Raw genomic sequence first — 72,089 nt, 5'->3', positions numbered from 1 at the left:
TGAGATATTTGGTTCACACTCCAAACCTAGGGCTTTGGTATCCGAAAGGATGTAATTTTGAGCTAGTGGGCTACTTCGACTCGGATTATGCCGGGTGTAAGGTTGATAGAAAAAGTACCACAGGGACTTGTCAATTCCTTGGGCGGTCTCTAGTCTCATGGTCATCCAAGAAACAAAATTTCATAGCCTTATCCACCGCCGAAGCCGAATACATAGCCGCCGGTGCGTGTTGTGCCCAACTCCTATGGATGAAACAAACTCTCCAAGATTTTAGATACACCATGACTAGGATCCCCCTCCTTTGTGACAATGAGAGTGCTGCAAAATAGCCAACTACCCAGTCCAACACTCAAGAACGAAACATATCGATATACGACACCATTTCTTGAGGGACAATGAAACCAAAGGAGACATTTCCATAACCCATGTGAGAGCCGAACACCAACTAGCCGACATCTTCATCAAGCCCTTAGATGAGAAAAGGTTTTGTGAGTTGAGAAATGAACTAAATATCTTGTATTCTCGCAACATTGCATGAAAAACAGCTTGACTTTTCAAATAGTTAAGTCAATTTCATACACATGTTATAACAACATGAGTCTTCATAATTCTAGAGGTCAATTCTTAAATAGAATTGGTCTGAAATACCAGGAGTAAGGCTCAAACATTCCCAAACAAAATTTTAAAATTCTTGTTTTTCCAACTTGGTTGCGAAAATTGTAGAGTGCTTTGCGAAAACTTGATTTCTAGATTGCGAAAATGGTTGTTGACTTGAGAATCATAGTTTTGTACTGATTGCTTGATCTGATTCTCAAGTTGAATAGCCAAATCTTCTTAGGGTCAATTTCGCTTCAGCCTCTTTTACTTCTACCAGAGTCTAGTCTGGACCAGACAATCCGCCCCGAGCCGGACTGTCCAGCCAGCCCCTTTGGCCTGCTTTGCAAATTCTTAGCCGGACGGTCCGGCCCCTACCCGGACGGTCCGGCCGACGACTTCCTTATCTGCCCCCAGCATGTCACGCCCAGAAATTCCTCACACGAATTTCTGAACTTAATTGTGTATTAAATCCCTGTCCAGGACCAGCCAGGGTACACAAAAAGACAATGTTGATTACATAACCATCGTTCTTAGAAACAACTGAAAATTACACTTATTCTAGCGGAAATGCAGCGGAAAGAAAAAACAAAGGGGTAGACTAGCTCCAGCGGGTACGGCACCAGTCCACAGGCAATACTTCGACGGCGGAACAGCTCACTCCTGAGAGGCACCTCCATCGGACTCTGCTTCTAGCTCTGGGTTGGGAAAGTTAAGCAAGGCTGAGTACAAACCACCGTACTCAACAAGTAACACGGACAAGGGGGAAACAAATGATGCATAGGGATTAACAAGGACAGGCTCGGGTTGTTTGCGACAAAGCAGCAGTTTAAATAAATAACAGAGTTTAAAGAATAAAGGTAATTAAATACAGTGAAGCATAAATAAATAAACAGTTGTAAAATACCACAACACTGTCCAACGTTACACCACGTTGCAACAGGCCCAACCACTACTCAACGTTACACCACGTTGCAGTAGTCCCAAGTGATAACAAATTTACTCAAGTTATTAGGGTTCACTAATCACAGTGAAGCTGGGAGTTCGCCCGTAACCGTGGGCACGGCTATTCGAATAGTTTATACTCTGATCAGAGGTGTACTACTGTACCCACAAGACACGACTCCACTACACTTGAACGTGCGCCGACATACCACCACGGCATACCGGAAAGGAGACCGTGATAGGACCCGTTACACAACCCTCCCTATTTAATCGTACCACACTTCAGGTTTCTCCCCCTCCTTTACACCAAGTCGGGCAGTCCCCTCTTGTGCCTCGGTAGATCCGGAAGCAGGAGAAGCTTTCGTTACACCACGATTGCCCGTCCATACTCCATCACGCCTACCCTTGCCTGGGTACGTCAAATAGTTTGAAGTCATGCTCCAAATCCCACCTTACCCATTTCGGCATGTGGTTAGGACTTAACGACTTCCAGGGTTTCCCGTGAACCGGTCCTTAATCGCCATGGGTGCGACTCTCAAAACCATGCACCCATAGCCCACCATTATCAATATTTTAGTTGACATTAACCCGAACCGGGTAGTGAATCATTATCTCGGCTATTCAGAACTAAGCATAATTATATGTGATCCCATGAGCTATTTGTTCTAAGCATGGCTAAGCATTAACCTAGGCCTGACCCTAATCAAGTTACCCCTGGTCCAGCAACGAATAAAGTTGGATAAACAACGGCATACTAATAAGGTTTACCCGAAAATAGCATAAAGTCAGTATTTTAATTAAAACAATGCATATTTGAAATCAAAAAGTGGGGAATTTGCAATAATGGGTTCAATATGTTCACGGATGAGTGTCACTTGCCTTGCTCTGGCCCTTGGGGAACTTCGGCGACGATCTCGAAGTAAACCGGCTCTTCGGCGGGGTCCGAATCTAAGCGACAAAGCACAAAAATAAATAAAACAGGCACAAACTCTACTGAAACAGCAAAAGAAACTATTTTTAATGGATTCTTGATAATTTTATGAATTTAATGAAATTTGAATGGACCTAAACGGAGACTAGATGAATTACTTATGAATTTTAGAAGTTTTCTGGGTTTTTTAACTAAACAGAAAAGTCCTAAATCAATTATTGCGCAATTAATGGGGCTGCTGACGTCAGCGAGGAGAGAGGAAGCTGACGGCTGACAGGTGGGGACCACCTGTCGGTGAGAGAGAGAGGGAGAGAGGCGCTGACAGCTGGGCCCGGGAGGAGAGAGAGAAGGCAGGCGCGGGGAGCGACTGACGGGTGGGGCCCACTTGTCAGCGAGAGGGGAACAGAGCAGAGCGCGGCTCGGCGGACGGCGGCGACCGGCGGGAGCGGCGGGCGACGCGGCGGCGGCGGGCGGCGACCGGCGGGAGCGGCGGGCGACGACCGGCGAGCGGCGACGGCGCGACGGCGACGACGCGCGGTGGCTCGGGATTTATAGGGTGGCGGCACCGGCTAGGGTGGGTGGAGGTTGGAGACCGAGTCGGCGACGACGCGGTCTCGGCGGCGGCAGATGCGGCGGCGGCGGTTGCGGCGCGGCGGCGGACTCGGACTCGGCCGGCGCGGCGCGGGCGCGGGCGGCCGAAACGGTCACTGACAGGTGGGCCCCACCTGTCAGTGGCGCGCGGGAGAGGTGGGAGGCGGCGCGGACTCGCGGCGTGGGCGCGCGGCGAGCTGGGCCGAAGCCGCGGCCCAGGCGGGGGCGCGCGCTGGCGGGCGGAGGGAGGCCGGTCGGCTGGGCCGGCCGAGGAGGAGGATGGGCCGGCTCGGCTGGGCCGGCCCGGGAAGGAAAAGAAAAAGAAAAAGGAAAAGGAAAAAGAGAGAGGGAGGAAAATTGGACTTCGGCCCAATTTGAGAAGGAAGGGAAAAAGAAAGGAAAAAGGAGGGAAAAAGGAAAACCCCACCTTTGCCGAGTTTTAAATTAATTTGTTTGGCCGAGTTTTATACTTTTGCAATTTGAATTTAAATCCTGTTAGTCGATTTGCGAGCCTCGATTTAATTGAATTAATTCCTTTTAGAGGGATTTTTCCTGAGTTAATTAAGCCAATTGTTACTTACGAATTTCTTTTTACAATTTAGGCTTAGGACGAAACTCCGGGTGTGACAAACCTACCCCCATTAAACGGAATCTCGACCCCGAGATTCGGAGACACTGGCGAAGAGGTGCGGATGGGCGGCCTTGAGCTCATCTTCTCTTTCCCATGTTGCTTCTTCTTCTGAGTGGTGACTCCACTGAACTCTGCAGAATCTGATCACACGGTTCCGAGTCTTCCTTTCACTAGTTTCTAGAATCCGTGCTGGCTTCTCCACATAAGTTAGATCTTCCTGCAGATCGATGTGCTCGGAGTTGGTCTGTTCCTCAGGCACACGGAGACACTTCTTGAGCTGCGACACATGGAACACGTCATGGATTCCGACCATGTTAGCGGGGAGTTCCAACTGATACGCAACTTCTCCCCTGCGTTCCACTATCCGGTATGGTCCCACGAAACGTGGTGCCAATTTTCCTTTGGTCTGAAACCGGTGTACTCCTCGCAAAGGTGTGACACGGAGGTACACATAGTCTCCTGCTTCGAAGGCTAAGTCCCTTCGACGATTATCTGCATAACTCTTCTGTCTGGTTTGGGCCGTTTTCAACCTTTCACGGATTATTCTGACCTTTTCTTCCGCTTGGCTTAAAACTTCAGTCCCAAAAACTTGACGTTCTCCTGTTTGATCCCAGAAGAGGGGTGTACGACACTTTCGCCCATACAATGCTTCAAAAGGTGCCATCTGCAGACTGGCTTGATAACTGTTGTTGTATGAGAACTCTGCATACGGTAGATTCTTATCCCAAGTTCCACCAAAGTCGAGAGCGCAAGCTCTGAGCATATCTTCAAGAATCTGATTTACCCTCTCTGTCTGACCATCTGTCTGGGGATGATAAGCCGTACTGAAGTTCTGTCGGGTTCCCAATTCTTCCTGTAGCTTCTGCCAAAACTTTGAAATAAACTGACTCCCATGGTCAGAAACGATCTTCTTCGGTACTCCATGTAAACACATGATCCTAGCCAAGTAAATCTCGGCTAGTCTTTTCCCTGAGTAGGTAGTGTGAACTGGTATGAAATGAGCGACCTTTGTCAATCGATCAACAATTACCCAAATCGAGTCATGACCAGCAGCAGTCCTTGGTAAACCAGTGATGAAATCCATCCCGATTTCTTCCCATTTCCATTCTGGAATCTGGAGAGGTTGCAATAGTCCTGCTGGCCTTTGGTGTTCTGCTTTGACTCGTTGACAAACATCGCACAAGGCGACGTATTCTGCAATCTCTCTGTTCATACTAACCCACCAAAACTTTTCTTTGAGGTCCTGATACATCTTAGTACTCCCAGGGTGAATAGAGTACTGGGTTTGATGAGCTTCTTGGAGTATCAACTCCTTCAACTCCTTGTTATCTGGTACGCACAACCTGTTTCCCATCCAGATTGTTCCATGTTCATCTTCTGAAAAATCTCGAGCCTTACCAACTCGCATATTTTTCTTTAGTTCGGCTATCTCCGGGTCATTTGCTTGGGATTGGCGTACTTGATCCACCAAAGTGGGCTGCGCTTCTAGGGCTGCCACAAAACCTTCTTCGACTAAACCCAAATTTAGTCGTTCAAACTCCTGTTGCAACTGCTCACAAACTTCTGTTGACATCGCAGCGTTGCAGTAATTCTTCCGGCTCAAGGCATCTGCAACTACATTCGCTTTGCCTGGATGGTAGTGGATACTTAGATCATAATCCTTGATCAATTCCAACCATCTTCGCTGACGGAGATTCAAATCCGGTTGTGTAAAGATATACTTTAAACTCTTATCATCCGTATACACTTCACACTTGTTACCGATCAAGTAGTGTCGCCAAATCTTTAGGGCATGCACTACGGCTGCTAATTCTAAGTCGTGAGTCGGGTAGTTACCCTCATGTGGTCTCAACTGATGAGAGGCATAAGCAACCACCTTTCCTTCTTGCATTAGCACACATCCCAGTCCTGATCTAGATGCGTCACAGTAAACCTGGAAGTCCTTCGTTTGATCCGGCAAAACCAACACGGGTGCCGAAACCAACCTTTGCTTGAGCTCTTCAAAACTCCTATCGCACTCACTTGACCACTTGAACTTCTCTTCCTTTTTCAACAACTGTGTCATTGGCTTGGCTATCTTTGAGAAATTCTCAATGAACCGGCGGTAATAGCCCGCAAGTCCTAAGAAACTTCTGATTTGGGAAACCGTCTTAGGCGGGGTCCACTTGATCACTGACTCCACATTACTGGGGTCTACTGCTACACCTTGGGCATTGATCACATGGCCAAGGAACTTCACTTCATGCAGCCAAAAATCACACTTGCTGAACTTGGCATACAACTGGTGGTCTCTTAGCTTTTGTAGCACAACCCGCAAATGTTGCTCGTGCTCTTCTTCTGACTTGGAGTAGATAAGAATGTCGTCGATGAAGACAACCACAAACTTATCCAGGTATTCCATGAACACCTTATTCATGAGATTCATGAAGAATGCCGGGGCATTAGTAAGTCCAAACGACATTACCGTACACACATACAAGCCATAGCGAGTAGTGAATGCCGTCTTAGGGATATCTTCTTCCCAAATTCTCAACTGGTGATACCCTGATCTCAAATCGATCTTGGAGAAAACTTTGGCTCCCTTCAACTGATCAAATAGGTCATCAATCCTTGGCAGAGGATACTTATTCTTGATAGTGACATCGTTCAAAGCACGATAGTCCACACACATTCTCTTAGTTTTGTCCTTCTTCTCAACAAAAATAACCGGGGCACCCCAAGGCGAGGTACTCGGTCGGATGTAACCTTTCTGAAGCTGTTCATCCACTTGCTTCTTCACTTCTGCCATCTCATTGGCGGCCATCCTATAGTGTCTCTTATAGATCGGAGCGGTTCCGGGTACCAAGTCGATACGGAACTCGATCTCTCTTTCTGGCGGCATCGTTGTGAGATCATCTGGAAACACCTACGGATACTCACAAACCACTGGTATGTCTTCCAACTTCTTTGGGTCTTTGTCTTTTTCCGAGGGCTGTTCTTCGGCTTCCATCTGATTCAAACAAGTCCTGGTTGACACTGACTCCAGCGACTGATAAGTCACCACTTTACCTTCTTCACTGGTCAAGGTGACTGTACGCTTGGCACAATCAATCACTCCTTGATGCTTGGTAAGCCAGTCCATTCCCAAAATGACATCTAGGTCTTTAGATTCGAGAAGGATGAGATTGGCTAGAAAGGGTGTCCCTTGGATTTCTATGGGCACGTTAGGGCTATAAAGGTCCGAAAACATACTATGCCCTAGAGTATTAACCCGCATCGGGTCTCTTAACTTTTCCCTTTTTAACCCAAGCATTCCCACAAACTTTCTTGAAATAAAAGAGTGTGTAGCACCAGAATCAAAAAGTACTGTAGCAGGTACGGAGTTGACAGGAAACGTACCCAGTATTACTTCTGGCGCAGCCTGTGCTTCTTGGGCGGTGACGTGATTCACGCGAGCTTGCACGAACCTTTGCCCACTGCGCTTCGGCTTCGGGCACTTGTCAGCAAAGTGACCTGGGTCGCCACAGTTGTAGCACACCCCAGGCTTTGCACCTGCATCCTTCCTGGCTGGAGGAGGTTGAGCTGTCGGTGGAGGAGCATTCTGCTGCCGAGGAGCTGGTGCAGGAAAAGCACGCTGAGTAGGAGCGCGCTGGGACGAACCACTGGAGATGTTGCTGGGGTTGTAAGGACGATGTTGGCGGACAATGAAGGTTGATTGCCCGTGTTGTTGATTCTGAGGATAGGGACCGGTGTGGAATCGGGGCTTCTGAGGAGGCGGCTGGTTAGACCTGAACTGCGAAGCCTTCCTCTTCTTGTCCATCTGGAGGTGCTGGTCCTCTTGACGGATGGCCTTGTCCACTAGTTTCTCAAAATCAGCATAGTCGCCCGAAAGCAACTGCTTCTTCAGTTCATCATCCAAGCCTCCGAGGAACTTTTCTTGCCTTTCGGCGTCGGTGCGGACATCCTCGGGAGCGTATCGCGCTAGGCGATTGAACTCATGAAGGTACTCTGTCACTGTCTTGGTACCTTGCTGCAGAGCGCGGAACTCACGCTTCTTCTGGGTGACTATCCCGTCAGGGATATGGGCCTTGCGGAAGTTAAGACAGAACTCCGCCCAAGTCACTTCTGTGGTAGCAGTGCGGGTAGCCAGGAAATTATCCCACCAAGCAGAGGCGGGACCCATCAGTTGATGTGCGGCGAAGGAAACCTTCTCTTTGTCAGTGCACTGCAATAAGTTGAGCTTCTTCTCGATAGCATGGAGCCAATCACTTGCCTCCATGGGGTTGGTGGTGCTTGAGAAAGTTGGGGGACGGACGCGGAGGAACTCCGGTAACTTGGACTGCACTGGGGGTGGTCCCTGCTGTTGCTGGTTGTTCTGACTTTGATTTAGAAGCTGCTGTAGCATTTGTTGGTGCTGCTGCTGTTGCTGTTGCATCTGCTGCATCATCCAAGAGAGCATCTGCGTCTGGTTAGCAAGAATCTGGGCGAGCGACGGGTTCTCTGGTGGAGGCGGCGGGGGCGGTCCTCCGGTGCTGGACTGGTCGGTGTCGCGGTTGCCGTGGCGAGTGTTCACCATCTGCGGGGCGGGAGGAACAGAAAGAGAAAGAAGAAAAAGAAACGACTAAGCAAACAAGGGCTTTATTTAGTTAGTGAACTGTAATTGTCTTGCTTAAGAAACACACTTAAAAACCACACAACTCCTGGCGGTACAACCATAACCCCACTACTGCTATGGTTCACCACTAGCCCCAAGCGAAGCAAACCTAACACACCAAAACTAGCACACAACGACTAAAACGAAGCTAAGGGCGGCGTCTAGGGCACGGAAGGAGAGCGACGATCGACGACAGGGGACGGATCTTCTGACTCGTCTTCAGAGCGGCTTCTTGAGTTGCTAGGGAGACCATCTTCGTCTTCACCAGAAGCTGACTCACTGCTGCTAGAGGCCGCGACGACCCTGTTGCGGTTCCTTGCTGCGTTGAACGGGGAGACACCTTCCTCGGGCACCGGGGTCGGAGAGGTTGGCACCATCTGCATCAGGGGTCCTGGTTCATCCGGGGCACCGGGGTAAGACTGAACTCTGGGCGGCCCACGGGTTCGCTTCCTTGCCGTCGTGCGACACCTTGCACCTCCGGGCTCTGGGAGTCCTTTGAGCCTGGCATTCTCCTTCTTCAAGCGGTCGACCTCATCTTGCAGACGAACGATCTGAGTGAGCTTGGCGTCGTTCAGAGCCTTGGACGCTTCGTGGAGGTCGTGATGCATCTGGTCGAGACCCTGCAGCACCGTGCACATCCTACCGAAGGTAGGGTCTTGCTCACTTCGGGCAGACCGAAACCCACTGACCATGGAATTGGGTCCACGACCAGGGTGATACCGGTAAGCCGAATGCCGAAACGTCAGGTCATGCCTGGCCCTGAGCGTTGTCATCAGACTGTAGGCAGCTTCCTGGCAGGCATGCTCATGTGATCCTCCAGCTCCTTCTGCTTCCAAGTTAGGGAGAAAGCCGGGGATTCCATGTAGCTCCAATCTTACTCGGTGGGGAAACTCGCCTTCCAGAGGATGGATCGTGGTGTACTCCGGCTCATAGGGGTATCCTGCGGTGAATGAGACTCTTGCCAACTCTGCCATGAATCCAGTCATCCCGTTTCCACGATGATACAAAGGGTGGTCAGCCATCTAAAGAGCACAAGGATTTGGAATCAATAGATGCAAAATTTTGTTTCAAGATAAATAAATCATAAAAGAAAGAAATTAAATAAAGTTTTACCCGTAAATCGATTTACTCACGCTTTTCAACAAAAGGGGTTTTGTCTTTTTAAATCACTCACGCTTTTGAAAAACACCAACCCATTTTCAAAACACTCCCACTTTCGCAAACTATGCACAAACATGAAAAGCAGAGGGCTCTTAGGGTTTCCATTGGGCTGATCCTACGGTCAAAGGAGGCTCTGATACCAACCTGTCACGCCCAGAAATTCCTCACACGAATTTCTGAACTTAATTGTGTATTAAATCCCTGTCCAGGACCAGCCAGGGTACACAAAAAGACAATGTTGATTACATAACCATCGTTCTTAGAAACAACTGAAAATTACACTTATTCTAGCGGAAATGCAGCGGAAAGATAAAACATAGGGGTAGACTAGCTCCAGTGGGTACGGCACCAGTCCACAGGCAATACTTCGACGGCGGAACAGCTCACTCCTGAGAGGCACCTCCATCGGACTCTGCTTCTAGCTCTGGGTTGGGAAAGTTAAGCAAGGCTGAGTACAAACCACCGTACTTAACAAGTAACACGGACAAGGGGGAAACAAATGATGCATAGGGATTAACAAGGACAGGCTCGGGTTGTTTGCGACAAAGCAGCAGTTTAAATAAATAACAGAGTTTAAAGAATAAAGGTAATTAAATACAGTGAAGCATAAATAAATAAACAGTTGTAAAATACCACAACACTGTCCAACGTTACACCACGTTGCAACAGGCCCAACCACTACTCAACGTTACACCACGTTGCAGTAGTCCCAAGTGATAACAAATTTACTCAAGTTATTAGGGTTCACTAATCACAGTGAAGCTGGGAGTTCGCCCGTAACCGTGGGCACGGCTATTCGAATAGTTTATACTCTGATCAGAGGTGTACTACTGTACCCACAAGACACGACTCCACTACACTTGAACGTGCGCCGACATACCACCACGGCATACCGGAAAGGAGACCGTGATAGGACCCGTTACACAACCCTCCCTATTTAATCGTACCACACTTCAGGTTTCTCCCCCTCCTTTACACCAAGTCGGGCAGTCCCCTCTTGTGCCTCGGTAGATCCGGAAGCAGGAGAAGCTTTCGTTACACCACGATTGCCCGTCCATACTCCATCACGCCTACCCTTGCCTGGGTACGTCAAATAGTTTGAAGTCATGCTCCAAATCCCACCTTACCCATTTCGGCATGTGGTTAGGACTTAACGACTTCCAGGGTTTCCCGTGAACCGGTCCTTAATCGCCATGGGTGCGACTCTCAAAACCATGCACCCATAGCCCACCATTATCAATATTTTAGTTGACATTAACCCGAACCGGGTAGTGAATCATTATCTCGGCTATTCAGAACTAAGCATAATTATATGTGATCCCATGAGCTATTTGTTCTAAGCATGGCTAAGCATTAACCTAGGCCTGACCCTAATCAAGTTACCCCTGGTCCAGCAACGAATAAAGTTGGATAAACAACGGCATACTAATAAGGTTTACCCGAAAATAGCATAAAGTCAGTATTTTAATTAAAACAATGCATATTTGAAATCAAAAAGTGGGGAATTTGCAATAATGGGTTCAATATGTTCACGGATGAGTGTCACTTGCCTTGCTCTGGCCCTTGGGGAACTTCGGCGACGATCTCGAAGTAAACCGGCTCTTCGGCGGGGTCCGAATCTAAGCGACAAAGCACAAAAATAAATAAAACAGGCACAAACTCTACTGAAACAGCAAAAGAAACTATTTTTAATGGATTCTTGATAATTTTATGAATTTAATGAAATTTGAATGGACCTAAACGGAGACTAGATGAATTACTTATGAATTTTAGAAGTTTTCTGGGTTTTTTAACTAAACAGAAAAGTCCTAAATCAATTATTGCGCAATTAATGGGGCTGCTGACGTCAGCGAGGAGAGAGGAAGCTGACGGCTGACAGGTGGGGACCACCTGTCGGTGAGAGAGAGAGGGAGAGAGGCGCTGACAGCTGGGCCCGGGAGGAGAGAGAGAAGGCGGGCGCGGGGAGCGACTGACGGGTGGGGCCCACTCGTCAGCGAGAGGGGAACAGAGCAGAGCGCGGCTCGGCGGACGGCGGCGACCGGCGGGAGCGGCGGGCGACGCGGCGGCGGCGCGCGGCGACAGCGGCGCGACGGCGACGACCGGCGAGCGGCGACGGCGCGACGGCGACGACGCGCGGTGGCTCGGGATTTATAGGGTGGCGGCACCGGCTAGGGTGGGTGGAGGTTGGAGACCGAGTCGGCGACGACGCGGTCTCGGCGGCGGCAGATGCGGCGGCGGCGGTTGCGGCGCGGCGGCGGACTCGGACTCGGCCGGCGCGGCGCGGGCGCGGGCGGCCGAAACGGTCACTGACAGGTGGGCCCCACCTGTCAGTGGCGCGCGGGAGAGGAGGGAGGCGGCGCGGACTCGCGGCGCGTGCGCGCGGCGAGCTGGGCCGAAGCCGCGGCCCAGGCAGGGGCGCGCGCTGGCGGGCGGAGGGAGGCCGGTCGGCTGGGCCGGCCGAGGAGGAGGATGGGCCGGCTCGGCTGGGCCGGCCCGGGAAGGAAAAGAAAAAGTAAAAGAAAAAGGAAAAAGAGAGAGGGAGGAAAATTGGACTTCGGCCCAATTTGAGAAGGAAGGGAAAAAGAAAGGAAAAAGGAGGGAAAAAGGAAAACCCCACCTTTGCCGAGTTTTAAATTAATTTGTTTGGCCGAGTTTTATACTTCTGCAATTTGAATTTAAATCCTGTTAGTCGATTTGCGAGCCTCGATTTAATTGAATTAATTCCTTTTAGAGGGATTTTTCCTGAGTTAATTAAGCCAATTGTTACTTACGAATTTCTTTTTACAATTTAGGCTTAGGACGAAACTCCGGGTGTGACACAGCAAAGAGAGGAAATCTCTCTCATTTCCTCTCTCCCTCAAACCCTAACTCCCTCTCACCCCCATAGTGGAGATTTTGGCTTTGCACCATCGAAAAGGCTTCGGATTCCATGTTTTTCGCTGCATTGGTGGCGAGGAACTCGCCCCCGAACGCGGAATCGACATTCCCCAACTCCATGTATTGGTTTCAATCTCTTTCTAGGGTTTTCACCTTGTTTTAGCCCGATCTCTAAATCTGTTAGCTTCTAACAACTTTCGACCATAGAAAACTACTTCGTTAGATGTCTAGTTTACCGATCTACTGGCCAAACTCACATACTCAACCACCTGTTCTTGCCCGGACAGTTCGGTGTTCAACGCCGGACGGTCCGGCCGGCCCTCTCGGTTTGGCAAAGCACTTGGACCGGATGGTCCGGCTCCTGGCCAGACGGTCCGGCTTAGTTTCTCTGGCCAGACAGTGAGCTCCGACCGGACTATTGTGTGCTTGTCCGGACTGTCCGACCCACAACAAGTCCAATTAATTCTTTGGCTCCACCTTCCACCATACTTCAATTCTTTCATGCTTCTTGATTCTTGCACTTTTTGTCCTCAGTCATGACTTCAGAAAAGCGTCAGAAGGCCTGTCAGAAGCTATCTACAAAAACAGACAGTGAGGATTCCCCTCCGGTTGAGTTGCCAAGAGGGAAAATGACAAAAGGAAAGAAGATGGCAACCAAAGGGGGAGGCAACCGAGCTGCTATCCGTAAGCGCTCCATGGGGATTGTGATTGAGTCTCCTCCGCATCCTTGCACTCGCAGTCAGACAAGTTGAGAGACCGCTTCACCTGTCTCCCCCTCATCCTCTCCTGCCAAGAGCGAGAAAGCCAAGAAAGCTAAAAAGTCCATGAAGTCCAAGAAGCAGAAGGGGAAGGAACCAGTTGGTTGTAGCTCCTCTCGACCTTCCCGTCGTGAGACGAGCAGCCGCCCCCTTGAGCTACGAAAAAGAAGGGTTGTGATGCACTATAACCAGTTTGAGACTCCAAGTAAGAGCATTGACTACATGAGGTGCATGGGAAAGAACAGAGTTGATCGTTTGAAGGCTCCAGAACAGCAGTACCAGTGTGAAGCAGATTACCGTTTCGAGACCCAGGTGCAAATGGATTGGTTCAACTCAGTGTTACTCGGCAAGACCAATTCCCTTACAGAGTTGAAATGGGTGGATTGGGGCTACTTACAGGTTTCTACTAATCCGGTAGATAAGCAAGTGATCAAGATGTGCATCGACAAGGATGTCGGTGGCATCATGTGTTTGGAGAAGGATTGGAATGAGGAGCTGATTGGATAGTTCTTTGCGACTGTATTTTTTGAGGAGACAGAGGACGGGACAGAACAGCAGATGCGGTGGCTAACTGAAAGGGAAGAGTATACTGTGACCATGTCACAATTTGCCACCATATTGGGACTCGATGCACTCGATCTGAACAAGCCCAGCATACACGCAGAGTCCCCAATGTCTTCAGAGGTGGTTCGCACCTTGTATGCGGACAGGATGCCGGCAGGGGCACTTGCCTCGACCAAGGGGCTCCTGTCACACGCGGAGTTTTGTCCTAAGCATAAAATCGTAAGAAGAAATCCGTAAACAACAATTGGCTTAATTAACTTAGGAAAAATCCCTCTAAAAGAAATTAATTTAATTAAATCGAGGCTCGCAAATCGACTAACTGGATTTAAATTCAAATTGCAGAAGTATAAAATTTGGCCAAACAAATTAATTTAAAACTCGGCAAAAGTGGGGCTTTCCTTTTTCCCTCTTTTTCCCTTTCTTTTTCCCTTCCTTCTCAAATTGGACCGAAGTACAATTTTCCTCCCTTCCTTTTCTTTTTTCTTTTTTCTCTCCTCCTTCACAGGCCGGCCTAGCCGAGCCGGCCCAACTCCCTGCTCGGCCGGCCTAGCCGACCGGCCTCCTCCCCGCGCGCGCCTCCCCTCCGCCTGGGCCGCCGCCTCGGCCTAGGTCGCTCGCCCGCGCCGCGCCCGCAAAGTCCGCGTCGCCTCCCTCCTCCCTCGCGCCACTGACAGGTGGGGCCCACCTATCAGTGACCGAGCCCTCGCCAGCATGCCGCGACGCGCCGGCCGAGTCCGAGTCCGCCACCGCGCCGCAACCGCCGCCGCCTCAACGGCCGCCGCCGAGACCTCGCTGCGCCCGACTCGGTCTCCAACCTCCGTCCCGCCCTAGCCGGCGCCGCCACACTATAAATCCCCACCGCCGCCGCGCCGTCGCCACTTTTCCCTCTCCGCTCGAAGCTCTCGCCGCCGCGCCGTCCTCCGCCGCCGATCGATCTCGCTGCCGGACGCCCTTCGCCTCCGTTTAGCCGCATCACCATCTCCGCCTCGCCGTCGCCGACTTGCCGCCGCCTCCGTCATCAACGGTGGGCATCTCCAGCGCCCACGCATCGTCTCGCCACCCGGTCGCCGCCGCGCCTGATCTCACCACCGCCACCCCGACCCCATCGCCCGGTCGTCGCCGTCCACGCCGTCGGACGTCGCCACCTGTCCCGCCACCTCGCCGACCCGTCGCCGTCGTTCCCATCGCTGGTGAGCCTCTTCGCTGCCCTCCTCCCCTCTTTTCCTCTCCGCGGGATGCCGCCGAGGCCGCCGCTGCCGCCGTGCGCGTGCGCGCCTTGGACGTTGCCGTCGCCTCTCCGCTTGCCGTCGCCCCCGCCTCGCCATCGCCGCTCTCCGCCGGCCGCTCGTTCCCGCCGTTCGCCACACCGCCGCGCTCATCGCGCCGTGCTTGCCCCACCAAGCCGCCCGGCGTTCCCGTTGTGCCGCCGCGGGGCGACGCATCTGCCGCCGGCCGCCGTTCCGCGCCATTGCCGCCGGTCACGTCGTCGCCGCCGTGTCCGCCGTCGTCGCCACCGCCGGGTCACGCCGCCGCCGCGTCACCCGAGTCGTTCGCCGCCGGCCACGCTCTCCTCCCCCTCTCTGTTTCCCTCTCGCCGGCTGGTGGGCCCCACCCGCCAGACTTCTCCTCCCTCTATCCTCCCGGGCCCAGCTGTCAGCCTCTCCTCTCCCCTTTCTCCCACCGACAAGTGGTCCCCACCTGTCAGCGCGTCCTCTCTCCTCGCTGACGTCAGCAGCCCCATTAATTGCGCAATAATTGATTTAGGACTTTTTCTGATTAGTTAAAAACCTAGAAAACTTCTAAAATTCATAAGTAATACATCTAGTCTCCGTTTAGGTCCATTCAAATTTCATTAAATTCATAAATTTGTCAAGAATCGATTAAAAATACTTTCTTTTGTTGTTTCAGTAGAGTTTGTGCCTGTTTTATTTATTTTTGTGCTTTATCGCTTAGATTCGGACCCCACCGAAGAGCCGGTTTACTTCGAGATCGTCGCCGAAGTTCCCCAGGGGCCAAAGCAAGGCAAGTGGCACTCATCTTTGATCATATTGAACCCATTATTGCAAATTCGCTGCTTTGTTTATTCAAACATGCATCGTTTTGATTAAAGTATTTACTGTATTTATTTTCTTCGGGTAAACCTTATTATTATGCCATTGATTATCCAACTTTATTCATTGCTAGACCAAGGGTAACTTGATTAGAGTTAGGTCTAGGTTAATTCTTAGCCGCGCTTAGAACAAGTAGCTCATGGGATCACATTTAATCATGCTTAGTTCTGAATAGCTGTAATAATGATTCATTACCCGATTCGGGTTAATGTCAACTAAAATATTGATAATGGTGGGCTGTGGGTGCATGGTTTTGAGAGTCGCAACCATGGCAATTAAGGACCGGTTCATGGGAAACCCTGGAAGTAACTAAGTGCTAACCACATGCCGAAGTGGGTAAGGTGGGATTTGAAGCATGACTTCAAACTATTTGACGTACCGAGGCAAGGGTAGGCGTGATGGAGTATGGACGGGCAATCGTGGTGTAACGAAAGCCTCTGCTGCTTCTGGATGTACCAAGGCACAAGAGGGGACTGCCCAACTTGGTGTAAAGGAGGGGGTGAAACCTGAAGTGTGGTGCGATTAAATAGGGAGGGTTATGTGACGGGTCCTATCACGGTCTCCTTTCCGGTATGCCGTGGTGCTATGTCGGCGCACGTTCAAGTGTAGTGGAGTCGTTTCTTGTGGGTACAGTAGTGCACCTGTGATTAGAGTATAACCTATTCGAATAGCCGTGCCCACGGTTACGGGCGAACTCCCAGCTTCACTGTGATTAGTGAACCTTTAATAACTTGAGTAAACTGGTTTTCACTCGGGACTACTGCAACGTGGTGTAGCGTTGAGTAGTGGTTGGGCCTGTTGCAACGTGGTGTAACGTTGGACAGTGTTGTGGTATTTTACAACAGTTATTTACTTATCCTTTACTATATTCAATTATCTTTATTCTTTTTAAATCTTTGTTATTTGTTTAACCGCTGCTTTATTGCAACTAACCCTAGCCTGCCCTTGTTATTCCCTATGCATTCATTTATTACCCTCTTTTCCGTGTCACTTGTTGAGTACGATGGTTTCTACTCAGCCTTGCCTAATTTCCCCCTTCAGAGTTCGAAGTTGAGTTTGATGGAGGTGCCTCTCAGGAGTGAGCTGATCTACCGTCGAAGCTTTGCCTGTGGACTGGAGCCGTACCCGCTGGAGCTAGTCTACCTTTTCTTTCCGCTGCATTTCCGTTAGAATAAGTGTTATTTTCAGTTGTTTCTAAGATCGATGGTTATGTAATCAACATTGTCTCTTTGTGTTCCCTGGCTGGTCCTGGACAGGGATTTTGTACACAATTAAGTTCAGAAATTCATGTGAGGAATTTCTGGGCGTGACAAGTTGGTATCAGAATCGACCCTCGCGGTTTCACGGGCGCGTGTGGGCGCAGGGGCGTGGGCATGTTGCGCATGGCGTGTGGGCCCTGCGGGGACACGACATGGCACATGGGCCGGACCTGGACACACGGACGTGGCCAAGAGGGGAACGTTCCTGGTTGTTTGCCCAAGTGTGGGTATGTTGGACCGACGGGGACGTTGGGTCCTTTGAGGGTGGGTGTATGTAACATCCCATTCCAAGGCTTAATAGGATTTGATAGATACTCATACCAACAAGTTGCAACTTCTTTTCCAGAAGCTTATCTCGAGAGAACTCCAAGGTTAAGTGTGCTTGGCCTGGAGCAATCTTGGGATGGGTGACCGACAAGTTGCAACTTCTTTTCCGGATGGGTGACCGACCGGGAAGTCATTTCTCGGGTGCGCACGAGTGAGGACAAAGTGCGCAGAAAAGACATGTGTGTTGGTTGTGTGAGGGAAGTCTTGATCTCCTAGAGCACAGGCCCGACCTAGGGCGGTTCCTAGGGTTGGGGCGTGGTATCAGAGCCTCCTTTGACCGTAGGATCGGCCCAATGGAAACCCTAAGAGCCCTCTGCTTTTCATGTTTGTGCATAGTTTGCGAAAGTTAGAGTTGTTCTGAAAATGGGTTAGTGCTTTTCAAAAGCGTGAGTGATTTAAAAAGACAAAACCCCTTTGGTTGGAAAGCGTGAGTAAACTGATTTACGGGTAAAACTTTATTTACTTTGTTTCTTTTATAATTTATTTATCTTGAAACAAAATTTTGCATCTATTGATTCCAAATCCTTGTGTTCTTTAGATGGCTAACCACCCCTTGTACTATCGTGGAGACGGAATGGCTGGATTCGTGGCAGAGTTGGCAAGAGTCTCATTCACGGCAGGATACCCCTATGAGCCAGAGTACACCACGACCCACCCTCTCGAACGCGAGTTTCCCCACCGAGTCAGATTGGAGCTACACGGAATCCCCGGCTTCCTTCCTAACTTGGAAGCAGAAGGAGCCGGAGGCTCGCATGAGCATGCCTGCCAGGAGGCTGCTTACAATCTGATGACAACGCTCAGGGCCAGGCACGACCTGACGTTTTGGCATTCGGCATACCGGTATCACCCTGGTCGTGGACCCAATTCCATGGTCAGTAGGTTTCGGTCTGCCCGAAGTGAGCAAGACCCTACCTTCGGTAGGATGTGCACGGTGCTGCAGGGTCTCGACCAGATGCATCACGACCTCCATGAAGCGTCCAAGGCCTTGAACGACGCCAAGCTCACTCAGATCGTCTGTCTGTAGGATGAGATCGTCCGTCTGAAGAAGGAGAACGCTAGGCTCAAAGGACTCCCAGAGCCCGGTGGTGCAAAGCTTCGCACCACGGCAAGGAAGCGAACCCGTGGGCCGCCAAGAGTTTAGTCTTACCCCGTTGCCCCGGACGAATCAAGACCACTGATGTAGATGGTGCCAACCTCTCTGACCCCAGTGCCCGAGGAAGATGTCTCCCCTTTCAACGCTGCATGAAACCGCAATGGCACCGTCACAGTCTCCAGCAGCAGTGAGTCCGTGTCTGGTGAAGATGAAGATGGTCTCCCCAGCAACTCTAGGAGTCGTTCTGAAGATGAGGAAGAAGACCCGTCCCCTGTCGTCGATCGTCGCTCTCCCTCCGCGCCCTAGACATCGCCTTTAGCCTCGTTGTTAGTCGTTGTGTGCTAGTTTTGTTGTGTTAGGTTTCCTTCGCTTGGGGCTAGTGGTGAACCATAGCAGTAGTGGGGTTATGGTTGTACCGCCAGGAGTTGTGTGGTTTTTAAGTGTGTTTCTTAAGCAAGACAATTACAGTTCATTAATTAAATAAAGCCCCGTTTGCTTAGCCGTTTCTTTTTCTTCTTTCTCTTTCTGTTCCCTCCCGCTCCTGCAGATGGTGAACACTCGCCACGGCAACCGTGACACCGACCAGTCCAGCACCAGAGGACCGCCCCCACCGCCTCCACCAGAGAACCCGTCACTCGCTCAGATTCTTGCTAGCCAGACCCAAATGCTCTCTTGGATGATGCAGCAAATGCAACAACAGCAGTAGCAACACCAGCAAGTGCTACAGTAGCTCTTAAACCAGAACCAGAACAACTAACAGCATGGACCACCCCCAGTGCAGTCCAAGTTGCCAGAGTTTCTCCGTGTTCGTCCCCCGATCTTCTCAAGCACCACCAGCCCCATGGAGGCAAGTGATTGGCTCCATGCCATCGAGGAGAAGCTCAACTTACTGCAGTGCACTGACCAGGAGAAAGTCTCCTTTACCGCAAATCAACTGATGGGTCCCGCCTCTACTTGGTGGGATAATTTCCTGGTTACCCGCACCGCTACCACGGAAGTAACTTGGGCGGAATTATGCCTTAACTTCCGTAAGGCCCATATCCCTGATGGGATAGTCACACAGAGGAAGCGTGAGTTCCGCGCTTTGCAGCAAGGTACCAAGACGGTGACAGAGTACCTTTATGAATTCAATCGCCTAGCGCGATATGCCCCCGAGGATGTTCGCACTGATGCCGAAAGACAAGAAAAATTCCTCGGAGGTTTGGATGATGAGTTGAAGAAGCAGTTGCTCTCAGGCGACTATGCTGATTTTGAGAGACTGGTGGACAAGGTCATCCGTCAGGAGGACCAGCACCTTCAGATGGATAAGAAAAGGAAGGCCTCCCAGTTCAGGTCCAACCAGCCGCCTCCTCAGAAGCCCCGGTTTCACACCGGCCCCCAGCCTTAGAATCAGCAGCACGGGCAATCGACCTTTATTGTCCGCCAACACCGTCCCTACAACCCCAACAACTTCTACAGCGGTGTCTCGTCCCAGCGTGCTCCATCTCAACGTGCTCTCCCTGCACCAGCTCCCTGACAACAGAACGCTCCTCCACCAATGGCTCAACCTCCTCCAGTCAGGAGGGATGCAGGTGCAAAGCCTGGAGTGTGCTACAACTGTGGCGACCCAGGTCACTTTGCCGACAAGTGCCCGAAGCCGATGCATAGCGGGCAAAGATTCGTGCAAGCTCGCGTGAACCATGTCACCGCCGAAGAAGCACAGGCTACGCCAGAAGTAATACTGGGTACGTTTCCTGTCAACTCCGTACCTGCTATAGTACTTTTTGATTTCGGCGCTACACACTCTTTTATTTCAAGAAAGTTCGTGGGATTTCTTGGGTTAAGAAGGGAAAAGTTAAGAGACCCGATGCGGGTTAGTACTCCAGGGCATAGTATGTTTTCGGACCTTTATAGCCCTAATGTGCCCATAGAAATCCAAGGGATATCCTTTCTAGCCAATCTCATCTTTCTCGAATCTAAAGACCTAGATGTCATTTTGGGAATGGACTGGCTTACCAAGCATCAAGGAGTGATTGATTGTGCCAAGCGTACAGTCACCTTGATCAGTGAAGGTGGTGAAGTGGTGACATATCAGTCGCCAGAGTCAGTAACAATCAGGACTTGTTTGAATCAGATGGAAGCTGAAGAGCAACCCTCGGAAACAGTCAAAGATCCGAAGAAGTTGGAAGACATACCCGTGGTTTGTGAGTATCCGGAGGTGTTTCCCGATGATCTCACAACGATGCCGCCAAAAAGGGAGTCGAGTTCCGCATCGACTTGGTACCAGGAACTGCACCGATCTATAAGAGACCCTACAGGATGGCAGCTAATGAGATGGCAGAAGTGAAGAAGCGAGTGGATGAACAGCTTTAGAAAGGTTACATTCGACCGAGTACGTCGCCTTGGGGTGCCCCGATTATCTTTGTTGAGAAGAAGGACAAAACTAAGAGAATGTGTGTGGACTATCGTGCTTTGAACGAGGTCACCATCAAGAATAAGTATCCTCTGCCAAGGATTGATGATCTGTTTGATCAGTTGAAGGGAGCCAAAATTTTCTCCAAGATCGATTTGAGATCTGGGTATCACCAGTTGAGAATTCGGGAAGAAGATATTCCCAAGACGGCATTCACTACTCGCTATGGCTTGTATGAATGTACGGTAATGTCGTTTGGACTTACTAATGCCCCGGCATTCTTCATGAATCTCATAATAAGGTGTTCATGGAATACCTGGATAAGTTCGTGGTTGTCTTCATTGATGACATTCTTATCTATTCCAAGTCAGAACAGGAGCACGAGCAACATTTGCGGATCGTGCTAGAGAAGCTAAGAGAACACCAGTTGTATGCCAAGTTCAGCAAGTGTGATTTCTGGCTGCGTGAAGTGAAGTTCCTTGGCCATGTGATCAATACGCAAGGTGTAGCAGTGGACCCCAGTAATGTGGAGTCAGTAATCAAGTGGACCCCACCTAAGAAGGTTTCCCAGGTCAGGAGTTTCTTAGGACTTGCGGGCTATTACCGTCGGTTCATTGAGAATTTTTCAAAGATAGCCAAGCCATTGACACGGTTGTTGAAAAAGGAAGAGAAGTTCAAATGGTCAAATGAGTGCGATAAGAGTTTTGAAGAGCTCAAGCAAAGGTTGGTGTCAGCACCCGTGTTGATTTTGCCAGATCAGATGAAAGACTTCCAGGTTTACTGTGATGCATCTAGATCAGGACTTGGATGTGTGCTAATGCAAGAAGGAAAGGTGGTTGCTTATGCCTCTCGTCAGTTGAGACCACATGAGGGTAACTACCCGACTCTTGATTTGGAACTAGCAGCTATAGTGCATGCCTTAAAGATCTGGCGACACTACTTAATTGGTAACAAGTGTGAAGTGTATACGGATCATAAGAGTTTAAAGTATATCTTTACACAGCCGGATTTAAACCTCCGCCAGTGAAGATGGTTGGAATTGATCAAGGATTATGATTTAAGTATCCATTACCATCCAGGCAAAGCAAATGTAGTTGCAGATGCTTTAAGCCGGAAGAATTACTGCAATGCTGTGGTATCAACGGAAGTTTGTGATCAGATATAGCAGGAGTTTGAGCGACTAAATTTGGGTTTAGTCGAAGAAGAGTTGTGGCAGCCCTAGAAGCACAGCCCACTTTGGTGGATCAAGTTCGTCAATCCCAAGAGAATGATCCGGAGATAGCCGAGCTAAAGAAAAATATGCGAGTTGGTAAAGCTCGAGATTTTTCAGAAGATGAACATGGAACAATCTGGATGGGAAACAGGTTGTGTATACCAGATAACAAGGAGTTAAAGGAGTTGATACTCCAAGAAGCTCATCAAACCCAGTACTCTATTCACCCCGGGAGTACCAAGATGTATCAGGACCTCAAAGAAAAGTTTTGGTGGGTCAGTATGAAGAGAGAAATTGCAGAATATGTCGCCTTGTGCGATGTTTGTCAACGAGTTAAAGCAGAACACCAAAGGCCAGCAGGACTGTTACAACCTCTTCAGATTCCAGAATGGAAATGGGAAGAAATCGGGATGGATTTCATCGCTAGTTTACCAAGGACCGCTGCCGGTCATGACTCGATTTGGGTAATCGTTGATCGATTGACAAAGGTCGCCCATTTCATACCAGTTCACACTACCTACTCGGGGAAAAGACTAGCTGAGATTTACTTGGCTAGGATCATGTGTCTACATGGAGTACCTAAAAAGATCGTTTCTGACCGAGAAGGTCAGTTTACTTCGAAGTTTTGGCAAAAGCTGCAGGAAGAATTGGGAACCCGACTGAATTTCAGTACAGCTTACCATCCACAGACAGATGGTCAGACGGAAAGGGTAAACCAGATTCTTGAAGAGATGCTCAGAGCTTGCACTCTCGACTTTGGTGGAACTTGGGATAAGAATTTACCGTATGCAGAGTTCTCATACAACAATAGTTATCAAGCCAGTTTGAAGATGGCACCTTTTGAAGCTCTGTATGGGCGAAAGTGTTGTACACCCCTCTTCTGGGATCAAACAGGAGAACGTCAAGTTTTTGGGACTGAAGTTTTAAGTCAGGCGGAAGAAAAAGTTAGAATAATCCGTGAAAGGTTGAAAACGGCCCAAACCAGACAGAAAAGTTATGCAGATAATCGCCGAAGGGACTTAGCATTCGAAGCAGGAGGCTATGTGTACCTCCGCGTCACACCTTTGCGAGGAGTACACCGGTTTCAGACCAAAGGAAAGTTGGCACCACGTTTCGTGGGACCATACCGGATAGTGGAACGTAGGGGAGAAGTTGCGTATCAGTTAGAACTCCCTGCTAACATGGCCGGAATCCATGACGTGTTCCATGTGTCGCAGCTCAAGAAGTGTCTCCGTGTGCCTGAAGAACAGACCAACTCCGAGCACATCGATCTACAGGAAGATTTGACTTATGTGGAGAACCCAGCACGGATTCTGGAAACCAGTGAAAGGAAGACACGGAACCGTGTGATCAGATTCTGCAGAGTTCAGTGGAGTCACCACTCAGAAGAAGAAGTGACATGGGAAAGAGAAGATGAGCTCAAGGCCGCCCATCCGCACCTCTTCGCCAGCACCTCCGAATCTCGGGGTCGAGATTCCGTTTAAGGGGTGTAGGTTTGTCACACCCGGAGTTTTGTCCTAAGCCTAAAATCGTAAGAAGAAATCCGTAAACAACAATTGGCTTAATTAACTCAGGAAAAATCCCTCTAAAAGAAATTAATTTAATTAAATCGAGGCTTGCAAATCGACTAACTGCATTTAAATTCAAATTGCAGAAGTATAAAATTTGGCCAAACAAATTAATTTAAAACTCAGCAAAAGTGGAGCTTTCCTTTTTCCCTCCTTTTTCCTTTCTTTTTCCCTTCCTTCTCAAATTGGGCCGAAGTCCAATTTTCCTCCCTTCCTTTTCTTTTTTCTTTTCTCTCTCCTCCTTCCCGGGCCGGCCCAGCCGAGCCAGCCCAACTCCCCGCTCGGCCGGCCCAGCCGACCGGCCTCCTCCCCGCGCGCGCCTCCCCTCCGCCTGGGCCGCCGCCTCGGCCCAGCTCGCTTGCCCGCGCCGCGCCAGCGAAGTCCGCGACGCCTCCCTCCTACCTCGCGCCACTGACAGGTGGGGCCCACCTGTCAGCGACCGAGCCCTCGCAAGCATGCCGCGCCGCGTCGGCCGAGTCCGAGTCCGCCACCGCGCCGCAACCGCCGCCGCCGCAACGGCCGCCACCGAGACCTCGCCGCGCCCGACTCGGTCTCCAACCTCTGTCCCGCCCTAGCCGGCGCCGCCACACTATAAATCCCCACCGCCGCCGCGCCGTTGCCACTTTTCCCTCTCCGCCCGAAGCTCTCGCCGCCGCGCCGTCCTCCATCGCCGATCGATCTCGCTGCCGAACGCCCTTTGCCGCCGTCCAGCCGCGTCACCATCTCCGCCTCGCCGTCGCCGACTTGCCGCCGCCTCCGTCGTCAACGGCGGGCATCTCCAGCGCCCGCACATCCTCTCGCCACCCGGTCGCCGCCGTGCCCGATCTCGCCACCGCCACCCCGACCCCATCGCCCGGTCATCGCCGTCCACGCCGTCGAACGTCGCCACCTGTCCCGCCACCTCTCCGACCCATCGCCGTCGTTCCCATCGCTGGTGAGCCTCTTCGCTCCCCTCCTCCCCTCTTTTCCTCTCCGCGGGATGCCGCCGAGGCCGCCGCTGCCGCCGTGCGCGTGTACGCCTTGGACGTTGCCGTCGCCCCCGCCTCGCCATCGCCGCTCTCCGCCGGTCGCTCGTTCCCGCTGTTCACCACACCGCCGCATTCATCGCGCCGTCCTTGCCTCCCTAAGCCGCCCGGCGTTCCCGTTGTGCCGCCGCGGGGCGACGCATCTGCCACCGGCCGCCGTTGCCGCCGGTCGCGTCGTCGCCGCCGTGTCCGCCGTCGTCGCCACCGCCGGATCTTGCCGCCGCCGCGTCGCCCGAGTCGTTCGCCGCCGGCCACGCTCTCCTCCCCCTCTCTGTTTCCCTCTCGCCCGCCGATGGGCCCCACCGGCCACACTTCTCCTCCCTCTCTCCTCTCCCCTTTCTCCCACCGACAAGTGGTCCCCACCCGTCAGCGCGTCCTCTCTCCTCGCTGACGTCAGCAGCCCCATTAATTGCGCAATAATTTATTTAGGACCTTTTTTGTTTAGGTAAAAACCCAGAAAACTTCTAAAATTCATAAGTAATTCATCTAGTCTCCGTTTAGATCCATTTAAATTTCATTAAATTCATAAAATTGTCAAGAATCCATTAAAAATACTTTCTTTTGCTGTTTCAGTAGAGTTTGTGCCTGTTTTGTTTATTTTTGTGCTTTGTCGCTTAGATTCGGACCCCACCGAAGAGCCGGTTTACTTCAAGATCATCGCCGAAGTTCCCCAGGGGCCTGAGCAAGGCAAGTGGCACTCATCCTTGATCATATTGGACCCATTATTGCAAATTCGCTGCTTTGTTTATTCAAACATGCATCGTTTTGATTAAAGTATTTACTGTATTTATTTTCTTCGGGTAAACCTTATAATTATGCCATTGATTATCCAACTTTATTCATTGCTAGACCAAGGGTAACTTGATTAGAGTTAGGTCTAGGTTAATGCTTAGTCGCGCTTAGAACAAGTAGCTCATGGGATCACATTTAATCATGCTTAGTTCTGAATAGCTGTAATAATGATTCATTACTCGGTTCGGGTTAATGTCAACTAAAATATTGATAATGGTGGGCTGTGGGTGTATGGTTTTGAGAGTCGCACCTATGGCAATTAAGGACCGGTTCACGGGAAACCCTGGAAGTAACTAAGTGCTAACCACATGCCGAAATGGGTAAGGTGGGATTTGAAGCATGACTTCGAGCTATTTGACGTACCGAGGCAAGGGTAGGCGTGATGGAGTATGGACGGGCAATCATGGTGTAACAAAAGCCTTTGCTGCTTCCGGATCTACCAAGGCACAAGAGGGGACTGCCCAACTTGGTGTAAAGGAGGGGGTGAAACCTAAAGTGTGGTGCGATTAAATAGGGAGGGTTATGTGACGGGCCCAACTTGGCAGTCCCCTCTTGTGCCTTGGCTGATCCGGAAGCAGCAGAGGCTTTCATTACACCACGATTGCCCGTCCATACTCCATCACGCCTACCCTTGCCACGGTACGTCAAATAGTTCGAAGTCATGCTTCAAATCCCACCTTACCCATTTCGGCATGTGGTTAGCACTTAATTACTTCCAGGGTTTCCCGTGAACCGGTCCTTAATTGCCATGGGTGCGACTCTCAAAACCATGCACCCACAGCCCACCATTATCAATATTTTAGTTGACATTAACCCGAACCGGGTAATTAAACAATATCTCAGCTATTCAAAACTAAGCATGATTAATTGTGATCCCGATGAGCTATTTGTTCTAGGCATGGGTAAGCATTAACCTAAGCCTAACTCTAATCAAGTTACCCCTGGTCCATCAACGAATAAAGTTGGATAAACAATGGCATAATAATAAGGTTTACCCGGAAAATAACATACAGTAAATACTTTAATTAAAACAATGCATATTTGAATTAATAAAGCGGGAAATTTGCAATAATGGGTTCAATATGATCAAGGATGAGTGTCACTTGCCTTGCTCTGGCCCTTGGGGAACTTCGGCGACGAACTCGAAGTAAACCGGCTCTTCGGCGGGGTCCGAATCTAAGCGACAAAGCACAAAAATAAATAAACAGGCACAAACTCTACTGAAACAGCAAAAGAAACTATTTTTAATGGATTCTTGACAATTTTATGAATTTAATGAAATTTGAATGGACCTAAACGGAGACTAGATGAATTACTCATGAATTTTAGAAGTTTTCTGGGTTTTTTAGCTAAACAGAAAAGTCCTAAATCAATTATTGCGCAATTAATGAGGCTGCTGACGTCAGCGAGGAGAGAGGAGGCTGACGGCTGATAGGTGGGGACCACCTGTCGGTGAGAGAGAGGGGGAGGGAGAGACTGGCACGCGGGCCCGGGGTGGAGAGAGAGGAAGGGAGGGCGCGGTGTGACTGACGAGTGGGGCCCGCTCGTCAGCGAGGCTGGAACAGAGAGGAGGGGAGCGCGCGACCGGCGGCGGGAGTTGCGGGCGGCACGGCGGCGGCGGCGCACGGCGGCGGCGGCGCACAGCGACGGCGACGACGGCGCGACGGCAACGACGGCGCGACGGCGACAACGGCGCGACGACGACGACCGGTTGCAGCGCGAGGCGTGGGACCGAGCGCGGGTGCGGCCGGGCGCGGGCGGCGGTGGCTAGACGACGGCGTCGCGAAGGCGACGACGACCACAGCGAGTGGCGGCGAGGACGAGCTCCGCACCCGTCCGGCGACGGCGGCGGCTCGGCGACGCACGGCCAGGAAGGGGGGAGAGAGAGGGGAGGAGGATGGAGGCGCTCACCGGCGGCGGCGACGAAGCGGGGAAGTCGGCGAGATCGAGGCGGAGGTGGCGACGCGGGTAGGAGCGGAAGATCGGCGGTGGCGACGGAGATCGATTGGCGACGGTGAGGAGACCGGGTGCGACGGCGACCGGGTGGCAAAGGAATGCGCGGCGCTGGGGATGTTCACCGGCGAAGATGAGGGCGGCAACCGGTCGGCGACGGCGGCGCGGAGGCGGTGGCACGGCTAGACGGCGGCAAAGGCATCCGGCAGCGAGATTGAACGGCGGCGGCGAACAGCGACGGCGCGACGGCGGCTCGGGCGGAGACGGAAAGTAGGCGACGGCGCGCGGCAGCTCGGGATTTATAGGGTGGCGGCGCCGGCTAGGGCGGGCGGAGGTTGGAGACCGAGTCGGGCGCGACGCGGTCTCGGCGGCGGCGGTTGCGGCGGCGGCGCGGACTCGGACTCGGCGCGGCGCGGCGCGGCGCGGGCTGGCGCGGAGGGGGGTCTCGGTCGCTGACAGGTGGGCCCCACCTGTCAGTGGCGCGAGGGAGGAGGGAGCGGCGATGGACTTCGCGGCGCGGGCGAGCGAGCGAGCTAGGCCGAGGTAGCGGCCCAGGCGGGGGCGCGCGCGGGGAGGAGGCCGGAGGCCGGTCGGCTGGGCCGGCCGAGGGGAAATGGGCCGGCTCGGCTGGGCCGGCCCAGGAAGGAAGGAAAAGAAAAAGAAAAAGGAAAAAGAAAAGCAAGGGAGGAAAATTGGACTTCGGCCCAATTTTGAGAAGGAAGGGAAAAAGAGAGGAAAAAGGAGGGAAAAAGGAAAACCCCACTTTTGCCGAGTTTTAAATTAATTTGTTTGGCCAAATTTTATACTTCTGCAATTTGAATTTAAATCCAGTTAGTCGATTTGCGAACCTTGATTTAATTGAGTTAATTTCTTTTAGAGGGATTCTTCCTGAGTTAATTAAGCCGATTGTTGTTTATGAATTTCTTTTTACGATTTTAGGCTTAGGACAAAACTCCGGGCGTGACAGTTTAGGTTCAGTTGTAGCCTATGGTGTTTTTCCTGAAGCAGGGACAGGATGGTCCGATCCTTGGTCCGGCCCTTGGTCCAATGACAGGATGGTCCGGTCCTCGGTCCGGTTTCTGCTTGGTCCAGCCCTTTGTCCAGTGACAGGACGGTCCGGTCCTTGGTCCGGTGACATGACGGTCCGATCCTTGGTCCGGCCCCTGCTTTGAGTGAGTGAGTTAAGTGTCGGCTGGACGGTCCGGCCCCCTAGCCGGACTGTCCGGTTAGGTTTCTTTTCCAACGGCTAAGTGACATCTGCCAGCCTATAAAAGGGGCTCTTGAGATCTAGCCGTTGGAGAGGCTTTTTGTTTGAGTTTTCTGGTTGCTAGGGAAAGTTTAGCACCTCTCAAGCCTCCCCACTAACTCAATACACCTCCTAGAGAGATTAATCGTTGGATCATGTCTTAGAGAGAGTGTTAAGGTTAGTGAGTGATAGAGTGTTCATTCTCGGGCGTTGATGGATGCATCTGGAGTCATGGTGGCCTATTACTCTTGGAGATTGATCTCCTAAACGGATAGGCATCGCCCGCGAGCCTCCGATTCATGTGGATCGCCCGGGAGCAAGTTGTGAAGGTTGGTGCCTAACCTCCGCAAAGGAAAAGGTAAGATTGATAGTGGATTCTTGTGCTTTCTCATAAAAGGCTGCAGGGTAGAGCGAATTACAATCTAGGGCTGGGCAAGCCGCCTTGATCTTGACCTTGGTGGTCTATCGAAGGGGTCGCTAGTCCCTAGGTGTGAATTCGGAGACCCGTGTTGGCCTTGTGGGAGTAAGCCAAGAGAGGGAAAGGATCGAGAGAGATCCCGCTCGTAGGGGCGCCTCAACGGAGAGTAGGATCGAAAGATCCGAACTTTGGGATAAATCTCTCGTGTCTTTGTTCTTATGATTTCGTGTTCTGTTTGCTCCTGCGATCTTTCTGCTCTTTTATTCCACACACAATCACATCGCGTTCCTAGGAACATCACCGAAAAGGTAGACTGTTAAGTCTACATTTTTCACTAACCGGGCGGTCCGGTGTTCTAACTAGGACGGTCTGGCCAGAGCTTTCGGCTCAACCCGAGAGTGCCGACCGGACGGTCCGGCCATAGGTCCGGACGGTCCGGCCCATGTACTAACCGCTGCGATTTGAAAGAATTTTCAGGACACCTATTCACCCCCCCTCTAGGCTGTCCCTCTAGGCTGCCTATGCCTCTTTTTATACTGTAAGGGGACACCACAGGGGTCACGGCTTTTCGTGCCTGCGGCGTACATGGGTTCATTCTCCTTGGGACTACTACGGAGGCTGCCATTAGTCAACATGTTCCCATGCCATCTTCGTCGAGTCCCATGTCACCAAAAATCAACAAAATAAATTGTTAAATAATAATTGGCTTAATTAACTCACGAAAAATCACCTCTAAAGAATTAACTTAATTAAATCGAACTTCGCCGGAATATTCTAAAATATCTCGAAAATAGTGAAATCCTTAACTAGATTAATTTAAAGTTGAATTTCAAACTATAAAATTTTGCTCCAAAAATGAATTTAAAAATTAGCAAAGTGAGGTTTCCCTCCTTTTCTCTTTTCCCCTCCTTTTTCTATTTTTTTCCAGATTTGAGCCACAGCCCAATCCTCCCCCTCTTCCTTTCTTTCCCTCCCTCTCCTTCCCCTCAGGCCGGCCTGCCTCGCCGCAGCCCATCCCCTCCTCCCCTGCAGCGCCCTCACTCCTCCGAACTGGGCTGCTGGCCTAGCTCGCTCCCGCACCGGCCCACGCCCCTCCCCGAACCACTGACGGGTTGGCCCTGCTCTCTCCCTCTCTGACTCAACCCCAGCGTCGGCGCCGCTTCTATCAGTTGCCGCCGCCAACCGCTTTCGGCGTCCCCGCTTTTTGTCTCCCCATCCTTTCCAAACCCGGTGACATCCTTATTTAAACCGTCCCCTCGTCCATTGGTGCCGGTTTCCTCCCCTCTCCCGGACGCCACCGGATTCCTGCGTACGACCTTGCGCACCACCGTCGAACGTCGCCGCCGATCGTCATCACATCGTGTGCCGCACTAACGCCGATTTGCCGCCGCCGCCTTCCCCAGCCGCCGATGAGTCACCTCCCTCCCGTCTTCCTCTTCTTTCCCTTTAGGTAGACGTCGCCGAGCCCGGAGCCACCACCGCGGGTCTTCACCTCACCGACGTTGTGTCAACGACGCTGTGCGTCGTTGTCTTTGCCTCGTCGCCATCGAACTACCACCACCAATTCCTGGGCGCGCTCTCGTTCGCCGTGCGATATCGCACTCCGTGTCGTCGCCGCCAATGCTGTCGTCTTCACCGTCGCTCGCCGATCGTGCCGTGTCTATCGTCGCATCGCCGCCGCGGTGCACCGGTATCCTCGGCCGAGCGCTGTCGGACGCCTCCTATCTCTCCTCCCCTGTTCCCTCTCCCTGGCCGACGGGACACACCCGCCAGCGAGCCACCACTCCCCCTTTCGGCGAGGCCTCGCCGCTCCCTCTCTCTGCACCCGGGGCCCACCAGTTAGCCACCGCCCCCTCCCTCTCTCTCCCCTCGGGTCCCACCCATTAGCCTCACCCCGTCACCGATAGGTGGGGACGTCAGCAGCCTCACTAATTGCGTAACAAATAATTTAAGATTTTTCAGTTTAGTTTAAAAACACCCTAAACTTCTAAAATTCATAACTAATTCATCTAGTCTCCGTTTTAGTCCATTCAAATTTCATTAAATCCAGAAAAATGCCAAGAATCCATTAAAAAATTTCTTTCGTTGTTTTAGTAGATTTTGTGTTTGTTTTATTTATTTGTGTGCTCAGTCACATAGATTCGGAGACCGTCGAAGCGTCAGTTTACTTCAAGATTGTCGCAGAGGTACCACCAAGGGCTTAGCAAGACAAGTGGCACTCATCTTGATAATATTCATCCCATTATTATAAAATTATCTCTTTATTTATTCAAAATGTATTGTTTTACTTAAAGTATTTATTGTATTTATTTTTCAGGTTTGACCTATTATTATGTTGTTGTTTATCCATCTTTGTTCATATTATACACGGGGTTATTGAAGTAGAGTTAGGCCTTGGTCATGCTTAGCTCTACTTAGAACAAGTGGCACATGAGAACCCTTTAATCATTGCTAGACTTGAATAGTTGTTAATTATGATTTAATATCTGATCAGGGTTAATGCCAACTAAAATATTCCTAATGGTGGGTTTTCGGTGCATGGTTTTGAGTGTCGCACACATGACAATTAAGAACAGGTTCGCAAGAAACCCTAGAAGTAATTTTGTGCTAACCACGAGTCGGTATGGGCAAGGTGGGATTTGGAGTGTAGCTTCGAACTATTTGATGTACCCAGGCAAGGGTGGGCGTGATGGAGTATGGATGAGCATCGCGGTGGACGATGGTCTATGCTGCTTCCGGATTCACCTAGGCACAAGAGGGGGTTGTCCGACTTGGTGTAAAGGACGGAGCAAAACCTGAAGTGTGTGTGCTTGAATAGGGAGGGTTATGTGACGGGTCCTATCCCAGTTTCCTTTTCGGTGTGTCATGGTGGCAAGTTGGCGCACGTTCATGTGTAGTAGATCTGTGTCTTGTGGGTACAGTAGTACACCTCTAGTTTTGGACTACTGCAACGTGGTGTAGCGTAGAGTAGTGGTTGGACTTGTTTGCAACGTGGTGTAATGTTGGACAGTGATGTGGTACTTTACAAATGATATTTATTTACTTATTTATCTATTTACACTTTTCTACTTAAATCTACGTTTTTACTTAATTGCTACTTTGTGCAACTAACCCTAGCTTACCCTTGAGATTCCCTCACATCATTTATTACTCATTTTTCGTGCTGCTTGTTGAGTACATGGTTTGTACTCAACCTTGCGTTAATTTTCACCTTCAGAGGTAGAGTATGGTTTAGATGGAGGTGACTCTCAGGAATGAAGCTGTCCGTTGTCAAGGTGTTGCCTTTGGTCTAGAGCCAAGCTGCGCTAAAGCCCGACTCCTTTATTTTGTTTCCTCTGCATTACGTTAGACTTTAATTCTATTTAATGTTGTTTCTAAGAATGATGGTGATGTAATCAACGTTGTCTATTTGTGTACGGCGGCTGGTCCTGGACAGGGATTTTAATACACGACAAGGTTCGAAAATTCGTGTGAGAAATTTTTAGGCGTGACATCCCAGGACCAGTGGGTGGAGGAGGGTGCATCTCTTAGACCCAGCGGTCTGAATAGGAGGCCGCCTCTCCTCTCACGTGGTCATCTGTCGCATTTAATGTGATGGCGACATGAGGGAGATAGTCCATCCGTGTGGTGACAGAGATATCACTTTGCGGTTAGGGATAGCCTGCCTCCCCTTGCTTTTTCTTGGGGAGGGGCGCAGATGGGGGTGTGCGCCTGTAGCCGCATTTAATTCAGCGAGGCGCACACCTTCACCGATAATGAATGCGACATGCATTGCGCCCGGCGTCCTCCCATCACCATAAATGCGGTGGTTGGGCGCTGAGGGCATGCCACGTCCACACACATGGTGGACCCCGCATGTGCAGCCCCCATGGGCCGGAGGCTGCCCAACCCCTCTAGCGCTCGGCCGTCTGGCGACTTTCTGGGCCCGATCCTCCGGGGGCACATGGTTTTCTGTGGCCCGACCTCCCCATCCAGGGACTTGGACTCATGGGCCCATAGAGCCGCACGCCACACATACGCATGGTATACCTCCAGGCCCATATCTCCAACAACATGTTAGTATGGAACAGATTATTCATGGGATCCTTTCACTCTAGAGGATAGCTACATCTCGATTAGTTTTGGTAGCATCCTTGAAACTTCCTATCCAAGGTATACATACCCTCGTCTTGTTTATGCAGATTGTCCTCCTGTTATACGGGTGTATGAGTGGCAAGAGCCAAAGTGGTATAGTCAGCTGTACGCATAGTGAGAGTCAACTACTTGCTGGACAGGCCAAACTGTTGATGACAAATCTGTCTGATATGGCGCGATGAGAACATGCGAAGGCCTGGGAGTCTCGGCATCTCTCTAGTGTAGGACCTAAATTCTTATAAGGTGTAGGCGTGTCACTTAGTTTGATCATGTAGCTAACAAGATGAAAGTAAAACAAGTTGATTGGCTATCGAGCCGATAGGTAACTGAGAACTCAGCTGATCAAATGTTGTTGTGGTGGCGTTTGGCCATTAGTTGAACAATCGACCGTTGAAAGCTTGGATCGGTTAGGAGTCTAATACGAATAAACTTGAATAATTAAACAAACAATGAGTTTGTCGCAACATAAATAGATGCAACATAAATAACTGGTGATCTGGATAAAGCCGATTGGTGTAGAAGTAATACAATATGACAATCGGCTAGTCTGTTTATATAAGTACAACGAGTATGCAGAATGGCAAGGATAATCGGCTATAACCAACTGATGATAGACTATGATCTATAAAACATCTAACCTAGCTTATTAGGAATAATCTTAGTAGATCGAACCGAACCAAACCGAGACAGTTCAAGAGCACGCATAGCAATATTAGGCTAGATACTAAAGAGATCTAGATCACTATTAAGCCAATAACATAGAAGTTATAATAGCTAAATGTTTTCCAACCATATTCCAGATTTATAGTAGCTAAATTATTTGTTTGTGCCCTCAAACATAACAAGAAAATCAGCTAATTTATCATCCCTTTAAACCAATCAAATTAAGCCTAAGGCACAAACGTGGCTTACCAGGACATTTTCACCCATCAGTTGCTTAAAAATAGACCTATTTATTTCTAGAAAAGTCTGAATTACCCCCCTCATGTATTGCAACATTCCAAAACACCAGCTAAACTACAAAGCTGGATATTTAGCATCTATAACTTTTGTCACCGGACGAATAACCCCATTGGTCACTGTTCTAGGCGGTTCTGGAATGACCTGGCACGCGTGGCCCACCTTTTATATTAAAAGTTCTGAAATTATAATAGCATCCTTACGATTAGTTGAATTATAGTGGTGAATTTCAAAACTAGCAAATTTATTATGGCATGGACCTAATTAATCCTTTTTATAATAGTAGAGATTAGACAAATTCAACCACCTATATCAAACATTCAACTAACCGTTTTAACATTGTCATTGACAAGCATGACCTAAATCAATTCGGTTTTGCTACTCTTGGTGTTTTGATCTAAATACTCTCTTTATCCCATATTATAACACTCATCCATATATAAATATATATGTTTTATACATATGTCTAGATTCATTAGCACATAAATAAATTTAGATAAAGCTACAAAGTTTTATAACATTAAAAAGAGGGAATACATGTTTTGATTGTTTCGTGCGTGCTCATGAGTTCTGTCGTTGCAAATTTTGGGGTGATTGTTTGGCTTTTAGGAAAAAAAGCAAATGATATATTTATAAATGAAAATAATTTATAAATAAAATTTGTATGTATATTCTTATTGATCTGAAGCCAAGAATGAAAAATAAACTTTAGTGTAAAAACTCTACAGTCAACTTCAAATTTAAAGTTGAAAATTTAAATTTTGGCTCATAACTATATTTAGAAGTGAAAATATTAAGGTAGTGAACACTTGTCATCAATCCGCTCAACTGTACATGATAGAGATTTAAAAACATAGTTGGTTTAATTCATATGGAATGTAGTTCTAATTATTTCTTTCATTTTTAAGTTTAGTTTTTCTTCTAAATCTAATACATAGATTTTATTTTATGTATTATTCATATATGTAAGCTTTCCATTAGGTTACTTTACTAAAGTTTGAATATTGCATTTGTATAAAAATAAGCAATATTCATACTGCTACGAATTTATGATCTACAATTTTCCATCCTTGCAATCATAAATAAATGTTTAAAAAAACCTTGTTGATTGTATAAGCGAAATTGTTGATTAAATGATTAGAAAACAATCTAGGGGTGATATAAAGTAAATGCTGAAAAATAAAGTATGGTGGAAAAAAATCTCAAAATCAACTCCATTTTTTTGTTTAAAACTCAAATTTCGGTTTATAAGCACAAACATAAGCAAAATAGAGAGGGTGTAAGATTTTCAGTATTTCCTTCGTTCCATACTATAAGTCACTCTGAATTTGTCCTAAATCAAACTTGCACAAGTTTGACCATATTTATACAAAAAATAGTAAAATTTTCAATAAAAAATAATATGTATATATATATATTTAATGGTTGATTTAATAAAACCAATTTGTATGAGTATATTTTTTTATAGATTTAGTTAAACTTAAAAATGATTTAACATAGAAAAACCTAACGAAAAGTGACTAATAATATGACACCGGGGAGTATAAGCGTAAAATGGTTACATTAAATTTAATTTTGGTTGTGCTCTTCAGGTGTCTTTCTGGTAAAGAGAAATGAAAAGGTCTCAGTTAGCCCACAACTATAACAACAGTCCGAATTACCGCGTAAAGTCCAACAGCAGACGCTCTATGTGCCTAGACTCTTCCAACTAGCTAAAGTTAACCACTAATTCAGGGGCTGTTTAGTTCCCAAATTTTTTTCCAAAAACATCACAACGAATCTTTAGACATCTAAATGAAGCATTAAATATATATAAACATTAAAACTAATTACACAGTTATGGAGGAAATAGTGAGACGAATCTTTTGAGTCTAATTAGGACGTGATTAGCCATAACTGCTACAGTAACCAACATGTACTAATGACAAATTAATTAGACTCAAAAGATCCGTCTCGTGGTTTTAGGCGAAATCTGAAATTTGTTTTGTAATTAGACTAAGTTTAATACTTCAAAGGTGTGTTTAAAGTTTTGATATGATGTTTTTGCAAAAATCTTTTGCAAACTAAAGCCTTGTTTAGTTCCTAATTTTTTTTTCCAAAAATATCACATCGAATCTTTGGACACCTAAATAAAGCATTAAATATAGATGAACCAAAAAATAAATTGCACAGTTACGAAATAGTGAGACGAATCTTTTGAGCCTAATTAGTCCATGATTAGCTATAAGTGCTACAGTAACCAACATGTATTAATGTCGGATTAATTAGGCTCAAAAGATTCATCTTGCGGTTTCTAGACTAGCCGTGAAATTCGTTTTTTCATTCATGTCAAAAAACTCCAACTGACATCCGATCAAACATTTGACGTGACACTCCTCCCAAAAATTTTCTCAATCTAAACACCACCTAAACAACCCCTCATTCAATTCAAAGTGGTTTTGATTTTGAGTGCTACACATCTGGTAGTCCGATAAAAGAAATAAAAAACGACCAATGCCCACTTGTCATGGTCACCTCTTCTTTGTACTTCCAGTTTCCACTTCCCATGTCCCCTCTCTTTCTCTACCCCAACACTACCCGGGTCAATGAGGAGGCGACGGTACCCTCATGAGCCACCTTCCTTCCTTCTTCTCCCCCTCTTCCTACCTTGATTAACATTGTTGTGCCTTCTACACTTGAGACATTTAACTTTTTATTGCTCTTAAAAATAGTTTGATAATAGATTTGTCACTCGTTGTCTATGACATGTGGGTCCTTATGTATCTATGACATGTGGATCCAGTGATAAATCTGTAAAGACCAAATATAAAAGTGGCAAAAAATTAATTATTCCTTCCGCATGATGCTACTTACGAGACCTACCTCTATTGCAACTGGTTAGAAGTAAGATACGATAGGTGGGCCACGCGTGCTTGATTAACATCGTCATGTCTTCTTCACCGAGGGAGATAGGGAAGAGACGGAGGTGCAACTGGTTAGAAGTAGGGCTAATTAGGTCCATGCATAATAAATTTTCTAGCTTTGAAATATACTATTACAATTCGACTAATTGCGACTAATTGTAAGGATGTCATTATAATTTCAGAACTATTAGAAATATGTCACTTCATACCCTTTCGGTGTATTTTTTTTAAATGGACCATATTAATATTTGTTGTTTACTGCGCCCTTAGCATGTGCAAAGGGCAATTTGCTCAAAAATGGCATATCTGAAATAGTTCTAAAATGGCATCCTTACGATTAGTCGAATTTTTTTTGAGAACACAGTACAACGCAGACGCTCACAACGCACCACACTCCCCCTGAGAATGCACGCACGCAAACCCTACCCCTATGAGTACCTCCGAAGACCAAGAACGCACGCACGTAAACTGTCACACCCGGAGTTTCGTCCTAAGCCTAAATCGTAAAAAGAAATCCGTAAATAACAATTGGCTTAATTAACTCAGGAAAAATCCCTCTAAAAGGAATTAATTCAACTAAATCGAGGCTCGCAAATCGACTAACAGGATTTAAATTTAAACTGCAGAAGTATAAAATTTGGCCAAGCAAATTAATTTAAAACTCGGCAGAAGTGGGGTTTTCCTTTTTCCCTCCTTTTTCCTTTCTTTTTCCCTTCCTTCTCAAATTGGGCCGAAGTCCAATTCCTCCCTCTCTCTTTTTCCTTTTCTTTTTCTTTTTCTTTTTCTTCCCGGGCCGGCCCAGCCGAGCCGGCCCACTCCCCGCTCGGCCGGCCCAGCCGCGCTGGCCGCTCCCCTCCGCCCGCGTGCGCCCCGCCTGGGCCGCCGCTCGGCCCAGCTCGCCGCGTCGCCCGCGCCGCGAGTCCGCGCCGCCTCCCTCCTCTCTCGCGCGCCACTGACAGGTGGGGCCCACCTGTCAGTGACCGTTTCGGCCGCCCGCGCCCGTGCCGCGCCGGCCGAGTCCGGACTCCACGCCGTCGCCGCAACCGCCGCCGCCGCAACGGCCGCCGCCGAGACCGTGTCGCTCCGCCCGCCCTAGCCGGTGCCGCCACCCTATAAATCCCGAGCCGTCTCGCGCCGTCGCTCACTTTCCGCCGTCGCTCGTGTCGCCGCCGCACTGCCGCCTCTCGCCGCCGCCGCGCAATCTCGTCGCTAGCCGCCGGTCGCCGCCGCTTTGTTGCGTCACCACCTCCATCCCGCTGTCGCCGACCGGTCGCCGTCCTCGTCGTCGCCGATGAGCGTCCCCGCGTCGTGCATTCCTCCGTCGCGTCGTCGCCGTCGCGCCCGGTCGCCTCGCCGCCGCCGATCGATCTCCGCCGCCACCGCCGATCTCCCGCACACGCCCGCGTCGCCACCTCCGCCTCGGTCTCGCCGACCCGCCCACGCCCTCGCCGCCGCCGGTGAGCACCCGCACGCTCCTCCCCTCTTTCTCCCCCTTTCCGGCCGACCGCCGCCGAGTCGCGCGCCGTTGCCGGACGAGACCGAAGCTCGCCGCTCCCGCCGGCCGCCGTGGTCGTCGTCGCCTCCGCGTCGCCGACGTCTGGCCGCCGTTGCTTGCGCCCGCGCGTGCCGTGCCGACGCTGCTCGCCAGCCGCCGTCACCGCTGTTCTGCCGGGTTGCGCCCGTGCGTCGCCGCCCCGGCCGTCGTCGCCGTCGCGCCGTCGCCGGTCGTCGCCGTCGCGCCGTCGCCGGTCGTCGCCGTCGCGCCGTCGCCGTCGCGCCGCCGTCGCCGTGCGCCGCCGCCGCCGCGTCGCCCGCCGCTCCCACCGGTCGCCGCCGTCCGCCCGAGCCACGCTCTGCTCTGCTCCTCTCTATTCCTCTCTCGCTGACGAGTGGGCCCCACCCGTCAGTCCCCCCGCGCCCCTCCTTCCTCTCTCCTCCCGTGGGTCCCGCGTGTCAGTCTCTTCCTCCCCCTCTCTCTCACCGACAGGTGGTCCCCACCTGTCAGCCGTCAGCCGTCAGCTTCCTCTCTCCTCGCTGACGTCAGCAGCCCCATTAATTGCGCAATAATTGATTTAGGACTTTTCTGTTTAGTTAAAAAACCCAGAAAACTTCTAAAATTCATAAGTAATTCATTTAGTCTCCGTTTAGGTCCATTCAAATTTCATTAAATTCATAAAATTACCAAGAATCCATTAAAATAGTTTCTTTTGCTGTTTCAGTAGAGTTTGTGCCTGTTTTATTTATTTTTGTGCTTTGTCACTTAGATTCGGACCCCGCCGAAGAGCCGGTTTACTTCGAGATAGTCGCCGAAGTTCCCCAAGGGCCAGAGCAAGGCAAGTGACACTCATCCTTGAACATATTGAACCCATTATTGCAAATTCCCCGCTTATTTATTTCAAATCTGCATTGTTTTATTTAAAGTACTTACTTTATGCTATTTTCGGGTAAACCTTATTATTATGCCGTTGTTTATCCAACTTTATTCTCTGCTGGACCAGGGGTAAATTGACTAGAGTTAGGCCTAAGTTAATGCTTAGCCATGCTTAGAACAAATAGCTCATGGGATCACATATAGTTATGCTTAGTTCTGAATAGCTGAGATAATGATTCACTACCCGGTTCGGGTTAATGTCAACTAAAATATTGATAATGGTGGGCTGTGGGTGCATGGTTTTGAGAGTCGCACCCATGGTGATTAAGGACCGGTTCACGGGAAACCCTGGAAGTAAATAAGTGCTAACCACATGCCGAAATGGGTAAGGTGGGATTTGGAGCATGACTTCGAACTATTTGACGTACCCAGGCAAGGGTAGGCGTGATGGAGTATGGACGGACAATCGTGGTGTAACGAAAGCTTCTCCTGCTTCCGGATCTACCAAGGCACAAGAGGGGACTGCCCGACTTGGTGTAAAGGAGGGGGTGAAACCTGAAGTGTGGTGCGATCAAATAGGGAGGGTTGTGTAACAGGTCCTATCACGGTCTCCTTTCCGGTATGCCGTGGTGGTATGTCAGCGCACGTTCAAGTGTAGTGGAGTCGTGTCTTGTGGGTACAGTAGTACACCTCTGATCAGAGTATAAACTATTCGAATAGCCGTGCCCACGGTTACGGGCGAGCTCCCAGCTTCACTGTGATTAGTGAACCCTAATAACTTGAGTAAATTGGTTACCTCTCGGGACTACTGCAACGTGGTGTAACGTTGAGTAGTGGTTGGGCCTGTTGCAACGTGGTGTAACGTTGGACAGTGTTGTGGTACTTTATAACTGCTTATTTTATTTATGTTTTACTGTTCTTAATTATCTTTATTCTTTAAACTCTGTTATTTATTTAAACTGCTGCTTTATCGCAACTGACCCTAGCCTGTCCTTGCAAATCCCGTTGCATCATTTATTTTCCCCTTGTCCGTGTTACTTGTTGAGTACGGTGGTTTGTACTCAGCCTTGCTTAACTTTCCCAACCCAGAGCTAGAAGTCGAGTCCGATGGAGGTGCTTCTCAGGAGTGAGCTGTTCCGCCATCGAAGTGTTGCCTGTGGACTGGAGCCGTACCCGCTGGAGCTAGTCTACCCCTTTGTTTTTCTTTCCGCTGCATTTCCGCTAGAATAAGTGTAATTTTCAGTTGTTTCTAAGAACGATGGTTATGTAATCAACATTGTCTTTTTGTGTACCCTGGCTGGTCCTGGACAGGGATTTAATACACAATTAAGTTCAGAAATTCGTGTGAGGAATTTCTGGGCGTGACATAAACCCTACCCCTATGAGTACCTCCGAAGACCGCCGGCAAACTCCAGAATAACAAAGTCACGGTAGACATCTCGCTGACGACGGACACGTCGTCATTCACTCCAACGAGGAGTCAAACCTAGGACCTTAAGTGCTACTAAGGCCTTTGTAACTATTAGGCTATAGACCCGTTCGCATTGTAATGATATATTTCAAAACTGATAAATTTATAATAACATGGATCTGATTAACACTCGTAAAAACGAGTATCATTTCTGACAAAATTTCGTCCGTTCGCTTATTGGGCCGTCTGTGTCACTAGGCTTTTGCCCGAGTGGGCTGCGTCCGCGGTAGGCCGTCACGAGTGGGCCGGGCCAACGCCGCCTCGCCTGAGTCATGCGCGCCGCAGGGCTCGGGCCTCATCCGCACACACCATTCCGTCGCTTCCAGGCCGCGTGCCGCTACTTAATTCGTTTTTAGTTGCCTAATAATAGTGTACAAATTTGGCTATTATATACTTGATCTGATTAGTAGTCTGACTAGGGTATGAGTCGCTACGAACAAGTGAGGCTATTAATTATATATTCAATCTGATTAGTAGTCTGACTAGGATATGAATCGCTACAAGTATTACGGCTGCGTTCCGCCCGTCTTTATTAATCCGAGACTCCGTGCACGTTTTCCGAACCGTTAAACGGTGTATTTTTGCAAAAAAATTTTATAGAAAAGTTTCTTTAAAAATTATATTAATCTATTTTATATTTTTTTTATAATTAATAAATAATTAATCATGTACTTATTTTTCGTGTTGGATAACTAACCCCACTTTTGCTCAGCCCAAAGCGGCCAACGTTGATTAACTTAATTCACTTTGGAACGAATCAGTCGATTTGATTTGATTTGTTCTTTGTCTCTCATTGCCAGTATGTTAGGTTTTTGGAAATCTCTTTTAATCACAGTATTTTTTTTTTCTCTTCTTGTCTTTTATATTCTTCATATAAAAAACAATTCTTGCACTTTAGGCATTAGTTCATTTACAGCCTCATTTTTTAGCCTTTTCTTATGCTTATAATAAGTCAAAATTTAAATTTGCAACCTTAAATTTAGAACTGATTTTGATGTTTTTTATCATTATTTATTTTTTCAAGCTTTTTTAGATTGCTAATAATACGTACATAAAAGTTTTATTCACAAATTATTTTTTGTTTATAAATATGCTTTTGGCTTTTTGTATAATAAAAAAAATAGTAGAAGCTCAGGCGAAAGCCTTATTACTTATGTTTTCTCATATGAATCTCCTGTCTTCCACTATTACAGCCCCTATTTGCGTACCAACCTGATACATGTTTACTAGACTTTATGTATTAACGATTGGAAAATACTCCCTCCATATTTTTTTATACGACACCGTTGACTTTTAGGTCCACGTTTGACCATTCGTCTTGTTCAAAAAATATATAATTATTAATTATTTTATTATAATATGATTTATTATTATAGAAACTTTAAGTGTGCATTATAATTTTGCATATTTGGATATAAATTTTGAATAAGACGAATGGTCAAACGTAATCCTAAAAGTAAACAGTGTCGTTAAACGTAATCCTAAAAGTAAACAGTGTCATACCTAAAAATATGGATGGAGTACAAGAGAAGACAGATTTTTTCTAGAGATGATGTTCAACAATGACAGGGTCATCACAAAGAAAAATAGCTAGAGGTGAGTGAGTATACAATCGCCAATCGCGTATCTCGTATTACCAATTGCAGCAGACTCGATGAACTGTTAGGACTGACTTTTGCTCGTAACTTTGCTGGCGCGGAAGTGAAAGTGAGTAGCTTCTACTTTGTATTACTCCTACTGACCAGTGTTGTCTGATCCCCCAACATTTGACAGCTTCTCTACTTGGGTCTCCTAGCTGGCCGTCATACCAAGAGTCAGATTTCTATGTTAACTTTAAAATAATAATAGAAATCATCATTCTATAAATCTGTTGGTAATCTACACAATTTTCTTTTGTTTCAAGTATTTTATCACCTTGCACCATCGCTTATTTATAATCCAGAGTATTAGTGATTCATAATTTGCGATGCACGATCATGCCCAAAAGCAACCAACCTCAAAAGACCAAGTTAGAGATATGTCATTATAATTTTACAAAGTAGAGATATGTCACTGGTATCTCAGTAACATTTAGAACAATATAAATCAATAACATGTGGATCATGATAACATATTTCTAATTTATAAAATTATAAGGGTTAATTTGATCTATGCCATTGCAAATATGGCTATTCATAAAAATATCATTACAATTCACGTATTCGCAAACATGCCATCAACACTGTTGCAACATTTGTTCCATGCCATTCTATACACCCCCTGGCTGCTTTGACCCGTTTAGACCCCTATAGTATTTTCGTACGGTCTATATTGCCCATGCCGCCATTTAGATGGGCTGCACATCCATCTGGTGAGACAGTGACTCACTTTTCCCCTTTTGGTGATAGGCAAGCACGGCGGATGAGGTGATGGTGGCTGCAGGCAACGCCGGCAGCGACCAACGATGAAGGTGGCAGCAGGTAAGAGATTGCGATGGCTGGATCAGGGAGCTGAGGGAGTCTATTTCGATCGGACCGGTGCAGAGATGATCGATCTAATGCAGCAACAACAGAGTCAATCCCTCATCTGCAATGTCTTGTGATCGAGACGCATTTATTTGTCGTTCAGGCACCTCAAAGGATCTAGGCTGACGATGGCTACAATGCAGCAATCGTGAGGTGTGCACTGGTTGAGTTTTCTCTCCCATTCAATGTCTGAATATGTAGTGCTAATTTTGCCTGTAATCTGTATATTAATCATGTTTGTATCATAGGCTGCTCAATGCTACTTATGGATCTAGGAAGACCTTCTAGACAAGTATGTGGAGGAGATGGTAGCATACTGCCATCGCGGCGAGTTTGATTGGCTTAAAGAGGAGTGTGACATGTTGCGTACTGAGTTAGAGCAGGAGAAGAAACATGCGAACAAGTTGTCAATTGTTCTTGATGAAAGAGGCAAAATTGGGACTGCTCAGAGGCGAGATTGGTCTGTACAAAAGAGACCTTGAAATGGTGAAGGATAAATTGGCAGCAGAGAAAGTGAAGATTCGATGGATTGTGCGCATGGTGATGTTTGTTTGTGCTGTATGCTTAGCAGTAGTGGCAGCTAACATCGAATAAATGCGTGTGCTGTAAAATGTAGGGTATGTGTTCTGTTGTGCTGTGTGTTTAGTAATGAATCAATGTTGTGACTGAAATATCCATGGTTGTGGTGTTGTGTGTTCACTGAATGAAGTAGAGCGTCAAATTAATGTTTTGGGTCACAATTTGGTTTCACTGAATGAAATAGAGCCTGAAATTAATGTTTTGGGTCACAAGTTTTGCCAATATTTTGGCAAGTTGCAGTGGTACATGTGGACATACTGGGATATTTTGCAGCAGTGGAACACATGGGCATATTTTGCCAAATTTTGGCATGTTTCGTCCCAAACATGCCAAAATTATCAAAAACATGAATATTCAGGAATTCACAACAATTTTCAGAAGCATGAATACATTGCAACAACAAGATTCATACCAAAATAATTCTCAGGTTCATACCAACATAAGCAGCAGCGAGGTTCAAAGATTACATTGTCAGAACACATAATTCTCAAATTCTCAGGTTCATACCAAAATAAGCAATGGCCATCTTGCTAGATTACATTGTCAGAACACATAATTCTTAGGTTCATACCAAAATAAGCAGCAGACCATATAGCATACAGGTTCAGGTCATATTACATGTTCCAAGGGATAACAAAAGAAAGGACCCAGCATTGATACTTCAGTTCTTTGGGTTAGGATAATTCCTAGCAAATAAGACAGTCTTGTAGCAACTCTAGGCGGTGGAGAACTCCTTGTGACAAGCTTGCTTCTTTTCACAGGGGTTTTCTTTTTCTTCACTGGTATAGATGAGCTAGCTTCAGCAGCCTTAACCTTTGTAGGCCTCCTTGTGCAAGTGATACCATAGTTAGTTAGTATTGTTCTTGAAATGCTATAAAAGATGGATTTTTTAGCACAAAATTTACCTTTTCCTAGTGGTTGGCTAGTCAAGTCATCTTCATCAAGTGGTTCAGCTCTTTGGTAAGTTTTTTCAAAGTGCCCAAACTGATTGCATCTGACTTTTTCCTGCCAGGCTCCAGACATCCCCTTATCCTTTGCACTCCAGGCCTCCCATCACTTCTCCTCAGCCTAGGAGAGTACACTTTGAAGCCAAGATCAAATGAAGGCCATTGTGACCTATCAATCATAGATTGGATCCTCCTAGCATAAGCAGCTCTGAAGTACTGAACACTATAATAGGGATGCACAAAGTCCTCAATCTTACCCCTATTTATGCACATCCAAGCCAAGGCATGCCTGCAAGGCTTTCCTGTGACTTACCAAACCCTACAAGAACATTTTCAATTGTCCAGATCAACATTATATCTCTTAGTAGTGTTATCACTCTCAACTAGAATAACCTCAGCAAAACCATCATCACTTCTAGCAACTTTCACCACCTTTAGAGTACTGGTTGCTTCAGGTGGTCAATGAACCCATCCTCGGTGTAGCTCTTGGCAGCTGGGTACAAAATGCTCAGTGAACACAGGTCCGTGTTACTTCTTCATGAAATTAGCATATAGATGCTTCATGCACTCTCTATGTTCAACCTTATCAAAAGTTGAATCACATGCTTTCTCCAAACCCTTGCAAGCATCTATGGAAATCATTAATCTATCAGGGTTTCTTATAGCTTTATTTAGATGTTGCATAAACCACAGCCAATTGTCATCGGTTTCAGAGTCAAAAACAGCATAAGCTACATAATACAACCAATTGTGACCATCTACAGCAGTTGCAGCGGGTAGCTAGCCAGTATATTTACCATGCAACTTTGTTGAATCTACACCTACATATGGTCTACAACCAGCTAAAAAGCCATCTATGCAAGGCTTCAAGGCAACAAAAATTCTGTGGAAACACATTTTCTTCCCTACTTTCTGCACATCTATCTCCACAATACTACCTAATACTACCTAGACACTTCTTCTGTAGCTCAGCTTTCCAATTGAAAGTAGTTGGAAGCTTTCCTCATATTTACCATGAATTTGCTCCAATGCAAGCTTCATCCCAGCCTATGCCTTCGAGTACCTTAACTTAATCTCATATCTTTCCTCAATATTATGCTTGGCATCGGTAGGACCCTTATGTAGATATTTTTTATCCAATCCGTGAGCCTATCAGCACACCAACCTTGTGTAGCCATCTTCCCTTCATGCAATTTTGTAGAAGAACAATTGTGCTCAAAGGGGAGAACCTTTATCTGCCAAATCAGCAATGTCAAACAATACATGAGTCAACAAATATAGAAATGAAACAACAAGAAACATAGGTAAGTCAATAAGCAATGACCTTTGCCATCTTCTTATCCTCAATCAAAGATGCATGGATGCGCCAAGGACAACCTTCAGCTGCACATTTTGCAATAAATCTGGTTGAACCTGTCTTCAGGCCCTTAGCAAATTCAAACCCTTTCTTAATGGCATAATGCCTTACAGCTTTCCTTAGAGATTCCATGTCAGGGAATAATGCATCTTTCACAATATTTGGGTTCTCAGGATCATGAATAATGTTATAAATTTGAGGATCAACATCACTAATTTCAGCATCAAGAGCAGCAGCTGCCCCACACTGGGCAGTGCCAGAAGCATATGTCTCAGGGATTTCAGAACTCTTAGATGTTGGCTGACAAGTCTGTTCAGTTTGAGGTACATATAGGTACTCATCATCCACCCCAACATACTCCTCCTCATTGTCAAATAAATCTGGCTCCCTAACATCTGCTTCAGCTGTTGCAGGCTAGTCAGCACCTCCAACACTGTGTATCACCACTAACAGGAACACCACCAACATTCACACCACCAATAGGGACACCACCAACATCCACACCATGGTTCTCAGGTGGCACAACACAAATAGGTTCTAGGGCATTTAAAGCAAATGAAATAGATTTGGAGGGATCGAGGATGGATATAATCAGCTGAAAGTGTCTCTCGTATTCATACATTTCAAACAATTCAGCAATATGAGAATTCTGGATTAGTCTCATATCCTCACCCAATAACTTATGAAAGAACCATATGGCTAGATATTGGTTTTTGCCCCATGAGAACTCAACACTTAGGCTATTCAACACAAACTCCATAGAAAAACTTTTTGCATCCACAACACAACCCATTGCCTAGTTGACCCTTTTGTATAAGTTTTCCTACCAACCTCATCTACGCTGGCATATGCTTCAACCCTAACATCTACCGAATACCATTGCCTACCAAACAAATCACAAACAGAATGAACACCGGCGAAACTAAATCAATAGCACAAAATAAACATGCTATCACACTGAACATTTGGCATATGATTTAACCGTAAAATGTACTAAATACCATTGCATACCAGTGGAAACTAAATTTTATACAGAATAAACAATAAACATGCTGTCACACTGAACAATCCATCAAAAATTAATGAGCAAGCTTTCCCACTGAATATTACAGGACAAGAAAAATGGTTAGGTTAGAGATACTCACGGCCTAGAGCATATGGACGGAATCGATTCTCTCAACTCCATCTCCTGGCCAACTCGGGGAGAGGTGTTTGTGTCGGTTGTAGCCTTTACATTGCCAGCAACATCAGCCTCGTCGTCGGCGCCGCTGCCGCCGCCTCCACAGGTGTTGTTGCCCTCCAGATCTGAAGCTCACAGGAGAGCAGCTCGAGTGGGAAATGGAGCCGTCATCGCCGCTGTATCCCCCGGTTTGCCACCGCCGCCACTGCTGATTCCCCCCGATTTGCCGCCACCGCCTCCAGACCTAAATGAAGCATGAGTAGTGGGGATTTGGAATGGAGAGAGCATGACCTAGCCTGTTCGCATGTTTGCGAATACGTGAATTGTAATGTCATTTTTATAAATAGCCATATTTACAATGGTATAGATCAAATTAAGTGAAATTATAATAACATCCCTGTAATTTCCCCTAAAGACCAAAACTAGCGAAACCGAACAGTGACACGTCGCTTTCATCACCGCTATCATAAACTATAATACTTTCGTCAGTGCTCCGGCGTTTTCCTAGTGGTCGACACATCAGCCCGCCACTGCGTCGCTCGCAGACTCCGCCCGCTAATCACATCCCCCAACTCCGGTGACCCGGCGGCGAATGGAGGGCGGTGGTGGGAAGCGATGGCGCTTCGCGACTCCCAATCCGGCGGTGGCGGCGGCCGGGGAGCGGAGCATCCAGCGGTACCTCCTCCAGCTGCACGCTTGCCTGGACGAGCACGGCCCGCGGCCCGTCATCCCGCTCAGCCAGGGCGACCCCTCCTCCTCCCCCTGCTTCCGCACCGCGCCTGAGGCGGAGGAAGCCGTCGCCGCCGCCGTTCGCTCCGGCGACTACAACGGCTACACCTCCCCCGCCACCAGCCTCCCCGCTCGCCGGTCGGTACTTCCCACTGGTGATTGGATTGCCTTAGCTGAATCCTTTATAGGTGATTCTGTACTTAGGCCCTCTGCGTTTAGACTACAACTAAATCTGTCCTTTCTTTTCAGTTAACACAATCTGTCCTCAATTTCTGAAACAGTTCGCTTTATCTAATCCAATGCTATCAATTGATTGGCTTAATTAAATTCTTGTTTGATCAAATCCCTGACTATCGTTAACAGTTAAATTGACATACTTATATTCTAGATGGCTTCCATTCGAATATAATATGACTGGATGAAATTTGTTTATAACAGAAGTTTACTGATTGATGGTTTATTGAAAAATATCAAAAGACAGATACTGCACATTGTCTTGTTTTAGTTTATATGGATTTTCAGTTTTTTTGTGATATTGCCTGTGCCAAGGGATAAAAGGCAAACAATTGATTCCTGGATTTAATTTTAATGAAGAAGGGCCTGGCTAAAATGGGCATATGAAATATAATAAAGTTTGTATGTGAAATCAAGTAAAGAATTAGGAAATTGTTTAAATTAATCACACATACTTGTCTCATGATCAAGCAATGATTCATAGTCTTTCACCAGTTTGTGGATTTGTGAAAATCCTTGTTGTTATTGTTTTTTACTAATTAACACAATGTTTCTTTTGTTATCCCTATCGGTTGAAATCCAGAGCTGTTGCAGAGTACCTATCCTGTGATCTCCCTTACAAGCTTTGTACAGATGATATTTTGCTGACTTCTGGATGTACCCAAGCAATCGAGATTGTTATGTCTGTTTTTGGCCAACCAGGTGCCAATATATTGCTTCCAAAGCCTGGCTACCCCAAACATGAAGCACATGCAGTGTTTCACAGGATGGAAGTCCGACGCTATGATCTTGTTCCAGAGAGAGGATGGGAGGTTGATCTTGAAGCTGTTGAAGCTTTAGCAGATGAGAATACCGTTGCAATATTGATTACTAACCCTAACAACCCTTGTGGTAATGTGTACACTTATGAGCATCTCTCCAAGGTTGGTATGATGGCTGTACAATGCTGGGTGGTAACACCTTATTTGATTTTATTTGTTCCATACTTCAAATAGAAATTATGTTTGCATCTTAATTTAGATTGCTGATACAGCAAGCAAGCTCAGTCTGTTGGTCATTGCTGATGAAGTATATGGTCGCCTTGTTTATGGAAGCACTCCTTTTGTGCCAATGGGTCTCTTTGGAGAGACCGTTCCAGTACTCACTTTGGGAGCTATATCAAAGAGATGGGTTGTCCCGGGTTGGAGATTCGGGTGGATAGCAATTTGTGACCCTAAAGGCATTCTGAAGGAAACCAAGGTGATTTGTACATTTTAAAGAACTATGTTTACTTTTTGTTAGGTAGAGTGATTTTTTGCTTCCAAAGAAATTTTTTTAGCTATAGTTCATCTATTTTCACCATACGTTCACCTTTTTCGATCCAAATTTAGACACCTGCAGCAGCCTAAACTCAGACAAAAGTAGATTAAAGCAAGTGAGTAGTATCCCTCTCTATTTTATTCTATTTCCGCTGCTGGTGAGACGGACGGTAAGCTCTGTCAATCTTCTTTCACTGTAGTTGAACCAGGCAGCTGTCCTGTGCCTTCTCATAATTTCAGTTGGTTGTGTGCACTTAGGTGCAGAGGCCGGAAGTGTAAAACATACTTTCATTATCCAAACAAAAAACATACGTATGTGGCATGTGAAGTAACATCTTTCTCATTATTCATGTTTTTGAATCTAGAATCATGTTTAGGTAATTTAAGAAGGTTTGAAAGAAATTTTTAAATCCATACTGAGAGTAAGAGTCCTAAGAGGCTTTACATCAGCTAGTTGTTAGAAGACGCTATAATTGTCATCCTAGTGATATAATACCATTCGTATGGCTTTTGTATCTGCTCTGGCAGATAAATGATGGGTACTGCACAAATAATCCGTCTGGAATTGTCGTATTTAGTATCATGAAAATACTTAAAAGGATGGCCTTTTTTATGTTGTTTCATTGAATTAGTTTTCTATGTGATATAATTTTCATATGATTGCTTATCCAATGCCTTTGCTCGAAGTTCAATAAGTAACTGAAGGCACCTTACCATTTATACTTTAGGTGGTCGATTCACTCAGAAGCTTTCGAATGCTAACAACAGATCCTGCAACATTTATTCAGGTTATTTCATGGACTCATATCAGTGCTTTGACAGCTTAGCTAGCTTACTTTTAGCAGACATTATTTTATCTTATTTCTCTAAGTTGGCATAACTACTGATATGATTGATAGGTACTCTCTTGGTTGGTACTGTTGTGTTGTTTCTTATATTGAAAAATTGGGCTTATAACTGAAATTTTATTAATTTTCATATTTAACGCTAGAATCTTGTGGGGGCACTTCAATACCACCGAAATTGTCCACCACTCCCTTTTGTACAAGTACTGTTTTGTTTGCCTTTTTATTCTATGAGCTCAGACTCCTCACTCTTACATGCAAAAAATCCTCTGCATTCCCATTCTCCTCCATCAAAATTTCTGGATTCCTCAATCCAGGATCAAACTGGCGAAACTTGGTCTTGTGCAAGATGACATTTATATGAGATTGCCGCAGTGCCTTTGCCAGGACTGCTTCCCAGCATCCTCCCCCAACCTCAGTTTCACTGTTGGCAGATCTCTGTTGTCCCGATCATTTGGCTTCCATGGCAACTCGCCGCTGCATGCAGCAACATAACCATCTTCCTCGGCGCCAACTGCCATATTTGTTCTGTTGGTGAAATTAGCTATCAAGAGTGGTAAATATTAGTAGTTATTGTTTAACCAGAAGCAGGTTGGGTTTATCTCAGAGTGATCAAATTTTTGGATATGTAATTGAATTGATTGTGATGCTTAGGAAATATCATTACTACGTACTGGTGGAACATCTTGACCTTTCTCCAGACCAAGCAAATTGGAGCCAGAACTAACTAAATCATGATCCAGATCCATCTCTCCAAGTCTCCAGATCCATCTCTCCAAGTCTTGCACGGATGGGGAATAGGGGGAGCTTTAGGATTCAGATGCCCACGGGTTCTGGTTCAGATCTCAACGACAGAGCTAGAATGCTCAAGTGTGTTGTCCTGCTGGGGTATGAAGACAGTTCTCATGTATCTCTGGCGAAAAAAGGAAGATAAGAAAAAGTCATTGGAACTACTAGATGGTATTGTTAAAATGTGGAACATCGGAGAGTTATATAGTACATGGCAAAATTCAGTGGCAAAACAAGTGATATTTTAGCAGGCAGGAACCAAAAGTTTCATACTCGAGAAATCTTCTTTCCATTTTTGCATATGTTTTTTCATTTATGTTTATACTTGTTCTGTATAACAATTTGGATGGTTCAGGTCCATATTAAAGACCTGTTGAGTACATACAAATTAGTCCTTATCTGTCATGTCATGGGCATCGTGCCAAGAGGCTGAGGCCCATGGGCTGCCCTATACCTGATGAGGACATTAGTTGGGATTAGATTGGCTAGTTGCTTTTGGGGTAAGTAGTTCCATCTATATAAGGATGGATTTTGTCTTTATTCGGGCAAGCAATGAATTGCAATTAGTTCCCCCCACCTGAAGTTCCCTCTCATACCAAGCAGCCACCACCATCCGGCTATCCATGCAATGGTGTTTATCCCCAATGAGCCCCTAGCCCATAACATTATCCTACATGATTGATTGTCTATGTTTTGGCTATATTACTATTGGTGTTATAGGTTGGATTGTGACCCAAATTCATTAATAATGTAAAACATGATATGGGCTAGTCTTGAGGCTCGATAACATTCTGCCAGTGAGTTCTTTAATGTTCTTTGCCCTATAAGTCGGAATTTGTTCAGCACACCATGCTTCATATTTATAATATGCTAACTCCCTTTCTATTATCCTTTGTCATGCTAAAAAAACTACATTTTTATTGCAAAATGCTAGTTTAACAATGTATTTTTCCATGCTGTTCGGACCATCATTTTGTTATGATGAATCTGTGGACCCTCCTGTTAGATTTCCAGAAGTCATTGTAGTGCAGATCATGTCCTAATTTAACAAATGATTTAAAATAACCCAGCATCAAAGTTATATAATTATCTTCACCAGGGAGCTATTCCTCATATTATGAACAACACAAATGATGAATTCTTCAGCAAGACTATTGAATTGTTAAAGGAAACTGCTGAGATATGTTATGGTGAAATAAAGGAAATAAAGTGCATCACCTGTCCTCACAAACCAGAGGGGTCATTTTTTATGATGGTGAGGCAATCAAAATCAGAGTTGATATTTCCTAATACCATTAATACTGACCATATCTTCTCCAGGTAAAACTTGATCTATCACAATTATCGGACATTGGTGATGACATCGATTTCTGCAAAAAGTTGGCAAAGGAGGAGTCTGTTATACTTATGCCTGGTATGTGGTAACACAATAATGTAGTTTTCAGGAAGTGTGGAATATGCCCTTTTCATGCACACTTTTCAGCATTTGTTGTGTAGAGCTGCCCTTTAGTGCCAAATTGGCAGACTATGCTACTGAAAACCATATATAGTACTAAATTGATCACCCACCAATCATAAGGCTTACCTGACATATTCTACTTTTGTAAAGCTGACATGTTCTTTGCGTTAATACCATCATATGACATTATATAAATAAAAAAAAGATCAATATTGACAATTTTCATCTAATTAGAAATATCATTGGGACTATTGGGCACTAGAAAACACTATGCAATTCAATTTGAGGGTATGTAAAAATGGTATTCGATAAGACTTCTACATGTTTCCAGTTCTATACTACTTTAGCAGTGCTATGCTCATTCCTTGTTCATTATGAGTGGCAATCTAACAAAAAGTAAGAGGATGCCCATAGGCGAAAACACTAGTCTACCTGATTATTGTACTATCGTTAACACCAGGACATGCATTTCCTTATATCAAGAACAAATAGTACAACACTAAACAACATGTTTTCCACTGTTACAGTACATAGAATCTGATAAGCGATGTATCACAAATATGCATGTGCCTAGCTCCCTGCCACATTGCCAAGTGCCTTCCTAATCTTATCGACCCACTTGTTTTGTTTCATTATGTTTCTTGCCATCGACATGTTATCAACCTTTGTCGTCCTATTCTTGGTCTACAACCATGTGTCCATGCCTGCCCTATCAACCAGACATCTCTTCTCTTAGCCATCCAGAGGTGAAGCCTTCCTCATGCCTGTTTCCTCCTAGCATCGCTTTGTGTGGGTCTACAATGGGAGCTAGAGCTCTTGTGATTTGACTGCACCATACATCTCACAAGAAAAATTTAAGATTCAAATGCTTGAGACTTATTTTATGTCGGGATTTTTAATGATGTTTGCACAAATTTGTTCCAATGGAATAAATACCTTTTGCTAGGGTGTACCGGTGTAAATTTAGAAATTTGACCACATAGATTCTAAAATGCAATACAATTACTAAGGGAGGTAGTATATGCATCATCAAAAATTTATTTTGAAGATTGTGATTGTCCAAATAAACAATCTTTTCACTTGTCATCAATTTATAATATTTTTAATTTTCTCTTAATATCTATTTTAAGTTTAAAATTTTAATTTATATAGCATGCTAACTTCATTATAATTTCAATATTTCAGTGCACAATTTATTTTGAGTTGAGTATTTCTTATTAAATGTTGTAGTTTTTCGTTTCAATTATGTGCTTATCCAACTTGATCAACATATACACATTTCTGCAGTATAATATATAGAGGCTCATCGTTTGACTTTTTCGGGGAAAACACCGAATGCCGTATTTGCAAACGAAAAATAATTTGTGGATAAAACTTTCGTATAGTGTTCTTAACGATTTAAAAGCCAAGACTGAAAAATAAACTATGATGAAAAAATTTCAAAATCAACTCCACGTTTTACGTTGAAAATTCAAATTTTGACTTATAAGCATAAGCAGAAGCGAAAAGTTAAGGGTGATATTTCAATTTCTAGTTGGTATTAAATTCCTATTTTAGAATCCTTGAACAAGCAGTAAGGCTCAGTGAAGTAATAACACACATGTTCCAAAATATTTCAGTATGAAATACATGGATTTATGAATCCAAAATTATAACTGGCTCTCCGACAATGGCATTTTGAAAGTTAAGAGGAAGACAAAAACGCCAATGCCTGAATGTCTGGACTTGTGTTACCTTTTCATAGCGCTGTTAATGTTGAAGTTTTTCTGATATCTTAAAACAGCATCCATATTAACATTTGTGGGAGTTAGGTAAAGACTTCTTATCGATACCAAATAAAATATTTCAATATTTTAGGTCGTAACTTAATATCTTGGAGCGAGTAAGATGCCAAATAATACAATCCTCATTCTCTCTTATGATCTCATCTAATCCCCACCTTCCCTGGACTCGATCTCTATTTTGATTCTTTCACTACTGAAAACAGAACTTGTAAGTGCAAGGGTTTGATAACTTATAGGAGTATTAATAAAGTGCCATTCATTACTCAAATTGTTACAAAATCTAGCAGATGCAATTTATATTTTAGCGACCGAATTGGACTCATGCTGATGCATATAGCTGTGTGAAAGTTCCGGTAGAGTGACGCTGGATGTGATCCAGCAGTATTTGCCAGCTGCCCAAAATATGAACTGATTGTAAAGATGTTTCTTTCTCTCTATTGAACATGAGTTTTTTTTCTTCAATTTTGGTTCATGAGTGGATAGCAATATTACCTCCTAGGGATTAATATGATGGTGTTAAGCAGAGTGTCTAAATTAGATAAAGATTTTATCATTGGTGGGATGTAAATAGCTGAAAAATAATCTATGCAGGGAGAGGCTTGGGCATGGAAAACTGGTTGCGCATCACCTTTGCACTGGATCCACCAAAGCTAAAGCAAGGACTCGAAAGGGTGAAGTCCTTTTGCCGGAGGCATCAATCACATTCCAATTGAGTTCAACATAGGTGTCTCCGCGAAAATGAAGCACCAACTTGGAATGGCAGAAAGTTATATAAAGTTGTACAACTCCTGGATGTTTTACTTCTTCTACCTGTACATGTTTGGTGCAAGAAGAAAGGTTTACAAAATCTGGATCCTAATCCCAATGCTCGTTGGAATTTCTAAAGTTGCCAGGCCTCCATTTTCTACATGAATAAATAAAACAAAATAAATAAACTGCTTGCTGTAAGCCACCACAAATTCTGAGTTTTAAAAGTTAGAACGTTTGGAACCCCAAAAGGCACTACAGCTTCGATGTTTAATGAGCGATAATAGGACTTTTTCACGGTACTCCATATTTAGTTTAGACCATCCATTTGAGACTAATCTAATGGATGTCATTAATCTTACCACATCGGAGGTAATACATGATAGAAAAGGAAAGAAATAAAGAAATAAAATTATGTAACCTGCTATAGAACGTATTGGGGCCAATAAAGCAGGTAATGAATGCATGATTGGCCTGTCATTTTTTTTACAAATCCTAAGTTGTAATTACTTTCAAATCTTGAACACCATATGTATGTACAACCTGAATAAAAAGTTAAAATTTATGTTTAAATTTGCAGAATTCAAATCCGATACTAGAATTGTATCGATACTTAGGCTATATGCATTTAGATGCTTGGGGATAATTCAAATATTCATAATTTCAAATATATTTCTATTTTATTTCCTGTATTATGAATTTGAAAATTTATATAGTATGGTTGACATTTTGAAATGTTATGCATATTTGTTTTGCAAATTATAAATTTTCCTATGCACCTTCCATTGCGTGCGTGATCGAACTTAGAAAGGATAATTATAGGCATTAATTATTTCATTTATTGCTATGATTTATTATTTAAGAGGTGGAATTATATTTAGCTATAGATAATTAACAAAATAAATCAATGGTTAGGATTCACCATTAACTCTTACCACCCCAAAGGTAAGATGGAGCACCTTAGTATGGCTCGTGATAATTATAGGCATTAATTATTTCATTTATTGCTATGATTTATTATTTAAGAGGTGGAATTATATTTAGCTATAGATAATTAACAAAATAAATCAATGGTTAGGATTCACCATTAACTCTTACCATCCCAAAGGTAAGATGGAGCACCTTAGTATGGCTCGTGATAATAATGTCTTGTTTATTTTTTTTATATTTTTAGTCCTCACGCCTGCCTTGGATGTTTTCCATCAAATCCCATACTGGATGTTTCGATTTTGTATTATTATATTATTATCACGTTCTAGAACTTGTACGTGCTGGAGCTGTTATAATAGAGGCCTATGCAGTGAGTCATTAAGTGTTGATAACCAGAGCCCGTAAATGAGATCAAAGATCACGTCAGCATATGCCGATGATCCCCGCCAACAGCCGGCCGATTTGGCATCGCCAGAAGTTGATTCCCCTCCGTCCAAGTCGACTTGTATCACCCAACCGGATGATTTCCTACCGTCGCCAGAGTCGATTTTTGGTGAGAAAGCCAACGGCGGTGGGCAGCGGGATGTTGGTTTACAAAAACATCATGTGACAACACAAATATGAACTAGACATCAGAAAGCATCACAGATATAAAGGTTGAAATAACAAGATATTTAAACATCAACTTCCACTCAAACCTGTGAATACCTTAAGCCTTAGGACAGCATCAACAGCAAGTTCAGCAAAGTACTCCTTGTCCTGAGAGAGGATTTTTGAACTAAGTGTAGTCATGGCAATGTTCATGAGATCTGATTTGAACTTATCTGCAGCACTTATAAACCGGGCCAAAAACACCGTCCGAAATCTAAAGCCAAAACACCAATAGAAGATCCAAAAAGCTGACAATGATACCGAGCCATGATATTTATTAACGAGGTCCAGTCATAGCCTAATACTTTGGGCATTAATTATGGATGCTCCTCACCAATCTAGCATATTTAATTTTGGATGCTCCTCACCAATCTAGCATATTTACAATGTATGAGTATAGCCGTGACCATCGACTGATATCATAACTCGCTAGTCGTACATTTACCTATGCTAATGTTTTTTATTTTCGTGCTATTGCAACAGGTCACCCTCTTATTTATTAATAGAGAGTCTAAGATATAATTCGACTATACTATTATTCGAATACGCAGGATAACTCAAAGTCATGAACTGTAATGAGTCTAAGATATATACACTTATTTGACACAGTCTTTAACACTCGGAGTGAAAGGTTAGGTTGTTAATGACTGCCAAGTGCGGACCAGAGCGAGAGGAAGAAGAGGGCGATGTGCTTGATCTGTTTAGTCAATCTGCAAAAGGGACAGAAACGCCTTTTCCCCCTTGCTTATTTGATGGAAAAACTCCGAAACTAAAAAATGCAATGGAAGGAGATGCAAGTGCTATATCACTAAATTAATTTTGTGAACTTTCGATAGTACTCCGTATCAAAGTATACCTCGAACTTTTGATGGTATATATATTGCTAAAATTGATTCTTTGGATGTCACCGAACCAATTTTCACCGACTGCTAGCTTCGGGCAACAACTAATCAAGAGGGCAAGAAATCAGCAGCCAGCATGCCCACCATCTGCTCTGTTCACTTCAATAGAGCGACCGGGCAATTAAACAAATGATCATTGGCGGCTTATAATAATTAATCTTTGGTTCTACGGAGCATTCTGGAGTCACTGCTTGTACAACTGGCTGGAATCAAGACAATCGTGCCGACATGTTGTTTTCCAACAAGCTAGAGGCAAACATGATAAAACCAAAGAAAAGAAAAATGGTGCATTGAATAGTTGAATGATGCATTGAATCTGGAATTCTGAATAGGACCCTTAATTCGGGCCTTATACATCCTGAGAAGATCAGAAAGTATTCCAGTGTACTTGTATGCCATGTCAAATGCTCATGTTTCATTGTTAATTTAACTGCATATTTATGGAAATACTTTTAAGAAATAAGTTTATGATTTTGTTTTTCAGGTTAAAGTTACTAATACCATTTGAACATATTAAATTCTAGTAACATTTTTTTCATTTATAAATGATTTAATGTTTCATGTGCTTTGACTACTATGCTTGGAAATCTTTATTTGAGAATTGAGAACAGGTGGAATACTCTGCACCATGCTGACCGTTGACAACGAATTTTATATGACGAAGAAAGCGCCTTGTTGTGGGGGAGAAACAAGGCCAAACCCTATCGTGCACAGTAATTACAAAAAAAGTAAGTAAAAACCACGACTCTTAACCATTAACCAACATAAGTTAACTAAGACAAACATAAAAGCAAGCAGGCCAAGCTCAACTCCACCGTCCCCCTCGGTCTACATTGCAGGCAGTGCAGCTCTGAGTCAAGGAACAAACAAGACAAACACACTAGTCATCGCGCGTAATCACACCCCATGTTCCTTGCAATATTATAAGGTGAGACTTAATTTGTCAATCCCTGGCACTTTCAGCAACGGCAATAATCTAATTTACACCAAAGCACCCAACAACAATCCTTATTGCCATTGCCAAGTTGATTTGAACGTCTTGGCATCGTAGCTCTGACTTTCCAAAGGTATTTGGTTTTTTAATTGAGGGCCAGGAACAAGAACTATCAAAGCACACTACGAATTTCCCCGACAACACATTTAACAAGGGGCACTTTTACGGTACCTTTCACTTAGGATGATAGTAGCTTTCACTTAGGATGATAGTGGTGTAGTAGGAAAAATCATCACCGTTGATTTTGAGGGATAGTTTTGTCATTTGCTTAAATAAGGAGAAGGTCAATTTAGTCATTTAGATTAAACGGGTAAGTTTGCTACCAGGTCAAGGCCCAACACTATAGTGCTAATTATATCTATGCAGGAGGTTTTCAAAAAATAAAACGAATGTCGCATCCACGGTTTTTTTCCTCTGCCATCGCTCACACCAAAACAGTAAGACTTCAAACCACCGTATCAAGGATTAAAGGCATCGAGTGGACCAACAATGGCTGATTGCTAACCAAAAGATCTAGCTAATCTCCACCTCACCCCTACCGAGAAATTTAACTTTTCGCCACTCTTACGAGCGGCCAAAACAGATTTGTCACTCGCTGTCTATAACATATGGGCCCTCATGAGTCTATGACAGGTGGGTCCAGTGGCAAATCTGTTATGAAAATCCGTAAGAGTGGCAAAAAGTTAAAAGCCTCGCGAGCTCCTCCAACCGAGAGCGGCTGTCGCCGAGCCTGCAGCCAGCTCCGGAGAGTCCCGGTGAAGCCAAGTGACATCGGTGGAGGGTAGGAAGGCTCGGATGCCAAATGCAGGTGAGGCCAGCGACTCCGTCTCAGCAGAGGGCCGGTCACCGGCGGCGGAGCGCGGCGCAAGGGGAGGGGTGGGTGCGGCATCCGACGACAGCGTCGTCGATGGATGAGCGTCTGCAGACCGGCGGGAGTTGGGACGGGAGTGCCATCCGATATCGTCGGCGTCGATGGGGAGCGGCTTGCGGCTACGGCTGCGGGCCGGCAACCATCGGGCAACGGGACCGGCGGGCGTCAGCGCGGGAGGGGCACCCGATGGCGGCGGCTGATGCCAACAGTAATATTCTTTGTGAAGGGTTAACACATTGCCCTTTGATTAAATCATAAGTTACAACAATACCATAATAATTTTTACCTATATTATCCTTCTACTACGCTACTACACAATCTAATCACCGTAGTATTAACTCATCTAAGCCATTGGATTAGTCCTATTGAACCGCTCATATACACTTCGGGGTACACTAAAAAAATCCTAGGCTAGGCTAAACTAGGCACGTTGTATTGCCTGTACTATGCTAGCTAGCCAGAGCTGTTGTCACGGCCGGAGTTTTATCACAATCCTAAATTAGTAAAAGAAATCCGTAAATAATAATTGACTTAATTAACTCAGGAAAAATCCCTCTAAAGGAATTAATTTAATTAAATCGAGGTTCGCAAATCGATTAACGGGATTTAAACTTCAATTGCAGACTATAAAATTTGGCCAAACAAATTAATTTAAAATTCGTAAAAGTGGGGCTTTCCTTTTTCCCTTCCTTTTCCTTTCTTTTCCCCTCCCTTCTCAAATTGGGCCGAAGTCCAATTTTCCTCCTCTCTCTTTTTCTTTTTCCTTTTTTCTTTTTCCCCTCTTCCTTCCCGGGCCGGCCCAGCCGAGCCGGCCTACCTCCCCCGCTCGGCCAGCCCAGCCGACCGGCCGCCTCCTCTCCCGCGCACGCGCTTCCTCCCTCCCTCCTGGGCCGCCACTCGGCCCAGCTCGCCCGCGCCCGCGCCGCGCAAGTCTTCGTCGACTCCCAGCCGCGTCCAGGCCGAGCTCCGCGCGTCGCCGCCGCCGACTCCAACTCCACCGCCCAGCAACGGCCGCCTTCGAATCCGGCCATCGCCGACTCGGTCTCCTCCCCAACCGCCGCCTCCGCCCAAGCCGGCGCCACCTCCCCTAGAAATTCCCCTCCCCCGCGCCGCCTCGCCACCTTTCGCCCCAGCTCGTCGCCGCTGTTCGATCTCATCGTCGGTCGCCGGACGTCGCCGCCTATCCGCGTCGCCACCGCCGCCTCGACCTCGCCGACCTTCCGTCGGCTTCCGTCGCCACCGGTGGGCACCCGAGCGCCCTCGCGCCTCATCCTCCCCTCCGCCACCGCACCCGACCTCCTCACCGCCACCGAGCAATCTCCGCCGCCACCGCTGATCAACCGCGCCACCGGCCATCGTCACCTGTCCTGGGTCCTCGCCGACTTGCTGCCGCACTCCGTTGCCGCCGGTGAGCTCTCCCCTCCTCCCTCTCCCTCCTTTTCCTCTCCGCGAGCCGTCGCCGGGGAAAGTGCTGCCACCGCGCGCCTGCGCGCCTCGGTCCTCGCCGTCGTCCCTCCGCCCGCCGTCTACATCGCCTCGGCGTCGCCGTGGTGGCCTCGCCGCCACCAGAGCGCCGCCGGGCCCGGCACGTCACCGCCACCTTCTTCCCAAGCCGGCGCCATACTTTGTTGTCCTCCTCTTGGTCCGGCCACCGTCTTCACCGTCGCCGCCGGTCGCGCCTTCGTCGCCGCGCTCGTCGCGTCTTCACCGCCATCGGGTCGCGTCGTCGCTGCCTGCAACAGCCGCCCGCTCGTCGCCGGCCCCGTCTTTTCCCCCGGCCGAGGCCGCCTCCCCCTCCTCCTCTACTCTGGGCCACTGACTAGTGGGTCCCACTCGCCAGCCGTCGGCCGCCCCTCTCTTCTTCCCGCGGGGCCCACCTGCCAGCCGATCCCACCCCCACTCTCTGTCTTGCGGGCCCAGCCGCCAGCCGCCGGCCTCTCTCTCTCTCCCACTGACAAGTGGTCCCCAGCCGTCAGCGCCTCCCTCTCTCCTCGCTAACGTCAGCGCCCCATTTAATTGCGCAATAATTGATATAGGACTTTTCTGTTTAGCTAAAAAACCCAGAAAACTTCTAAAATTCATAAGTAATTCATCTAGTCTCCGTTTAGGTTCATTCGAATTTCATTAAATTCATAAAATTGTCAAGAATCCAATAAAAATACTTTCTTTTACTGTTTTAGTAGAGTTTGTGACTGTTTTATTCATTTTTGTGCTTTGTCGCTTAGATTCGGACCCCACCGAAGAACCGGTTTACTTCGAGACCGTTGCCGAAGTTCCCCAAGGACTAGAGCAAGACAAGTGGCACCCATCTTTGATCATATTGAACCTATTATTGCAAATTCCCTACTTTATTTATTCAAATATGCATGTTTTAATTAAAGTATTTTCTGTATTTATTTTTCAGGTAATCCTTATTATTATGCCGCTGTTTATCCAACTTTATTCATGCTAGACCAGGGGTAACATTACTAGAGTTAGGCCTAGGTTAATGCTTAGCCATGCTTAGATCAAGTAGCTCATGGGATCATTTAATAATCATGTTTAGATCTGAATAACTGTAATAATGATTCATTACCCAGTTCAGGTTAAGGTCAGCTAAAATATTGCTAATGGTGGGTCGTGGGTGCTTGGTTTTGAGAGTCACGGCCATGACAATTAAGGACCGGTTCACAGGAAACCCTGGAAGTTATTTCCGTGCTAACCACAAGCCAGAATGGGCAACGGTGGGATTTGGGGCGTAATTACGAACTATTCAACGTACCCAGGCAAGGGTAAGTGTGATGGAGTATGGATGGGAGTCGTGGTGTAACGATGGCCTATGCTGCTTCCGGATTCACCTAGGCATAAGAGGGGGCTGCTCGATTTGGTTTAAAGGAGGGGGCAAAACCTGAAGTGTGGTGCGATTGAATAGGAGGGTTATGCGACGGGTCCTATCATAGTTCCCTTTCCGGTATGCCATGGTGGTATGTCGGCGCATGTTCAAGTGTAGTGGGACTATGTCTTGTGGGTACAGTAGTACACCTCTGATCAGAGTAAATCTATTCGAATAGCCATGCCCATGGTTAAGGGCGAACTCCCAGCTTTACTGTGATTAGTGAACCTTTAATGACTTGGGTAAACTGGTTTTCACTTGGGACTACTACAACGTGGTGTAACGTTGAGTAGTGGTTGGACCTGTCGCAACGTGGTGTAACGTTAGACAATGTTGTGGTATTTTACAATTGTTATTTACTTATTCTTTAAGTTATTTAATTGCCTTTATTCATTTTTAATCTCTGTTATTTATTTTAATGCTGCTTTATTGCAACTAACCCTAGCCCGTCCTTGATTATCCCTGTGCATCATTTGTTACCCTCTTTTCCATGCTACTTGTTGAGTATAGTGGTTTGTACTCAGCCTTACCCTATTTCCCCCTCCGGAGTTAGAAGTGGAATCCGATGGAGGTGACTCTCAGGAGTGAGCTGGTCTGCCGTCGAAGCTTTGCCTGTGGACTAGAGCCATACCCGCTGGAGCTAGTTTACCTTTCTTTCCGCTGTATTTTTTGTTAGAATAAGTGTTATTTTCAGTTGTTTCTAAGAACGATAGTTATATAATCAACATTGTCTTTTTTTACCCTGGTTGGTCCTGGACAGGGATTTTAATACACAACTAAGTTCAGAAATTCGTGTGTGAAATTTCTGGGCATGAGAAGTTGGTATCAGAGCCTCCTTTGACCGTAGGATCAGCCCAATGGAAACCCTAAGAGCCCTTTGCTTTTCATGTTTATGCATAGTTTGTGAAAGTTAGAGTTGCTTTGAAAATGGGTTAGTGCTTTTCAAAAGCGTGAGTCATTTAAAAAGACAAAACCCCTTTGCTTGAAAAGCGTGAGTAAATTGATTTATGGGTAAAACTTTATTTACTTTGTTTCTTTTATGATTTATTTATCTTGAAACAAAATCTTGCATCCATTGATTCTAAGTCCTTGTGTTCTTTAGATGGCCAACCACCCCTTGTTTCATCGAGGACTTGGAATGGCTGGATTCGTGGCAGAGCTGGCAAGAGTGTCCTTCACGGCAGGGTATCCCTATGAGCCAGAGTACACCATGATCCATCCTCTCGAAGGCGAGTTTCCCCACCGTGTCAGGTTGGAGCTACACGGAATCCCCGATTACCTTCCTAACATGGAAGCAGAAGGAGCCGGAGGCTCGCATGAGCATGCCTGCTAGGAGGCCGCCTATAGTCTGATGACAACGCTCAGGGCCAGGCATGACCTGACGTTCCGTCATTTGGCATACCGGTATCACCCTGGTCGTGGACCCAATTCCATGATCAGTAGGTTTCGGTTTGCCCGGTGTGAGTAAGACCCTACCTTCGGTAGGATGTTGTCACGCCCAGAAATTTACACCAAATTTCTGAACAATAGCATGTATTAAATCTCGGTCCAGGCATCAGCCCGAGTACACACTATGACAAATTAATACACGGTTCCACGTCTTAAAAACAAATAAAAACAAGTATCTATCGAAATGCAGCGGAAAGAGGAAGACAAAACTAGACCATCTAATCTTCAGCTTCAGCTGGCGAAGACGGCTCCACACCACAGGCACTCTCGACGGCGGACTGAACCTTACCTCAACCTTCGGAACAACCTTCCTCTGACACAGGCTCTGGCACTTGCTCTGGTGGGGGAAAAAGTAAGCAAGGCTGAGTACAAACCACCGTACTCAACAAGTAACACCCAAGAGAGGGAGAATAATGAATGCAATAGGGTAACAAGGATAGGCTAAGGTTAAATTGCACAAAAGCTGCAGTAATTTAGCAAAACAGTAAATAAAATAGACTGAAATAAAAGTGAAGTAAACATTTAAAATAATCATCCACTGTCCAACGTTACACCACGTTGCAACAGGCCCAGACCGCTGTCGAACGTTACACCACGTAGCGACAGGGTCAACCCTCTGTCCAACGTTAAACCACGTTGCGACAGACCCAAACCACTGCCAACGTTACACCACATTGCGCAGGGTCAAACCAGTTCCAAGATTAATAAAATTATTAAAGGGGTTCAACTAATCCCAGTGAGTCTGTCGGTTCGCCCAATAACCGCGGGCACGGCTATTCGAATAGTTTTACTCTGCAGAGGTGTACAACTTTACCCACAAGACATGGCTCCCAAGCATGTTACCATGCCCCAACGTATCACCACGATACCTCAGTACGGAAACCATGATAAGACCTTTCACCCAGCCCTCCCTAGACAATCGCACCACACTTCAGGTTTCACCCCCTCCTTTACACCAAGTCGGGCAGTCCCCTCTTGTGCCTTGGTAGATCCGGAAGCAGGAGAAGCTTTCGTTACACCACGATTGCCCGTCCATACTCCATCACGCCTACCCTTGCCTGGGTACGTCGAATAGGGACAAGCTAGATTACGAGTCTCACCGTTGCCCATTCTGGCTTGTGGTTAGTACGTGTAAGACCTTCAGGGTTTCCCGAGAACCGGTCCTTAATTGCCATGGGCACGACTCTCAAAACCATGCACCCACAGCCCACCATAAGCAATATTTTAGTTGTATTAAACCACATCGGGAAATGAATAATGATAACAACCATTGAAGGTGTACCAAAGTGCAACAATAATTAAATAATAATTGGTGAGCTAGTTGAACTAAGCATGGCTAAGCATTGACTAACCCTAATTCTGGTCAAATTAACCCTGGGATGACAATAATAAATGGGAATCAACGGATATAAAGGTAAATGCCCAATAGATAAATACAATAAATAGATTTGCATAAAACAATGCATGTTTGAATGTAAAAGCGGGGGATTTTATAATCATGGGTTCAATATGATCAAAGAAGGGTGCCACTTGCCTTGCTTAGACCCACGAGGAACTTCGGCGACGACTTCGGGAACGAACGGCGCTGCGACGGGGTCAAAACCTACGACAAACAAGGCAAAACAAACAAAACAGGCTAAAAAACTACTGAAACAGAGAAAGAAACTATTTTTAATGGATTCTTGGCATTTTTCTGGATTTAATGAAACTTGAATGGACCTAAACGGAGACTAGATGGATTACTTATGAATTTTAGAAGTTTTCTGGGTTTTTTAGCTAAACAGAAAAGTCCTAAATCAATTATTGCGCAATTAATGGGGCTGCTGACGTCAGCGAGGAGAGAGGAACTGACGGCTGACAGGTGGGGACCACCTGTCAGTGGGAGAGAGGGGAAATGGGCGGCTGACACGCGGGCCCGGGGAGGAGAGAGAGGAAGGGGCTGGCGGGGAACGACTGACGGGTGGGTCCCACTCGTCAGCGAGAGAGGACAGAGAGGAGCGAGCAGAGCGCGCGGCTCGCGGCTCGCGGCGCGACGGCGCGGCGGGCGGCGACCGGCGGACGGCGGCGCGGACCGGCGGGTATGCGGCGGACGGCGGCGATTGGCGACGGCGGCCGGGAAGCGAGGACGTCGGCGGCGCGAGCAGCGGCGCCCGAGCGCGGCGCACGACGACGACGGCACGGCGGCACGGCGACGGCTGAGGAGGAAAGGGGAGGTGGTGATGGCGATGACCGGCGGCACGAGGGCGTCGACGTCGGCGACACCGACCGGCGACCGAAGGGCGACGACGGCGTCGGCGAGGAGGAGGCAGAGACCGCGGCGGGGTGGCGCGGCTCGGAGCGGCGGCGGAGTAGAGCGGAGGGAGAGGGTGGCTGAGCGGCGGCGGAGCGGAGCGGCCAAGTGGCAGCGAGAGAGGAGAGGAGAGACGGCCTCGACGGCGGCGCGGGGACAGTGACGGCCGGCGACGGCTCGACAGCAGAGCGGCGGTTGGTGGTCGGCGGAGGCGAAGGTGGTGACGAGAACGGCGACGACGAGTCGGCGCGGACGAAGACGACAGGTGGAGGGGCGACGACGAGCGCCGGCAGCGCACGACACCCAGTGACGGCGCGAGGGATCGGGTGGCAGCGGAGCAGAGCGGAGGAGGGAGCTCAGCGACGGCGTCGCGAGGGAGAGGGGGATGAGATGCGGCGTTCAGCCGGGGAGGCGGCGACGGCGCAGCAACGACGGCGTCGGCGACGACGTCGGGCGGCGACAAGCGGGCGGCGACGGCGACGACGGCGCGACGACGACGACGGCGCGACGACGACGACCGGCGTCCGACGACAGCGCGTGGCGCGCGACCGAGCGCGGCGCACGGGGACGACGGCAGAGCGGCACGGCGACGGCGGGCGGGCGCGGGAAGCGGCCATGCGGGAAGGCGTGGGTGGCGCGAGGACAGCGTGACGACGGCGGAGCTGGGCGACGGTCTGGCAGGGGCCGCTGGCGACCGGCGGAGTCCAACGACGACGGCGCGGGGGTGAGCTCAGGGGTGATGATGAGGGAAACGGGAGAGGGAGAGGAGAAACGCTCACCGGCGGCGACAAAGAAGGCGGCGCGTCGGCGAGGGCGAGGCGGCGGTGATGACGCAGACGCGCGGCGGCTGACGACGCGCGGTGACGAGATCGGCCGACGGCGTCGAGACGACGAGCACGGCGGCGGGAGGGACGAAGAGGCGGCGACGACGCTCGGGTGCACACCGGCAGCGACGGAGGCCGGCGGGAGATCAGCGAAGACGAGGCGGCGGTGGTGACGCGGGTGGGCGGCGACGTCCGACGGCCGACAAGAAGATCGGCGGCTGACGGCGACGGAGGGGAGCTTCGGGCGAAGAGGGGAAAGTGGCGGCGGGGCGGCGGCGTGTGGATTTTATAGGTGGTGGCGCCGGCTAGGGCGGAGCGGCCGGTGGAGACCGAGTCGACGACGCGGCGAACTCGGCGGCGGCGGTTGCGGCGGTGGTTGCAGCGGTGGCGCGGCGGAGGACTCGGGGCGGCGGCGGACTCGGCTGGCGCGACGCGGAGGCGGGGGCGCTGGCGAAACCTGGTCGCTGACAGGTGGGCCCCACCTGTCAGTGGCGCGAGGGGAGGAGGGAGGCGAGACGGACTTCGCCGCGGCGCGGGCGGACGAGCGGGCGAGCTGGGCCGAGGCGGCCCAGGCGGGAGGAGCGCGCGCGCGCGGGGACGGAGCGGAAGGCCGGCTCGGCTGGGCCGGCCGGGCGGGGAGAGGTGGGCCGGCTCGGCTGGGCCGGCCCGGGAAGGAGGAGAGGAAAAAGAAAAAGGAAAAAGAAAAGGAAGGGAGGAAAATTGGACTTCGGCCCAATTTGAGAAGGAAGGGAAAAAGAAAGGAAAAAGGAGGGAAAAAGGAAAACCCCACTTTTGCCGAGTTTTAAATTAATTTGTTTGGCCAAATTTTATACTTCTGCAATTTAAATTCAAATCCTGTTAGTCGATTTGCGAGCCTCGATTTAATTGAATTAATTCCTTTTAGAGGGATTTTTCCTGAGTTAATTAAGCCAATTGTTATTTACGGATTTCTTTTTACGATTTAGGCTTGGGATAAAACTCCGGGCGTGACAGATGTGCACGGTGCTGCAAGGCCTCGACCAGATGGATCACGACCTTCATGAAGCGTCCAAGGCCCTGAACGATGTCATGCTCACGCAGATCGTCCGTCTACAGGATGAGATTGATTGCCTAAAGAAGGAAAATGCCAGACTCAAGGGACTCCCAGAGCCCGGTGGTGCAAGGCTTCGCACCACAGCAAGGAAGCGAACCCGCGGGCCACCAAGAGTTCAGTTTTACCCCGGTGCCCCAGATGAACCAAGACCACTGATGCAGATGGTGCCGACGTCTTTGACCCCGATTCCCGAGGAAGGTGTCTCCCCTTTCAACACAGCAAGAAACCGCAATGGTACCGTCACAGTCTCTAGCAGCAGTGAGTCCGCCTCTGGTGAAGATGAAGATGGTCTCTCCAACAACTCTAGGAGCCGTTCCGAAGACGAGGAAGAAGATCCGTCCCCTGCCGTCGACCGTCGCTCTCCTTCCGTGCACTAGACGTCACCTTTAGCTTCGTTCTTAGTCGTTGTGTGCTAGTTTCGGTGTGTTAGGTTTGCTTCGCTTGGGGCTAGTGGTGAACCATAGCAGTAGTGGGATTATGGTTGTATCGCTAGGAGTTGTGTGGTTTCTAAGCGTGTTTCTTAAGCAAGACAATTACAGTTTATTAATTAAATAAAGCCCCGGTTTGCTTAGTCGTTTATTTTTCTTCTTTCTCTTTCTGTTCCCTCCCGCTCCTGCAGATGGTGAACACCCGCAATGGCAACCGCGACACCGACCACTCCATCACCGGAGGACCTCCCCCACCCCCTCTACCAGAGAACCCGTCACTTGCTCAGATCCTCGCTAGCCAGACACAGATGCTCACCCTCATGATGCAGCAGATGCAGCAGCAGCAACAACATCATCAACAGGTGCTACAGCAGCTTCTGAACCAGCACCAGAACAACCAACAACAACATGGACCTCCCCCTGTGCAGTCAAAGTTGTCGGAGTTCCTCCGCGTCCGTCCCCCGACCTTCTCAAGCACCACCAACCCTATGGAGGCAAATGATTGGCTTCATGCCATTCAGAAGAAGCTCAACTTACTGCAGTGCACTGACCAGGAGAAAGTCTCATTTGCTACACATCAACTGATGGGCCCCGCCTCTGCTTGGTGGGATAACTTCCTAGTTACCCGCACCGCTACCACAGAGGTGACATGGGCGGAGTTCTGTCTCAACTTCCGCAAAGCTCATATCCCTGACGGGATAGTCAAATAGAAGAAGCATGAGTTCCGCGCTTTGCAACAAGGTACCAAGATAGTGACAGAGTACCTCCATGAGTTTAATTGCCTAGCGCGATATGCCCCCGAGGATGTTCGCACTGATGCAGAAAGGCAGGAGAAGTTCCTCGGAGGTTTGGAGGATGAGTTGCTTTCAGGTGACTATGCTGACTTCGAGAGACTGGTCGACAGGGCCATCCGTTAGGAGGACCAGCACCTCTAGATGGATAAGAAAAGGAAGACCTCCCAATTCAGGTCCAACCAGCCGCACCCGCAGAAGCTCCGGTTCCACACCGGCCCTTACCCTCAGAATCAGCAGCACGGGCAATCTACCTTCATTGTCCACCAGCACCGTCCCTACAATCCCAACAACTTCAACAACAGTGGCTCGTACCAGCGTGCTCCACCTCAACGTGCTCTTCCGGCACCAGCTCCTCGGCAACAGAATGCACCTCCACCAACAGCTCATCCTCCTCCAGCTAGGAAGGATACAGGTTCTAAGCCTGGGGTGTGCTACAACTGTGGCGACCCAGGTCACTTCGCCGACAAGTGCCCAAAGCCGAAGCGCAGCAGGCAGAGGTTTGTACAAGCTTGAGTCAACCACGTCACTGCAGAAGATGCACATGCCATGCCAGAAGTAATACTGGGTACGTTCTTTGTCAACTCCGTACTTGCTACAGTACTTTTTGATTCTGGTGCTACACATTCCTTTGTTTCAAAGAAATTTGTGGGATTGCATGGGTTAAGAAAGGAAGAACTTAAAAACCCAATGCGGGTTAGTACCCCAGGAAATAGCATGACCTCGGTCAGCTATAGTCCTAACGTGCCCATAGAGATTGAAAGAGCACAGTTTCTAGCCAATCTTATCCTTCTTGAGTCTAAGGACCTAGGTGTCATTTTGGGAATGGACTGGCTTACCAAGCACCAGGGAGTGATCGATTGTACCAAGCGCACCATCACCTTGGTCAGTGTGGAAGGTGAAGTCGTGATTTATCAGTCACTAGAGTCTGTAAAGATTGGCACAAGTCTGAACCAGATGGAGATAGAAGAGCAACCAACAGAAGCAGTTAAAGATCCGAAGAAGTTGGAAGACATACCCGTGGTTTGTGAGTATCCAGAGGTTTTTCTAGATGATCTCATGACGATGCCACCTGAAAGAAAGATCGAGTTCCATATCGACTTGGTACCTGGAACTGCACCCATCTATAAGAGACCCTATAGAATGGCAGCCAATGAGATGGCAGAAGTGAAGAAGCAAGTGGATGAACAGCTTCAGAAAGGTTACATCCGACCGAGTACCTCGCCTTGGGGTGCCCCGGTTATCTTTGTTGAGAAGAAGGACAAAACTAAGAGAATGTGTGGAGACTATCGTGCTTTGAACGATGTCACCTTCAAGAATAAGTATCCCCTGCCAAGGATCGATGATCTGTTTGACCAGTTGAAGGGAGCCAAAGTCTTCTCCAAGATCGATTTGAGATCAGGGTATCACCAGTTGAGAATTCGAGAAGAAGATATTCCCAAGACGGCATTTACTACTCGCTACGGCCAGTATGAATATACAGTCATGTCGTTTGGACTTACTAATGCCCCAGCATTCTTCATGAATCTCATGAATAAGGTGTTCATGGAAAACTTGCATAAGTTTGTGGTGGTCTTCATCGATAACATTCTTATCTACTCCAAGTCAGAAGAAGAGCACGAGCAACATTTGAGGATTGTGCTAGGGAAGATAAGAGAGCATCAGTTGTATGCCAAGTTCAGTAAGTGTGATTTCTGGCTTTGTGAAGTGAAGTTCTTAGGTCATGTGATCAATGCTCAAGGAGTAGCAGTAGACCCCAGTAATGTGGAGTCAGTAACAAAGTGGACCCCGCCTAAGACGGTTTCCCAGATCAGAAGTTTCTTAGGGCTTGCGAGGTATTACCGCCGGTTCATTGAGAATTTCTCAAAGATAGCCAAGCCAATGACGCAGCTGTTGAAAAAGGGAGAGAAGTTCAAGTGGTCTGCCGAGTGCACCAAGATTGGTGTCAGCCCCAGTGCTGATTTTGCCAGATCAGGCAAAAGTCTTCCAAGTTTACTGTGATGCCTCCAGATCAGGGCTTGGATGTGTGTTGATGCAAGAAGGAGAGGTGGTTGCTTATGCCTCTCGTTAGTTGAGACCGCATGAGGGTAACTACCCGACTCATGATTTGGAATTAGCAGCCGTAGTGCATGTCCTGAAAATATGGCGACACTACCTAATTGGTAACAGGTGTGAAGTGCATACGGATCATAAGAGTTTAAAGTATATCTTTACACAACCGGATCTTAATCTTCGCCAGCGAAGATGGTTGGAATTAATCAAGGATTATGATCTGAGTATTCATTACCATCCGGGTAAGGCAAATGTGGTTGTAGATGCTTTAAGCCGGAAGAATTATTGCAATGCTGTTGTATCAACGGAAGTTTGTGAGCAGTTGCAGCAAGAGTTTGAACGACTAAATTTGGGTTTAGTCGAACAAGGTTTTGTGGCAGCCCTAGAGGCGCAACCAACTTTGGTGGACCAAGTACGTCAAGCCCAAGCAAATGACCCAGAAATAGCTGAACTAAAGAAAAATATGCGAGTTGGTAATGCTCGAGATTTTTCAAAAGATGAGCATGGGACAATCTGGATGGGAAACAGGTTGTGTGTACCGGATAACAAAGAGCTAAAGGAGTTGATAC

General features: G+C 47.3%; 1 protein-coding gene across 2 annotated transcripts; it reads left to right on the top strand.

Moving 5' to 3' along the window:
• Positions 1–48,009: 48,009 nt before the first annotated feature.
• On the top strand, positions 48,010–55,868 carry LOC102714105 (nicotianamine aminotransferase 1-like). 2 transcript variants are annotated; one of them, XM_015838825.2, is made up of 7 exons: positions 48,010–48,355; positions 49,035–49,374; positions 49,472–49,690; positions 50,478–50,537; positions 52,483–52,638; positions 52,704–52,797; positions 55,218–55,863. In XM_015838825.2, exons 1-7 carry the CDS (start codon positions 48,081–48,083, stop codon positions 55,337–55,339), a joined length of 1,266 nt encoding a protein of 421 aa, XP_015694311.1. In that variant the 5' UTR covers positions 48,010–48,080; the 3' UTR covers positions 55,340–55,863. The 2 variants fall into 2 exon arrangements, with proteins under 2 accessions (XP_015694311.1, XP_015694312.1); XM_015838826.2 differs by lacking the exon at positions 52,483–52,638 and having other exon boundaries at positions 55,218–55,868.
• Positions 55,869–72,089: the final 16,221 nt, after the last annotated feature.

This window comes from Oryza brachyantha, chromosome 6 (assembly GCF_000231095.2).
Source record: "Oryza brachyantha chromosome 6, ObraRS2, whole genome shotgun sequence".
Taxonomy (NCBI): domain Eukaryota; kingdom Viridiplantae; phylum Streptophyta; class Magnoliopsida; order Poales; family Poaceae; genus Oryza; species Oryza brachyantha.
Note: the sequence above shows the minus strand (reverse complement) of the source record. Positions and strands in the feature narration are given on the sequence as shown.

Excerpts from the sequence above, each read along its gene's own strand:
- LOC102714105 (XM_015838825.2), top strand. The coding sequence starts at position 48,081 with ATGGAGGGCGGTGGTGGGAAGCGATGGCGCTTCGCGACTCCCAATCCG. Across the intron at positions 48,356-49,034 it reads ACCAGCCTCCCCGCTCGCCG|AGCTGTTGCAGAGTACCTAT; the intron begins GTCGGTACTTCC and ends GTTGAAATCCAG. Across the intron at positions 52,798-55,217 it reads GTCTGTTATACTTATGCCTG|GGAGAGGCTTGGGCATGGAA; the intron begins GTATGTGGTAAC and ends TAATCTATGCAG.